Below are 72,089 nucleotides of genomic sequence, written 5' to 3' on the forward strand. Positions count from 1 at the left end.
CTGGAGCTGTGACAAAACTGTCTATTTTGAAAAGGGGTTGAAAGGTTATTTTTGCTAATAAATGTCAAAGAGTCTGACACGGATACATGTTGAACTATGACTTTGGTTTCGAGAGTTTTTCATGTACATGACTGTGGGTAACATGTGATTAGATCATCATCTTAATTGTTCACTATTTGAAATGTCTTTAGGAATTTCGAAGGGTTTTAAATGCAGATTGTCATTGTCAATATCCAAATGATGAAATTGTCATGAATCTTGAATGATTCTAATATCCTTCTGAGTGTTACGAATAAAAGTGATGTTCTATCATAGTTTTGAATTCAAAGTATGGCTTTGATTGATGTAGGAATCTAGGAGTGATGATACCGGTTATATCTTGATTTGAATTCTGCGATTTTAAAATTAAAATATGTAATTGAACTTGAATGAGTATGGTTGTTTTGATTTTTTTATGAAATAATGTATATTATTGTAAAAGTAGGGAGTATAATGGAAGATTTGCTGAATCAGATTCGGAGAATGTAACATATTGTTTGTGAACTTATATATCTCTCGGGTATTACCTACCCGTTAAAAATATTCACAATTAATGTTTTGTACAGAGAATTTTATTACAGTTCTAGGAATATATGTGTATATTTTCTTCAGATGTATTACAGATTTAATGAGTTAATATCATATTAAGCTCATTTGATTTTCAGCTAGTACTAGAAATGAATAATCCCAAAAACTTTAGAAATTTCGTAATCTTCGTATATTATCACTTCAACGTAAATGAAATTATGAATCAATACTTCATTATTCATTTTCATTGATATTTACTCAGTGAATGATGTTGGTGTTCGTGGAATTCTTGTGAACTTCGCAAGGTATGAATGATGTTATCTGAAAAGTTCGGGTTACATCAATGATGAAGTGTAAAATCAAATATATACTTGATTTATTAGGAATTGGAATTTGTTGAATTGAGACAGAGATTGTAGTTAACGATGGTTAAGTAACGGGTGAGGGACGTACATTATTGCATATTTGTAATATGAATTAACCGAGTAGTTAAGATTCACACACAATAGCTTAGTACGGAAAGATTTATTTTTATTTCAAAATATATATATATATATATATATATATATATATATATATATATATATATATATATATATATATATATATATATATATATATATATATATATAATATACATATAATTTCTTCAGAGGGAGTTAATTCTTCATAACTCGTTGATACAATATACGCGTTATTGATTCGTAATGATGTCCACAGTGATTCTTGAACTGACGGAGTTTGTGATGTTATAGGTGTTGTTGATTCGGATGTTGACTGTACTGACAATGCTGGTGAAGCTGACGGTACTGTTGATGCTGTTGGTAAAACAAGTTTAGCTTGTTAATCACACACCATTTTTGTCAGGGTTTCTATTCTTCCTTCTATCATTTTGGTTCGCTTGACTGATTTATGGTTAAGGCTAGATTAGATAATCTCTAAGAATTTAGAGATTATATAATCGCCGCGGAATGTTTCTCCAATGAAGTTATGAATTAATATTTCATCAGTTATTGTTGTTGGTACTCCTTGGTATCTATGGTGCGTATGACGTTGATGCTCGTGGGACAGATTGTGAAGTTGAGGTTTACGACGCAGTTGTGGTTGGAGGTGGTAATGGTACTGTTGGCGTTGATGATAGTAGTACTAGTTATGCTGCTGGTGCTGCTGCTGGTGTTTGTAATCTCTGTACCACATTCTCCAAAGCTACTACCCGAGCGCGAAGCTCGTTGACTTCTTCTATTACACCGGGGTGGTTGTCGGTTCGGACGAGCGGATAAATAAAATCTAGAATTTGATGTAGTATATAATCGTGACGAGATACTCTAAAAATGAGAGAGAAAATGGTATTTCGAACAGGTTCGCCGGTAAGTGCTTTAGGCTCTTCGTCAAGAGGGCAATGAGGTGGATGAAAGGGATCACCTTCTTCTTGTCTCCAATGATTGAGGAGGCTACGAACCCATCAGATGAATTGGGGATGGCTGATTGGTTGATTCATTCTGGTGACGCTGCTTTCGGAGCTTAGGTGAATATCCATGTCGGAATAGCTGTCGGAATAACTATCGGAATAGCTATCGGAATCTGAGGGACTCGAACTAGTTGAGGGATTCATCTCGTACGATCAGATGAAGGATTTTCTATAAGAAATAGATTATAGGATATAGATTAGTACCCTGCAATACATAGTTTACATATGCATATATAATACTAAAATCCCATAAGTTAAGTAGGAATCTACGGAAGCTGTCAGGCAAAGGTAACAATAACAGATACGCTAAGATATGAATTTATCTATACACTATCTATGCAATAGAGGCAGTAAGACATGTCTAGACTAAGAATGATAAGCAGGTAATTTCCTAAGGATGATAAGCAGATGATTTCCGACTAGAAATGATAAGCAAAACTTTTGACATGCAGACACGGTCGAAGTCCAGACTCACTAATGCATCTAAACAACTATTAGTTAGACACACTAATAAAAGACCTGGTTCGCTAAGACCACCGCTGTGATACCACATGTAAAGACCCGTCCTAATCCATAAGAACAAATACAATAACATCTGATTACATCGCGAGGTATTTGACCTCTATATGATACATTTTACAAGCATTGCATTCGTTTTAAAAGACAAACTTTCATTACATCGAAAGTTGACAGGCATGCATACTATTTTATAACATCTATCTATAAATGATCTAATCTGTCATTTACTTAATCATAATCTTTACTGAACTCAACGACTTGAATGTAACGTCTTTTGAAATATGCCATGAATGATTCCAAGTAATATCTTTAAAATGAGCTAATGCACAGAGGATGATTTCTTTGATACCTGAGAATAAACATGCTTTAAAGTGTCAACCAAAAGGTTGGTGAGTTCATTAGTTTATCATAATCATTCATTTTCATCATTTTAATAGACCACAAGAATTTCATTTTCAGTTCTCATAAATATAGTCCCATGCATAGAGAAAAAAATCATTCATATGGTGAACACCTGGTAACCGACATTAACAAGATGCATATAAGAATATCCCCTATCATTCCGGGACATCCATCGGACATGATAAAACAACATCGAAGTACTAAAGCATCCGCTACAACGGATGGAGTTTGTTGGGCCCAATAGATCTATTTTTAGGATTCGCGTCAATTAGTAGACTGGTTTACTAATTCTTAGGTTACCAAGCAAAAAGGGGCATATTCGGCTTCGATCATTCAACCATATAATGTAGTTTCGATTACTTGTGTCTATTTCGTAAAACAGTTATAAAAGCGCATGTATTCTCAGTCCCAAAAATATATATATTGCAAAAGCATTTAAAAAGGGAGCAAATGAAACTCACCTATTGTATTTCGTAGTGAAAATACATATAACGTCATTGAACAAGTGCAAGGTTGGCCTCGGATTCACGAACCTAAATTAATTATATATATATATATATATATATATATATATATATATATATATATATATATATATATATATATATATATATATGTGTGTGTGTGTGTGTGTGTGTGTTGGTCAATATTTGTCTAACAAATTAGGTTAAGTCATAGTGTATCACAATCCTAATGCTCGAGACTAAAATGCAAAAGTCAACAAAAGTCAATTTGACTTAGAATGATTTCCAAAATTTATACATGATTATTATATAGTTTAAATATCGTCATTTTATATTTTTAAATATTTTTAAAAGATTTATTAGAGTAAATAATATAATTCATTTATTAATAAATAAAACTTCATATAAAATATACTTATATATATCATAAGTAATAAAATTTATAAAGTTCATTTAATATCATAAAGATAATATGATAGGTATTATTAAAGTAATTTTATTACACGTAGTAAAATATGTTTGTATCACATATTTATTTGATAAAATAATATCTATAATAATAATAAGTAAAAGTTGTATTATTTTGTAATAATAATTATTATTCTATTAATAAAATATCAATATCTTATAATATTTTAATTTCTTCATGATACTCATACTCATTATTTCCTAATCGTTTCGTTTAATAGCTTTTAATCGTCTTTTATATTGTGTTCATAATACTAATAATAATAGTACTAAAAAGAATTAGGTGTTACTAATATTAGTTTTAATTACAATAATACTAATAATGATAATTACTATGATATTATTAATAATACTACTAACTATTTTAATGATAATAATAATAATAACAATAACAATAACCATTTTTAAATAGTGATATATATGTTAATAATGATAATCATAATAATAATAATAATAATAATAATAATAATAATAATAATAATAATTTGACAAAAACTAGAACGAAGATAGTAACGATGATAATAATAATCATTTTTAATAATAATATCAAAAATTCAATTGACTATAACTTCTAATCAGTTCATCGAAACCATTCGACATCTAAAGGAAAAGTTCTTAATTTTTCACTAGCTTTCCAATGACATGCATATCTTATACCTTATCTCAACCGCAGGTGTAACTAATTCATGATTCAACATAACCTAACTAAGGGCAATATCAAAAGTACAAGCATGCATAATCCTAAATACTCGAGCACTGGTCAGGGATACACTATTAATATGTAAAAATTTATTTACGAGTACTCACGTATCAATATTGAGATTCAATATTGCAGAAAAGATACGTAGACGCAACGGAGACGATAAACACTAAATTGCCCTCATGAGCATACCCATGAACCATACCCATCATCTCCATAGCTATAACCCATAATTTCCTTAGCCCTATCCCGCTCCCAAAACGTGTTTTGAAATAGCTCGCGCGTACCCCTTGTCGTAGTATTTTATGTACAATACTAGTAATATTGCTCTTAATAATACTAGTACTAATAATAATAAGATTAATATTAATAATATTAATATTAATAATATTAATAATAATAATAATAACAATATAATTATAATAGAGAGTATATAAAGAAGAAAGATCGAATGTGTGAGAAAAATGAACCACATATCGAGCGTTTTAAAGGATATCTCCCACCTAACCTGAAATGTCCCGTTCTTATTGATTAAAAAAGTTCCATATTAATTGATTTCGTTGCGAGGTTTTGACCTCTATATGAGACGTTTTTCAAAGATTGCATTCATTTTTAAAACAAACCATAACCTTTATTTCATAAATAAAGGTTTAAAAAGCTTTACGTAGATTATCAAATAATGATAATCTAAAATATCCTGTTTACACACGACCATTACATAATGGTTTACAATACAAATATGTTACATCGAAATCAGTTTCTTGAATGCAGTTTTTACACAATATCATACAAACATGGACTCCAAATCTTGTCCTTATTTTAGTATGCAACAGCGGAAGATCTTAGTATTCACCTGAGAATAAACATGCTTTAAACGTCAACAAAAATGTTGGTGAGTTATAGGTTTAACCTATATATATCAAATCGTAACAATAGACCACAAGATTTCATATTTCAATACACATCCCATACATAGAGATAAAAATCATTCATATGGTAAACACCTGGTAACCGACATTAATAAGATGCATATATAAGAATATCCCCATCATTCCGGGACACCCTTCGGATATGATATAAATTTCGAAGTACTAAAGCATCCGGTACTTTGGATGGGGTTTGTTAGGCCCAATAGATCTATCTTTAGGATTCGCGTCAATTAGGGTGTCTGTTCCCTAATTCTTAGATTACCAGACTTAATAAAAAGGGGCATATTCGATTTCGATAATTCAACCATAGAATGTAGTTTCACGTACTTGTGTCTATTTTGTAAATCATTTATAAAACCTGCATGTATTCTCATCCCAAAAATATTAGATTTTAAAAGTGGGACTATAACTCACTTTCACAGATTTTTACTTCGTCGGGAAGTAAGACTTGGCCACTGGTGGATTCACGAACCTATAACAATATATACATATATATCAAAGTATGTTCAAAATATATTTACAACACTTGTAATATATTTTGATGTTTTATGTTTATTAAGTCAGCTGTCCTCGTTAGTAACCTACAACTAGTTGTCCACAGTTAGATGTACAGAAATAAATCGATAAATATTATCTTGAATCAATCCACGACCCAGTGTATACGTATCTCAGTATTGATCACAACTCAAACTATATATATTTTGGAATCAACCTCAACCCTGTATAGCTAACTCCAACATTCACATATAGAGTGTCTATGGTTGTTCCGAAATATATATAGATGTGTCGACATGATAGGTCGAAACATTGTATACGTGTCTATGGTATCTCAAGATTACATAATATACAATACAAGTTGATTAAGTTATGGTTGGAATAGATTTGTTACCAATTTTCACGTAGCTAAAATGAGAAAAATTATCCAATCTTGTTTTACCCATAACTTCTTCATTTTAAATCCGTTTTGAGTGAATCAAATTGCTATGGTTTCATATTGAACTCTATTTTATGAATATAAACAGAAAAAGTATAGGTTTATAGTCGGAAAAATAAGTTACAAGTCGTTTTTGTAAAGGTAGTCATTTCAGTCGAAAGAACGACGTCTAGATGACCATTTTAGAAAACATACTTCCACTTTGAGTTTAACCATAATTTTTGGATATAGTTTCATTTTCATAATAAAAATTATTTTCCCAGAATAACAACTATTAAATCAAAGTTTATCATAGTTTTTTAATTAACTAACCCAAAACAGCCCGCGGTGTTACTATGACTGCGTAAATCCGATTTTACGGTGTTTTTCGTGTTTCCAGGTTTTAAATCATTAAGTTAGCATATCATATAGATATAGAACATGTGTTTAGTTGATTTTAAAAGTCAAGTTAGAAGGATTAACTTTTATTTGCGAACAAGTTTAGAATTAACTAAACTATGTTCTAGTGATTACAAGTTTAAACCTTCGAATAAGATAGCTTTATATGTATGAATCGAATGATGTTATGAACATCATTACTACCTCAAGTTCCTTGGATTAACCTACTAGAAATGAGAAAAATAGATCTAGCTTCAAAGGATCCTTGGATGGCTTGAAAGTTCTTGAAGCAGAATCATGACACGAAAACAATTTCAAGTAAGATTTCCACTCGAAATAAGATTGTTATAGTTATAGAAATTGAATTAAAGTTTGAATATGATTATTACCTTGTATTAGAAAGACAACCTACTGTAAGTAACAAAGGTTTCTTGATCTTGGATGATTACTTGGAATGGATTTAGAAAACTTGGAAGTAAACTTGCAATCTTGGAAGTATTCTTGATTTTATGAAACTAGAACTTTTGGAATTTATGAAGAACACTTAGAACTTGAAGATAGAACTTGAGAGAGATCAATTAGATGAATAAAATTGAAGAATGAAAGTATTTGTAGGTGTTTTTGGTCGTTGGTGTATGGATTAGATATAAAGGATATGTAATTTTGTTTTCATGTAAATAAGTCATGAATGATTACTCATATTTTTGTAATTTTATGAGATATTTCATGCTAGTTGCCAAATTATGGTTCCCACATGTGTTAGGTGACTCACATGGGCTGCTAAGAGCTGATCATTGGAGTGTATATACCAATAGTACATACATCTAAAAGCTGTGTATTGTACGAGTACGAATACAGGTGCATACGAGTAGAATTGTTGATGAAACTGAACGAGGATGTAATTGTAAGCATTTTTGTTAAGTAGAAGTATTTTGATAAGTGTCTTGAAGTCTTTCAAAATTGTATGAATACATATTAAAACACTACATGTATATACATTTTAACTGAGTCGTTAAGTCACCGTTAGTCGTTACATGTAAATGTTGTTTTGAAACCTTTAGGTTAACGATCTTGTTGAATGTTGTTAACCCATTATTTATTATAACAAATGAGATGTTAAATTGTTATATTATCATGATATTATGATATATAATATATCTTAGTATGATATATATACAGTTAAATGTCGTTACAACGATAATCGTTACATATATGTCTCGTTTCGAAATCATTAAGTTAGTAGTCTTATTTTTACATATGTATTTCATTATTAATACACTTAATAATATATTTACTTATCATTTAACATAATTAACCAAGTGTATCAATATCTTAATATGATTCATATGTACCTAGTAAGACGTTGTTATAACGATAATCGTTATATATATATCGTTTTCGAGTTTCTTAAATTAATAGTCTCATTTTTTATGTATATAACTCATTGTTAAAATACCTAATAAGATACATACTTATAATAAAATCATTTTAACTATATATATAACCATATATATGTCATCGTATAGTTTTTACAAATTTTAACGTTCGTGAATCACCGGTCAACTTGGGTGGTCAATTGTCTATATGAAACCTATTTCAATTAATCAAGTCTTAACAAGTTTGATTGCTTAACATGTTGGAAACACTTAATCATGTAAATAACAATTTCATTTAATATATATATATATAAACATGGAAAAGTTTGGGTCACTACAGTACCTACCCGTTAAATAAATTTCGTCCCGAAATTTTAAGCAGTTGGAGGTGTTGATGTATCTTCTGGAAATAAATGCGGGTATTTCTTCTTCGTCTGATCTTTACGCTCCCAGGTGAACTCGGGTCCTCTACGAGCATTCCATCAAACCTTAACAATCGGTATCTTGTTTTGTTTAAGTCTCTTAACCTCACGATCCATTATTTCGACGGGTTCTTCAATGGATTGAAGTTTTTCATTGATTTGGATTTCGTCCAACGGAATAGTGAGATCTTCTTTAGCAAAACATTTCTTCAAATTTGAGACGTGAAAAGTGTTATGTACAGCCGCGAGTTGTTGAGGTAGCTCCAGTTGGTAAGCTACTGGTCCGACACGATCTATAATCTTGAATGGTCCAATGTACCTTGGATTTAGTTTCCCGCATTTACCAAATCGAACAACGCCTTTCCAAGGTGAATCCTTAAGCATGACCATTTCTCCAATTTCAAACTCTATATCTTTTCTTTTACTGTCCGCGTTGCTCTTTTGTCGACTCTGGGCGGTTTTCAATCTTTGTTGAATTTGGATGATTTTCTCGGTAGTTTCTTGTATTATCTCCGGACCCGTAATCTGTCTATCCCCCACTTCACTCCAACAAATCGGAGACCTGAACTTTCTACCATAAAGTGCTTCAAACGGCGCCATCTCAATGCTTGAATGGTAGCTGTTGTTGTAGGAAAATTCTGCTAACTGTAGATGTCGATCCCAACTGTTTCCGAAATCAATAACACAAGCTCGTAGCATGTCTTCAAGCATTTGTATCATCCTTTCGCTCTGCCCATCAGTTTGTGGATGATAGGCAGTACTCATGTCTAGACGAGTTCCCAATGCTTGCTGTAATGTCTGCCAGAATCTTGAAATAAATCTGCCATCCCTATCAGAGATAATAGAGATTGGTATTCCATGTCTGGAGACGACTTCCTTCAAATACAGTCATGCTAACTTCTCCATCTTGTCATCTTCTCTTATTGGCAGGAAGTGTGCTGACTTGGTGAGATGATCAACTATTACCCAAATAGTATCATAACCACTTGCAGTCCTTGGCAATTTAGTAATGAAATCCATGGTAATGTTTTCCCATTTCCATTCCGGGATTTCAGGTTGTTGTAATAGACCTGATGGTTTCTGATGTTCAGCTTTGACCTTAGAACACGTCAAACATTCTCCTACATATTTAGCAATATCGGCTTTCATACCTGGCCACCAAAAATGTTTCTTAAGATCCTTGTACATCTTCCCCGTTTCAGGATGTATTGAGTATCTGGTTTTATGAGCTTCTCTAAGTACCATTTCTCTCATATCTCCAAATTTTGGTACCCAAATTCTTTCAGCCCTATACCGGGTTCCGTTTTCCCGAATATTAAGATGCTTCTCCGATCCTTTGGGTATTTCATCCTTTAAATTTCCCTCTTTTAAAACTCCTTGTTGCGCCTCCTTTATTTGAGTAGTAAGGTTAGTGTGAATCATTATATTCATAGATTTTACTCGAATGGGTTCTCTGTCCTTTCTGCTCAAGGCGTCGGCTACCACATTTGCCTTCCCCGGGTGGTAACGAATCTCAAAGTCGTAATCATTCAACAATTCAATCCACCTACGCTGCCTCATATTCAGTTGTTTCTGATTAAATATGTGTTGAAGACTTTTGTGGTCGGTATATATAATACTTTTGACCCCATATAAGTAGTGCCTCCAAGTCTTTAATGCAAAAACAACCGCGCCTAATTCCAAATCATGCGTCGTATAATTTTGCTCGTGAATCTTCAATTGTCTAGATGCATAAGCAATCACCTTCGTCCGTTGCATTAATACACAATCGAGACCTTGCTTTGATGCGTCACAATAAATAACAAAATCATCATTCCCTTCAGGCAATGACAATATAGGTGCCGTAGTTAGCTTTTTCTTCAATAATTGAAACGCCTTCTCTTGTTCATCCTTCCATTCAAATTTCTTCCCTTTATGCGTTAATGCAGTCAAGGATTTTGCTATTTTGGAGAAATCTTGGATGAATCTTCTGTAGTAACCAGCCAATCCTAAAAATTGACGTATATGCTTCGGAGTTTTTGGGGTTTCCCACTTTTCAACGATTTCGATCTTTGCCGGGTCCACCTGGATACCTTCTTTGTTCACTATGTGATCGAGGAATTGAACTTCTTCCAACCAAAATGCACACTTTGAAAACTTAGCGTACAGTTTTTCTTTCCTCAATACTTCTAGCACTTTTCTCAAATGTTCTTCGTGCTCTTGATCATTCTTTGAGTAAATAAGTATGTCATCGATGAAAACAATGACAAACTTGTCAATATATGGCCCACACACTCGGTTCATAAGGTCCATGAACACAGCTGGTGCGTTAGTCAATCCAAACGGCATAACCATAAACTCGTAATGACCATAACGCGTCCTAAAAGCAGTTTTTGGAATATCATCCTCCTTTACTCGCATTTGATGATATCCGGAACGTAAATCGATCTTCGGATAAACCGACGAGCCTTGTAGTTGATCAAATAAGTCGTCAATTCTCGGCAGTGGATAACGGTTTTTGATGGTAAGTTTGTTGAACTCTCTGTAGTCAATACACAACCTAAATGTACCATCCTTCTTCTTGACAAACAAAACAGGAGCTCCCCATGGTGATGTGCTTGGTCGAATGAAACCACGTTCTAATAGTTCTTGCAGTTGGCTTTGCAGTTCTTTCATTTCGCTGGGTGCGAGTCTATAAGGAGCACGAGCTATTGGTGCAGCTCCTGGTATAAGATCTATTTGAAATTCAACAGATCGATATGGAGGTAGTCCCGGTAATTCTTTCGGATTTACATCGGGAAATTCTTTTGCGATGGGAACATCATTGATGCTCTTTTCTTCAGTTTGTACTTTCTCGACGTGTGCTAGAACAGCATAGCAACCTTTTCTTATTAGTTTTTGTGCCTTCAAATTACTAATAAGATGTAGCTTCATGTTGCCCTTTTCTCCGTACACCATTAAGGGTTCTCCTTCTTCTCGTACAATGCGAATTGCATTTTTATAACATACGATCTCTGCTTTCACCTTCTTCAGCCAGTCCATGCCAACTATTACATCAAAACTCCCTAACTCTACTGGTATCAAATCAATCTTAAATATTTCGCTACCCAGTTTAATTTCTCGATTCCGGCATATATTATCTGCTGAAATTAATTTACCGTTTGCTAATTCGAGTAAAAATTTACTATCCAACGGCGTCAATGGACAACTTAATTTAGCACAAAAATCTCTACTCATATAGCTTCTATCCGCACCCAAATCAAATAAAACGTAAGCAGATTTATTGTCAATAAGAAACGTACCCGTAACAAGCTCCGGGTCTTCCTGTGCCTCTGTCGTATTAATATTGAAAACTCTTTCGCGGCCTTGTCCATTTCTTGTTCTCCTGGTTCGGGCAATTTCTAATAATGTGGCCCGGTTTTCCACATTTATAACAAACTACATTGGCATAACTTGCTCCGACACTACTTGCTCCGCCATTACTCGTTCCGACACCATTTGTTCCTTTCATTCTGTTAACCCCTGGTCCGTAGACCTCACACTTCGCCGCGCTGTGACCATTTCTTTTACACTTGTTGCAAAATTTGGTGCAGAACCCCGAGTGATACTTTTCACACCTTTAGCATAGCTGCTTCTGATTATTGTTGTTGTTGTTACGGTTGTTATTGTTGTTGGGTTGATTGTTATAGTTGCTGTTGTTGTTGTTGTTGTTGTTGTTGTTGTTGTTGTTGTTGTTGTTGTTGTTGTTGTTGTTGGGCCGTTTGTTGTAGTTGCGATTGATGTTGCGATTGTTGGGATAATTATTGCGATTATTATTGTAATTGCTGTTGTTGTTGTATTGGTGATTCTTATCACCGTTTTCCTCCCACTTTCTTTTGACTTGCTTCATATTGGCCTCTTCAGCCGTCTGTTCTTTAATTCTTTCCTTAATTTGGTTCACTAGTTTGTGAGCCATTCTACATGCCTGTTGTATGGAGGCGGGCTCGTGTGAACTTATATCTTCTTGGGTTCTTTCTAGTAATCCTTTCACAAACGCGTCGATCTTCTCTTCCTCATCTTCGAACGCTCCCGGACACAATAGGCACAATTCTGTGAATCGTCTTTCGTACGTGGTAATATCAAATCCTTGGGTTCGTAACCCTCTAAGTTCTGTCTTGAGCTTATTGACCTCGGTTCTGGGACAGTACTTCTCGTTCATCAAGTGCTTGAATGCTGACCACGGTAGTGCGTACGCATCATCTTGTCCCACTTGCTCTAGATAGGTATTCCACCATGTTAACGCAGAACCTGTGAAGGTATGCGTAGCGTACTTCACTTTGTCCTCTTCAGTACACTTACTTATGGCAAACACCGATTCGACCTTCTCGGTCCACCGTTTCAATCCGATCGGTCCTTCGGTTCCATCAAATTCCAAAGGTTTGCAGGCAGTGAATTCTTTATAGGTGCATCCTACACGATTTCCTGTACTGCTAGATCCAAGGTTATTGTTGGTATGTAGCGCAGCCTGTACTGCGGCTATGTTTGAAGCTAGAAAAGTACGGAATTCCTCTTCATTCATATTCACGGTGTGTCGAGTAGTCGGTGTCATTTCCTTCAAAATAGTCAAATGGAACAAGTTAATCATACAGAATATTAAGAGTAGTTAATAGTATTTCGTAGCATAATATGAACTCATTTATAAAAGCTTTTTCTTCATATTAGCGTTTTATAAGTTTAAATTCGGGTAGTACCTACCCGTTAAGTTCATACTTAGTAGCTAATATACAATTCAACTACTACAATTCTATATGAAAAACTGATTATAATAATATTTCGCGTTCAAACTTTTATACAATATTTTACAAACTTACAACACCGCTTATTTTACATAAAGCATGAAATATAGCACACAATAACTTTGATACAAGATAGTTGTGAAGATAATTCTAGCTAGTACACAAGTCGTTCAGCAAGGGCAATAAAGATACGTAATTCATACGTCCAGAAACAAGTCATGCATTTTGGTTTTACTAGGACTACTTCCCATCCTTGGTCTTGTGGAACATAACCGTTATGGCCATTGATAAGACAGCGTGTTGTAACGTTGTCAAAGGGACGAGGGTTACGTAATGACCAACAGTCTCGTAATAACCTAAAAACCTCATTTCTTACCCCAATTACCGACTCCGTCACTTGTGGGAACGTTTTTTTTAATAGTTGTAGCCCGATGTTCTTTTTCTCACTTTGGTGAGAAGCGAACATTACTAACCCGTAAGCATAGCATGCTTCTTTATGTTGCATGTTAGCCGCTTTTTCTAAATCATGAAGTCCTATATTCGGATACATTGAGTCAAAATAATTTCTTAACCCGTTGCGTAAAATAGCATTTGGGTTCCCCGCAATATATGCGTCAAAGTAAACACATCGTAACTTATGGGTTTCCCAATGTAATATCCCCCATCTTTCAAACGAAAGTCTCTTATAAACCAAGACAATCTTGGAATGTTCTTCGAATGTCTTACAAACTGATTTCGCCGTAAATAGTTGTGCCGAAGAATTCTGACCGACTCTAGACAAGATTTCATCAATCAGGTCTCCGGGTAGGTCTCTTAAAATATTGGGTTGTCTATCCATTTTGTGTTTTTATACTGTAAAATAGACAAGAGTTAGATTCATAAAAAAAAATACATATTAATACAAGCAATTTTTACATATATCATAAAGCATAAGCACACTATATTACATATATTACACCACACGAATACAACTATCTTATTCCGACTCGCTCATTTCTTCTTCTTCGGTTTTGGTTCGTTTTGCCAAGTTTCTAGGGATATATGATGTTCCCCTAATACGAGCTGTCATTTTCCACAACTGTTTAGAAAAACCTGGTGGTTTAGAGGTTCCCGAGTCATTGTTACAACTTAAGGGCTTCGGGGGTTGACGATACATATAAAGTTCATCGGGGTTGGAATTAGATTTCTCTATTTTTATGCCCTTTCCCTTATTATTTTCTTTTGCCTTTTTAAATTCAGTTGGGGTAATTTCTATAACATCATCAGAATTCTCGTCGGAATCCGATTCATCGGAGAATTGGTAATCCTCCCAATATTTTGCTTCCTTGACAGAAACACCATTGACCATAATTAACCTTGGTCGGTTAGTTGAGGATTTTCTTTTACTTAACCGTTTTATTATTTCCCCCACCGGTTCTATTTCCTCCTCCGGTTCCTCCTCTTCCGGTTCTGATTCTTCTTTCGGTTCTGATTCTTCTTCCGGTTCTTCTTCGGGAATTTGTGAATCAGTCCAATATATATTCGACTCTTTGTTATTATTAGGTGAGTCAATGGGATTTGTGCTAGAGGTATACATCTATCACACAATATCAAACATGTTAAGAGATTAATATATCACATAATATATACATGTTAATAATATATAGTTTCCAACAAAAATGTTAAGCAATCATTTTTAAAGAAAACACGGTCGAAGTCCAGACTCACTAATGCATCCTAACAAACTCAATAAGACACACTAATGCAAATTTTCTAGTTCTCTAAGACCAACGCTCGGATACCAACTGAAATGTCCCGTTCTTATTGATTTAAAACGTTCCATATTAATTGATTTCGTTGCGAGGTTTTGACCTCTATATGAGACGTTTTTCAAAGACTGCATTCATTTTTAAAACAAACCATAACCTTTATTTCATAAATAAAGGTTTAAAAAGCTTTACGTAGATTATCAAATAATGATAATCTAAAATATCCTGTTTACACACGACCATTACATAATGGTTTACAATACAAATATGTTACATCGAAATCAGTTTCTTGAATGCAGTTTTTACACAATATCATACAAACATGGACTCCAAATCTTGTCCTTATTTTAGTATGCAACAGCGGAAGCTCTTAGTATTCACCTGAGAATAAACATGCTTTAAACGTCAACAAAAATGTTGGTGAGTTATAGGTTTAACCTATATATATCAAATCGTAACAATAGACCACAAGATTTCATATTTCAATACACATCCCATACATAGAGATAAAAATCATTTATATGGTGAACACCTGGTAACCGACATTAACAAGATGCATATATAAGAATATCCCCATCATTCCGGGACACCCTTCGGATATGATATAAATTTCGAAGTACTAAAGCATCCGGTACTTTGGATGGGGTTTGTTAGGCCCAATAGATCTATCTTTAGGATTCGCGTCAATTAGGGTGTCTGTTCCCTAATTCTTAGATTACCAGACTTAATAAAAAGGGGCATATTCGATTTCGATAATTCAACCATAGAATGTAGTTTCACGTACTTGTGTCTATTTTGTAAATCATTTATAAAACCTACATGTATTCTCATCCCAAAAATATTAGATTTTAAAAGTGGGACTATAACTCACTTTCACAGATTTTTACTTCATCGGGAAGTAAGACTTGGCCACTGGTTGATTCACGAACCTATAACAATATATACATATATATATCAAAGTATGTTCAAAATATATTTACAACACTTTTAATATATTTTGATGTTTTAAGTTTATTAAGTCAGCTGTCCTCGTTAGTAACCTACAACTAGTTGTCCACAGTTAGATGTACAGAAATAAATCGATAAGTATTATCTTGAATCAATCCACGACCCAGTGTATACGTATCTCAGTATTGATCACAACTCAAACTATATATATTTTGGAATCAACCTCAACCCTGTATAGCTAACTCCAACATTCACATATAGAGTGTCTATGGTTGTTCTGAAATATATATAGATGTGTCGACATGATAGGTCGAAACATTGTATACGTGTCTATGGTATCTCAAGATTACATAATATACAATACAAGTTGATTAAATTATGGTTGGAATAGATTTGTTACCAATTTTCACGTAGCTAAAATGAGAAAAATTATCCAATCTTGTTTTACCCATAACTTCTTCATTTTAAATCCGTTTTGAGTGAATCAAATTGCTATGGTTTCATATTGAACTCTATTTTATGAATCTAAACAGAAAAAGTATAGTTTTATTGTCGGAAAAGTAAGTTACAAGCCGTTTTTGTAAAGGTAGTCATTTCAGTCGAAAGAACGACGTCTAGATGACCATTTTAGAAAACATATTTCCACTTTGAGTTTAACCATAATTTTTGGAAATAGTTTCATGTTCATAATAAAAATCATTTTCCCAGAATAACAACTTTTAAATCAAAGTTTATCATAGTTTTTTAATTAACTAACCCAAAACAGCCCGCGGTGTTACTATGACGGCGTAAATCCGGTTTTACGGTGTTTTTCGTGTTTCCAGGTTTTAAATCATTAAGTTAGCATATCATATAGATATAGAACATGTGTTTAGTTGATTTTAAAAGTCAAGTTAGAAGGATTAACTTTTATTTGCGAACAAGTTTAGAATTAACTAAACTATGTTCTAGTGATTACAAGTTTAAACCTTCGAATAAGATAGCTTTATATGTATGAATCGAATGATGTTATGAACATCATTACTACCTCAAGTTCCTTGGAAAACCTACTGGAAATGAGAAAAATAAATCTAGCTTCAAAGGATCCTTGGATGGCTTGAAAGTTCTTGAAGCAGAATCATGACACGAAAACAATTTCAAGTAAGATTTCCACTCGAAATAAGATTGTTATAGTTATAGAAATTGAATTAAAGTTTGAATATGATTATTACCTTGTATTAGAAAGATAACCTACTGTAAGTAACAAAGGTTTCTTGATCTTGGATGATTACTTGGAATGGATTTAGAAAACTTGGAAGTAAACTTGCAATCTTGGAAGTATTCTTGATTTTATGAAACTAGAACTTTTGGAATTTATGAAGAACACTTAGAACTTGAAGATAGAACTTGAGAGAGATCAATTATATGAAGAAAATTGAAGAATGAAAGTGTTTGTAGGTGTTTTTGGTCGTTGGTGTATGGATTAGATATAAAGGATATGTAATTTTGTTTTCATGTAAATAAGTCATGAATGATTACTCATATTTTTGTAATTTTATGAGATATTTCATGCTAGTTGCCAAATGATGGTTCACACATGTGTTAGATGACTCACATGGGCTGCTAAGATCTGATCATTGGAGTGTATATACCAATAGTACATACATCGAAAAGCTGTGTATTGTACGAGTACGAATACGGGTGCATACGAGTAGAATTGTTGATGAAACTGAACGAGGATGTAATTGTAAGCATTTTTGTTAAGTAGAAGTATTTTGATAAGTGTCTTGAAGTCTTTCAAAAGTGTATGAATACATATTAAAACACTACATGTATATACATTTTAACTGAGTCGTTAAGTCATCGTTAGTCGTTACATGTAAATGTTGTTTTGAAACCTTTAGGTTAACGATCTTGTTGAATGTTGTTAACCCATTGTTTATTATAACAAATGAGATGTTAAATTGTTATATTATCATGATATTATGATATATAATATATCTTAGTATGATATATATACAGTTAAATGTCGTTACAACGATAATCGTTACATATATGTCTCGTTTCGAAATCATTAAGTTAGTAGTCTTATTTTTACATATGTATTTCATTGTTAATACACTTAATAATATATTTACTTATCATTTATCATAATTAACCAAGTGTATCAATATCTTAATATGATTCATATGTACCTAGTAAGACGTTGTTATAACGATAATCGTTATATATATCGTTTTCGAGTTTCTTAAATTAATAGTCTCATTTTTTATGTATATAACTCATTGTTAAAATACCTAATGAGATACATACTTATAATAAAATCATTTTAACTATATATATAACCATATATATGTCATCGTATAGTTTTTACAAATTTTAACGTTCGTGAATCACCGGTCAACTTGGGTGGTCAATTGTCTATATGAAACCTATTTCAATTAATCAAGTCTTAACAAGTTTGATTGCTTAACATGTTGGAAACACTTAATCATGTAAATAACAATTTTATTTAATATATATATATAAACATGGAAAAGTTCGGGTCACTACATAACCACCTCATTTACATTATTGCATACCAACGAAAAAGTTGATACTTTATATTTTATATTTATATAAATATTAAATCTTTAGAATTAATTAAATATTATATTATATTTACGTATGTAGTAAAAATGTAACTTTTACTAAAATGACACGGACATGATCTCAAGACTCATTTACCACTTTCGGTTTTTCGAGCGCACTTTCGTACGTTTAGAAAACTAGCCTTTTACGTTACGCGATGTGTACCTTTAATAATAATTTGACTTATTTATCAAAAATTTACTTTATGAAAATGTATCTTATAAAATTTGAGCGTCGTGGTCATTTGCTTCTATAAATCAATGACTCGTTGTTTATCAAAATATATTATTTTAAATCAGGACATTTTATGACTAAGTTATATATATTTTTATTTTCATTTCAGAATATAAATTTGAACTATTTACTTAATATAGTTTTTTAAAACTAATGTCATTCAAAACTTATATATTTAGAAATCTTTTAAATGTTAAGAATTACTATTTCGTAACATTTGGATTTTTAAAGTTTAAAATTGATATAGTTCATTTATATATAATCGTTCATAAAACATTTTAATAACCAAATTATTTTATATTCAAAAATCATTTTATTACAAAAGTTATAATAGTAGAAGTTGTTATGTCATAAGACGTTTTTAATAATAAAAGTCTATTATATCGAAAAGACGTTTTCGTTTAAGAAAGTAAAATCATATATGAATCATATCAGATTATCAGGGTTCAAGGTTTTAATTTCCATTTTAATCATGACTCGTAGGATTAAGTCTAAAGGAAAAATCAAACGTAAGGAATTATCTTAATGTAAAATGTCGATCTATTTAACTTGTCAATATCCATCTTCTAAGGTATCTATATTCTACAATTTTACTTCCATGTTAATTAATATATAAGTTTAATAGTTTAACTTATCAAAAGTCACGAGACAATTATTGTACAGCATAAATTAAAAATCAAACAGGAATCTCCACTAACCCTTGTCTAGTTCCCGTTAATTGACACTTTTATTCTTTCTAAAAAATCACTTTACCAATTATTTCGAATACCGTTAAAAGAAATGTTTTCCAAATCAAAGTGGACCTCCTTACAGAGACTCGTAATCGTAATTCAATGTATCTGATAAATCAATCATTTGATATTATCTTCTAATTCCATCGCTAATCATATTGAAACAAATACGTTCATTTAAAGTATTATACGTTTAATATTTTGTTAACATTATCAAACTGTTATATATACATATACATATACATATACATATCCATATCCAATTAAATAATAGTTCGTGAATCGTCGTAATTTGGTCGAGGTTAAATGAATGTATGAACACCGTTTAAAATTCTTGAGATTCAACTTACAAACTTTGCTTATCGTGTCGGGAATATATAAAGATTAAAGTTTAAATTTGGTCGGAAATTTCCGGGTTGTCACACGATTACTCAAATCAAGGAACCTCGTGCTCACCAAAAGACCCGTCACATTGAGCGGAGATTAAACTACATAAGGGATGAAGTTGAAAAGGGAAAGATATGTATTCGCAAAGTTCACACAGATCTTAATATAGCAGATCCTCTCACGAATTTCTTACATGGAGAAAAACATGCAGGACATGTTTGTGCATTAGGGCTTCGATATTCTAGTGATTGGTCATGATCTGTTTTAAGTATTGTAACGGAACGAAATTGTTCAAACTCATTAATATAATTATGGTATTAATTTATTTTGAGTCAAGTTCCTATTTTGCATAATTTATCCATGAATAAGAAATTATTCTAAATTCCGTAGTCGATCACATTTGTGGGAACAAGTGTGAGGTTTAGACTATTATGAACTTGGATTGGTATACATTCACAGATTGAATGTGGGGCAAGGTTGCAGCCAAGGTTCATAGGTATTTGTGGGATACAAATATTGGAAGACCCGCCCTCAAGATTTACTAAATGGAGCCTTTGTGGTTGATCACATGTAATCTTGAGTAAAGGCGAATATCATTGTATCCTCTGACCTGAGATACATATTGGGTTCAGATATTCACTAAGTATTGTGCCTTGATTCTTTCCTTCGCTATTCTGAAATATGGTAGTTCATAAGGAAGAGCTCAGGTGTGTAATACAAAGTATATATCTAGGACGTATGTAGTCAAGATGGAATTCGTCCCTCTTATTCGTTGAGAGTCTGATGTCTAAGGCCTGATAAAGTTAAATCTAAAAGAGAGTGATCACTCTGTATCTCTTGGATTTAATATGACATCTAGGATGAAAGGATAAAATGAAAGATTCACCTATTCATATTCGAGATGGGAACTCGAAAGGGATGATGTTATTGAATGGCACTAAGTCATAACATATTAGGGGTGATGGACGGTTGTTAGGTGGTATCCGTCACTTGCATTAATTTCTTATGTTTCTCGTGCAAGTGGGAGATTGAAGGTTTTTCATATGCCCGAGAGACATATTAAATTAACGTGGCCAATATGTTTTGATCCAAATCGGGTCATACCCAATAACAAGCTTACCGACACCTTAATCGTATTTGATCTTGGCAATTGGATCGTTGATTAAATTACACGACACTTGAAATTTAAGAAAAATGGTTTTCTTAAATAATATTACTTGATGTGTATATAAATTATGGAATAATTTATATAAAATAAGGAGTTAATTATTTACAGGTTAAATAATTAATTAAGTTATGTTACATTTTATAAAATTGGTTTTATAAAATAAAGTGTACATAACAAATAATATGGAATTTTATATAATTGGTTTTATAAATAATGTATACATAATTTATAAAATGCAAGTTTATAAAATTTGTTTTATAAGTTTTATAAAAAACAAGTTTATAAAGTTTGAAAGTTTATAAATTATGCCATGTATTATAAAACTATTTTATAAACAAGGAAGTGGCATTGGAAGTATAGTAGGCATGCTAGAGATTCCTAGGCTTTCCCATTTCCATATACGTGCATGCTCCTTGACTAAGAAATACACACTTGCAATTACACATCAAGAAAAAGCTCAAAAATTCTGCTCATTTTGAGCTGTTGGCCGTGGCCTTTTTTGTGCCAAAGGAGGTTCATAAATTTATTTTTGCAAGCTAATTTTAATTGTCAATCAAATCTTAACTAATAGCAAAGGTGTTGGTGGTTAGCTTGGGGTATATCTACTTGAGGTTTTATCCATTTGAGGCTCCATTCATCATCATCATCTTCATCACTCACTACCTAGCTTGGAGAAGGTATAAACTCTTTATTTACTTGAAGTTTGTAAGTATGTTTCACAACTTGATCCTAATTGGGATTTAACTTTAATTGGTTAAAGATTAACAAGTTTCAATATGGTTATTTACATGCTTCCGCCTTCTTAATGTTAAATGGTTTTAAGTTTATTATGGACTTGTTAAATCCCAACAAGTAATTCCTCTAAATATTGATTATTCTTTACGTGATTGTTTAGCAAAGCAGGATCGTCTGAATCACTCAGCTTTATTTGATGATTTAGAAGAAGGGGAGATCCCGCCGGATCTAAGCGCTGAGGAGCAGGCCGAGCTAGTGCGTCAAGAGCAACAAGCAAGTACTTTAGCTGACGTAACTGCTAGCTCATCTTTTGAGAATCGTTACGATTCTAGTGATGATTTTGAGGAAATTGTCTTAAAAAATGAAAACGACAACGATTTTGATGAAGTAATTATCGAAGATGAACCAATAGGTGATTTTCCGGAGTACGAACGTAATAACGATAAAAATCTACCTACGTTTCAAGATTACTTCAAAATGAGTGAAGAGCTTCTAAACCGTAAATGCGAAGAAAAAGAAAAGACCGAAGATTTTCCTCCGGGGTTTTTACCGGTCAAAATAAATGAAGAAAAGGTAGAAGTTCTAGAAGCTGAATGGAAGATCCTGTTGAGGATCAGAAAATATTGTGAGAAGCCAGCGCCGGAACCTGAATGGCTGAACTACATTAATAGGCCGACGAATCTTTTGGCTAAAGGAAAAATCATTGCTTGGGCCTACATTAAAGAGTTTAATATATACGCAATAAAGAAGGAGTACGGAGTGGACTACATCAAACATGGATTCGAGTTCACGACTCTACCGTACTTTGAATTTATGCAGGTGGCTAGGCTCAAGATGTTATATAGGGATTATGACGGAATTCCTAATATTGTTTGCAAGAAGATAAGACGATCGTACTTGTCAAAGAACTTTGAGGGATTCAGCCCTCAATTTCCCACGATCACTTATCGAACAAACAAGAAAACGGGCGAACGAAGAAAGATTGTTAAATACCAGCCGGTAAAATATATGAGAAAGGTTCCTATGATGAAAATGCCACAGAACTTTAGCCCACGTTTTCGCTGGTGGTACTACGATGAACGCTCAGAGGAAGCAGTCATCATTTTGGACAAATCGAAGGAAGATGAGACCGATTCGATACGGGTTTTAGATCCTGTTTGGTTGAGAAATTGCTGTGAAGCAGACATCTTCACATTGTACTACAATCGGATGCTGTACAGGCCAGAAAATAGAGTTCAAGCACAACAGTACATTCGTGTTGCAAAGGTTTGCTATTTGAACAATATGGTTACAGATCCGTACAGAGATTGAAGCAGATCGAAGACTTATGAGGAACTAGGTCTTAGGGGGAGTTTGTTAGTGCATATCTTGTAATCCCTAGTTCCATGAACATTAATGTATTATTCGATCATGTATTAACCTGTAATATTGTTAAACGTTGATTGTCGATTTGTTACTTTATATATATGTAAACGTTTAAATGTAATGTGTAATGTTACTTGACAGTCGGCCGACTGACATAGTCAGTCGACTGACTATCAACCACAGTCGACCGACATAAGATCTGGGATATTTAAGCCAAGTTAATCTCAACTAATTTGGTTAATCACCAAATATATTTCACACACTCAAACAGTTCTATGTCCGGTCTCACTCCAATTTTCATGTCCAAATACCACAGAATGTCAGTCTAGGCTTTGTGTTTATTAAGATCTAATCTTGGTTTGACTCGTACGAACCCAAAAATCAATAGATATTCATTTAAGCTCGTTCTAGTGTTATTCCGCCTCTAGATCGTGTAAGGTTGATTCTAAGGTCCTCTCCCAGCCTCTACAGATTTATGAATAAAATTTATAGTAAGTTACTAAATTATTACAGGATCACATATTTGTTTCAATATCATAACCTACTATCTTATGTCAAGAACCAAATGCAACTTAAATTTAATATAGTTTAAATTAATTTATTTCAATTTTAATATCATAACCTATTCTCTCAAACTATTTATCGCCATATCGTGTGGTGTCGTTTCGCCCCTCTAACTGTAAACAAGAGTGCATTCACAAGTTGTACTGCCCATTCAGTTGGTGCAATCTATACACTTGGAAATAAGACAATATCAGTAGGGTTATCAGGTGAATCAACAGAGGTGGCAATTTTGACCCATTTATATTTTAATGGGTCAATACGAGTTATATCATTTCAGGAACGGATTAAATGGACAGATTAAGATGGGTTGGAAGTAACCCAAAGTGTGTTTTTGACGTATAAAGCCACCTAAATCTTTCTATCTACAAGAACATATTGTTATGGAGATAAACTGGAGTAATAGCAACAGAGGTGGTGCTTCACAGGAGTTTCTTAACTCGGCGGTTGACCGGGGCAAATAGCCTTTTAAAAAAAAGGGAAAATATGAAGGAAAAAAAAACCTTTTTATTTATTTATTTATCATTAATAAATGAAAGATGGTGGAAGAGAATATAATGTTTTATGTAATTATACATGTATATACATGGAGAATATGCTGTTAAAATATTTAGTGCAAATTGCAAAGAAGAATCAAAGTGAAGTTGCTAAACCAAATTGTCAAAAGTAAGCTTGAATTCTTTTGATTGATTTGTTGGCCAACTTTTATCTATGTTATTTGGTTTGGTTTTATGTTTGATTTAGTTGTTAACTTGCTCTAATATGTGTATTAGTTAAAGTGTTTCATCATTATGTTTGTACCTTTTTCTAGTATTTAAGCATGTAACTTGTAAGCATTTGTAATCATCAAATCCAACACATTCTACTTTCACTTGTTCATTCTTTTAGTTTACTAAACTTACATTTCCAGCAAGATATCTAGTTGTTTTATGGTATCTAGAGCTTGGTTTTAAAATTAATCTTTGTGTGCAAATACTCAAAGTTACAAAGCTAAATTCTTGCTATCAAAAATGGAAGTTTCAAATGTAAACAACGGTGGTATGATCAACGACATGGAAAGACTTGTAGGCAACAACTACAAGTATTGGAAGATGTGTATGGAAGCTTATCTCCAAGGTCAAGACCTATGGGAACTTGTGGCCGAAAGTGATGCCTTAATTCCCGTAGAAACTCTTGAGCAAGGCGAGTCACGAAGAAAATGGAAGATCAAGTGTGGGAAGGCTCTCTTTGCGTTGAGGATATCAATTAGCAAAGAGTTCATAGAACACGTTCGTGATCTTAACTCGCCAAAGGAGGTTTGGGATACTCTTGAGAAACTCTTTAGCAAGAAGAATACCGCACGGTTGCAATTCTTGAAAATTGAGTTAGCAATCTCAAGACAAGAAGGTATGTCAGTTTCTGAATATTTTTTACGGGTCAAAAATCTTTGTTCTGAAATTTCAGAGATTGATACAAACGAGAAAATCGGTGAATCTCGGCTGCGAATATATTTAATTCGCGGTTTGAAGAAAGAGTACGTTCCATTCATAACCTCTATTCAGGGATGGGCTACTCAACCTTCGGTTGAAGAATTAGAAAATTTACTCTCTAATCAAGAAGCTTTGGCCAAGCAAATGGCTAAAGGATTTGAAATGATGCGGTATTGTTTTCAAAAGGGAAGAACTTTAAGAAAGGTTCTTCTAGCAAAGAAAAAGAAGAAGAGCAAACTAGTTACAAAAGTAACTATGAGAAGAAACCTCCCACATGTTACAAGTGTGGGAAGGTTGGTCACATCAAGAGATATTGTCGTTCTAAAGTCACAAAAGCAAACGTGGCTTGTTAAAGCAACGATGATGATGAAGTCAAATGGGAGCAATGTTTTACCGTTGATACGGTTGTTAAGAAGAATCAATGGATTGTTGATTCGGGTTGCTCTCACCACGTGACCGGTGATGGAACTCTTCTTCATGACGTTAGAGATCACAATCAAAATTGAGTTGTAATCACGGCTGACAACTCAACTCATCCGGTTAAAAAGGAAGGTAATGCTATTATTGATGTTAACAATAATACTTTTACTTTGGAAGATGTTTATCTTGTTCCTAAATTGACCAAGAATCTAGTTTCGGTACCTCAAATTACCGAATCTGAAAAACATGTTCTTTTTGGTCCAACGGATATGAAAGTCCTTGAGAATGACAAGGAGATTGTGGGTGATCTTCTTTTCACGGGAGAAAAGAAAGGTTCTTTGTTTGTGTTGTCCGCAGGTGAGGCTTATGTGAAGAAAACAAGTCAAACCGACAACGGAGCTATTTGGCATGCTAGACTAGGCCATGTGGGATATCAAATGTTGCAAAAGATATTCTCACATAAGCTAGTTGATGGAATTCCTCAATTAAAGAATGTTCGCGAGGAAGTAATATGCCAAGGATGTCAATATGGAAAGTCACACCGACTTCCATATAAGAAGTCAACAAATCGAAAACAAGGTTTGCTTGACTTAATTCATACGGACTTGATGGGGCCAACAAAAACACCAAGTTATAGTGGTCATTGCTATGTCATGGTGTTAATTGATGACTATTCTAGGTTTACTTGTGTGAAATTCCTAAAGGAGAAAAGTGAAGCCTTATCAAAGTTCATAGAGTTCAAAGAAGCGGTAGAATCAGAATTTGGGAGAAAGATACAAGCTCTTAGGAGTGATAATGGTGGAGAATTCATGTCAAATGATTTCTTTACTTATTGTAAAACAAATGGTATTTCTCGCCAAATGACTTGTCCGGATACTCCACAACAAAATGGGGTTTCAGAAAGAAAGATTGCTTACCTTATTTCAATATGCTTATCTTGGTTACATGACAAAAGGTTGCCTAGGGAGCTATGGGCGGAAGCACTTCAGTGTGCTTATCATGTGTCTAATCGGTTACCATCTTGGCCAGGTACACAAAAATCAGCTTTTGAGCTAGCTTATGGTCAAAAGCCAAACGTAAGCTATTTTAGGGTGTTTGGTTCTATTTGTTATGTTCATGTTCCAAAAGCTAACCGAACCAAACTTGACCCAAAAGCTCAAAAGTGTATTTTTGTTGGTTATGATTCTCACAGGAAAGGTTGGAGGTGTATGGATCAAGAAACAAAGAAGTTTACCACTTCAAGAGATGTGGTATTTGATGAAGTATCTTCTCAATTTTCCGAATCAAGCAAAAATGGTGAAGAAAATAGAGATTATAAATTTATGTTTCCTAGCTTCGACACTCTAGAAGAAAGTGAGAATGATGGTGTTTCTCAAACTCAAGAAGAGGCACCTAGTGAAGAAGTACCAACTCAAGTTAGAAGGTCAACAAGAGAAAAGAGACAACCAAGACATCTAAGTGACTATGAGGTGAACACAGTCACAACTTGTTTCTTTTCAGGTGGCTTAACTGAAGAACCAACATGTCATGAAGAAGCTAAAGATTCTTCGGATTGGAGAAAAGCAATGCAAGAGGAGATTGATGCATTGAAAAAGAATGAAACTTGGGAGCTTGTCAAGAAACCGGAAGCATGTAAATCGGTTACTTGCAAATGGGTCTACCGTTTGAAGAAGAACTCGAATGGAACCATTAATAGGTTCAAGGCTCGGCTGGTGGCTCGTGGCTTTTGTCAAAGTTATGGACTTGATTATGAGGAAACTTTTAGCCCTGTGGCTAAAATGGTAACGGTGAGAACAATAATCTCACTAGCGGCTTACAAAGGGTGGAAATTGTGGCAACTTGATGTGAAGAATGCTTTTCTATATGGAGAGCTTGATCGTGAGGTGTTCATGGAACAACCTATTGGGTTCATTTTAAATCAATTTCCAGAATATGTGTGCCGGTTGAAGAAAGCTCTTTATGGCTTGAAACAAGCTCCGAGAGCTTGGTATGGTAAGGTTGCACAATACCTTGTCTTCTGTGGTTTTAAGATTTCTGATGCGGATTCTAGTTTGTTTGTAAAGAAAGAATCAGGTTTCCATGTTTTGGTGTTATTATACGTTGATGACATGATTATCACCGGAGGAAACGAGTCAGAAATCTCTCGTTTAAGTGATGATCTTTCGGTTCGTTTTGAAATGAAGAATCTGGGGGAGATTGGATGTTTTCTTGGCTTGGAAGTTGATAAATTAGAAAATGGGTACTTTATCTCTCAAAGGGGTTATGCAAGAAGTCTCTTGAAACGTTTCAACATGGGGGAGTCAAAGCCCATGACTACTCCAATGGAACCAAACCTAAAAATGAAGAAAGATCAAGGAAAAGAGCTCAAGGATGTGAAGTTGTTCCGACAAATGGTTGGAAGTTTGATCTATCTAACCATCACAAGGCCAGAAATTTCTTACTCGGTTGGCATTGTTTCACAATTTATGCAATGTCCAACTAATGTTCATCTTGATGCAACAAAAAGGATCCTTCGTTATGTGAAAGGATCAATAGGCCATGGCTTGTGGTATAAGAAGTGTGATAATGTTTTGTTAAATGGTTTCGTTGATGCAGATTGGATGAGAGACCCAAATGATCGCCATTCAACTTCGGGTTACTGTTTTAACATGGGTTTTGCTGTTATTTCATGGTGTAGCAAGAAGCAAGAAGTTGTTGCTTTGTCTAGCACGGAAGCAGAATACATAGCTGCAACAATGGCGGCTCAAGAATGTACTTGGTTAAGAAGATTGATTGGTGACATACTTGGAAAGGTTCTTAGCGGGGAGATCGAGCTAGTAAATGTAAAGACGAATGCTCAAGTAGCTGACATTTTTACTAAAGCTTTGATGAAGACCAAGTTCATGGAGTTCCGAGAAGTATTGGGAGTGTCTGATAGAGAGTTTGCACTAAGGGGGAGTGTTAAAATATTTAGTGCAAACTGCAAAGAAGAATCAAAGTGAAGTTGCTAAACCAAATTGTCAAAAGTAAGCTTGAATTCTTTTGATTGATTTGTTGGCCAACTTTTATCTATGTTATTTGGTTTAGTTTTATGTTTGATTTAGTTGTTAACTTGCTCTAATATGTGTATTAGTTGAAGTGTTTGATCATTATGTTTGTACCTTTTTCTAGTATTTAAGCATGTAACTTGTAAGCATTTGTAATCATTAAATTTAACACATTCTACTTTCACTTGTTCATTCTTTTAGTTTACTAAACTTACATTTCCAGCAAGATATCTAGTTGTTTTATATGCTTCATAAAAAAGGTCGAAAAAAATAGATGAAGAAAGAACATAAAAATCAATGAAATCAAGGACTAGCAGGCGCTAGTCGTTTTCGTCGGAGAAGGGGAGGAATGGTCCGGATGGATAGTATTACTCACCCGAATTTGAGAGTCAAGGCACAAGAAATTCAAGAAAGGTGGGATCGATTTTTATGGTCAAAAAAGTCAGGGAGGTTAGAAAACCAAACATATACCCAATTAAACATTTACCCAATGGATAGGATATTTTCCTCCATATTTGTGTTTTTGTACAAATTTAGTGGATAAGATATTTTGGCCCAAGGATACTCTTCGTTAATTTATTTATACAAGGTGAAATGGAGAAAGGGGATAGAAGATGAAGACATAGTAGAAAAATTGAAAAGACAAAAATACTCTCACAAACTTTACACATGTGTTGAGTTAACGGAGCAATACTAACGATCGTTAGCGTTCCGGTCATCCGTGGAATTATATAATACTTCAAGGTCAACGAAGTAAAACAAAATTTTAAATTCACCTACGGTGTTTAGCACAAATTTAATGGACCAACGGCGAAATTTTATCTTTTTATATTTTCGTGAGCGTTCTTCTCACATTTTTGTATCAGATCAACATTATGCCACATTTTTCTCATGTTTGGTATATCTTATAAAGCATGTATTAAAAAAAAAACATTGTGGACATTTGGTCAATGAACACATGTTATTGCATTTCTTTCATAGAAATAATATACCGTTTTGATTTAATTGACTTAGCGATTGGTGTTTTGAAAATCAAAAATGCTTAGAACCCAATTTAGAGACCGATTCGATTAGGGTTTAGATTTCTTAAATTATGCTACAACGAAGAAGCTATTTTGGAGGTTTTTATTATAGTGTTAGGTTGTTAAATTGCACAAGTGCTCATCATGTCAAATGACCTAACACATGTCTTCATTTAACAGACAAAGATAACTGGAGTTAAAATTTTGACCATCGCCGTGCATTTTAAAAATCACAGGAACCAAGGGCGGACCTATGTAGGGGCAGAGGGGGGCGCCCGCCCCCAGTGAATTTGTAATTTTTTTTTTTTTTTTTGGTAACGGTGGAACCCCAACTACGAAGCAGGCACATTGGCCCCAACGCAGCGAGTAAACCACCGGGTAAACCGCAAGCCGACCCTCACGGTTACCAGGTAAAGCAACCTCAGGTGAGCTCCCTTTTTGAACGAGATGGCAGTGCCAAGAATCGAACTCGGGTGGCTCCCTTCACTGGAAGTGTCGGTGGCCATCCAGGATATGCCTGGATGGTTTGAATTTGTAATTTTTAGTGCAAGTTTTTTTGGATTTTCGATTTGCCCCCGATGAAATATTTTTTTTTGCCCCAAACCATTTATATTTTGTCCCAAAACATTTATATTTTGCCTCAAAATCTTCGTATTTTCCTCAAAAATCTTCAAAGTTTGATAAAAAAAAAAAAAAAAAAAACTCTATATTTTACCCCAAAATCTCCATGTTTTGTCAAAAAAAAATCCCTACATTTAAAAAAAAACTCTATATTTTACTCCAGAATCTCCATGTTTTGAATTTTCGATTTGCCCCCGATGAAATATTTTTTTTTGCCCCAAATCATTTATATTTTGTCTCAAAATCTTCGTATTTTCCTCAAAAATCTTCAAAGTTTGATAAAAAAAAAAAAAAACTCTATATTTTACCCCAAAATCTTCATGTTTTGTCAAAAAAAAATCCCTACATTTAAAAAAAAAATTAGCCCCAAATGAAAAAAATTTCTAGACCGCAGGAACTATTGTTTATAACTTTTAAAAATATAGGGCCGATTGATGGGATTTTGGATAAACCAAGTGGACAAACCGTATATTAACTTTTATTATTCATACATGATACATGATACGGAGTATCAGTTTTCCATAAATACATGATACGCAGAGTATTATTTTCTCCCAATCTACCAACAAAACCCTAAACACACGTGGTGAGAAGCGAAAGCACAGAACCCTTTGTGAAACTCCAAACGCAAAAACAAAATACTAACCTGAATTTAAAAGATGGCGAATTTGAGAATCCTCCATGGTCTGAAAGCAATTAAAAAAGGTACCAGTAGTTTTACTAATAATAATCCCAGTCTTGTTCGTTTCCCTACTGTTCTAAATTATCACTCCAATTCTTCTAATTCATATCATGATGATGATGATGATGATGATAGAGATAGAATTCGTGGTGTGTTTGATGATATGTTACAGACTCGACCTCTGCCACCTGTTGAAGAGTTTAATTTCATATTACATGATCTTGCTACCCAAGAAGCGTATGATTCTTCTACCCTTGTTCTAGAATGGTTCAAACGAATGTCTGCCGTTGGCATTTCAATTAATACTTCCACAGCCGATAGTGTAATAAGATGTTTTTGTCAACTGCAACTAACCGAACTTAGTTTCACTGTCCTAGGTTGTTGCTTTAGACAAGGTATCGTACCACCAGATGCGTCGATATACAATACCATCTTAGACGGGTTTATAGGTGAAGATAGGACTCACGAGGCCGAAAGATTGTTTAAAAAGATGTTCATCTTTAACAACAACAATGATGATGATGATGAATCAACAGATCAACTACTACTACTTTCTAAGCCTGATATTGTGACCTACAACACTATGCTTAAAGGCCTTTGTAAGGTTGGGGATAACTTTACTGCCATTGGTTTGCTCAGACTAATGAACGGAAGAGGTTGTAAACCCGATATAGTTTCGTATAATACCGTCATCGATGGTCTTTGTAGCGACCTAGGGCTAGTAAATACGATAGATGACACTTTAAAGCTCTTTAATGAAATGGTTTTTATTAAAGGTGTACGTCCCGATGCGGATACGTATAAGTCGTTGATTTACGCCTTTTCTAAGTTGGGTAGTTGGGATGAGTTGCATAAGATGGTGAAACAAATGGTGGATGAGAGTATCTGTGTGGATAGGAACATGGTCAACATAATAGTTGGTGAACTTTGCAAACAAGGTATCTATAAAGATGCGTTGGGTGTTTACAGACGTATGCTTGAAAGTGGACATAAGAAGTATCGTCCTGACTTAATCACATACAAATTGCTTATTCACTTGGCATCTTCTCTAGGTCGAGTGAGCTATGCGTGGAAACTGTATCGACGGTTAAAGAAAAGGGGAATGAAACCCGATGAGGTCATCTGCAACACGTTATTAGACGGGTTTATATATCATATGAACAAAAAAGATGTGGCTATCAAAATCTTTACTTTGCTACCTAAAGAAAATATCAATAAAGTGGCTCACTTCCTTTTAACAGGGCTAATCACTGGGACTAGCCACCATTGTTATGAATCCGCACAAGGTTATCGAGATATCAAGTGCAGTTATTTGTATCATTTATATATGCACGGCAAGTCGTATGATCAGGCACTAGATTTGTTCTATTACATGGAGAACGATGTGGATGACCTAAATTCAGAGATTGAAGTATACAATATTCTCATATTTGGTGCAAACATACGAGGAAGGTTTGATATTTCTAGGAAACTTTTTCACCTGCTAACTATTAAAGGGTTGGAACCCGATGAGGTGACGTATACTCTGATGATTCGCGGTTTTTATGAGGAAGGTTTATTTAAGGATGCAAAAAGGATGTTTATTAGAATGAAACGAAGCGGTTTCTTGTCGGACAGTAATGGAGTAGATGATGTCAATCAGATTCCGTTATGCTATTTGGAGGAAGATGACTTTATTGATTCGGCTTGCGTTTCTGTTGACATGAGCGGGAAAGAGTACGGATCTAGTCCTCCTCCACTTGTTGCAACTCTTCTGAGGTTAAATGTAACGGAACAGTTTATAAAGTCACACACTCTAAACATGGACCCAAGTTGATCCTCATACCGGCTAGTTTCTTTGAAGGAGTTCCTCCCTTATCTAGACAGACATATTTGATGTTTTTGTTTCTTTACTTATATTTATTATAAATTATTAATGATGATGATTCTGTTATTATTATTCTACTACTTACGTTGGTTTGAATTGGAGTTGCTTTTGGCGTGTTGGCAGGTAAGTATTAGTATGTCCATTCTAAATTTCTAATATCGTTGATGCTATATTTGCCCATATGCATTTCTATTTTCAACCTATTTTCATATTATTATGGACCATGTGTTCAGTATTAGTGTACACCACATTTGTAGTCTTCAATTACAATTTTGTGGGTTTGATTTGATTTGAAACTGGTGACGCAAGTTATTTCATAGTTTTAATTGGTGTTGTTGAGTTACAATAAAAAAGGTAGTGCTATTTTATGTGCTTTGTCAATTTTGTTTTATGGGATTGTTAGATTGTATGCGCGCAAAAGGACAAATTTTGTTTTTTTTGGATAATATTGGTTAATTAGTTTTGGGCCGGCCCAATTGGGCCCAAGTTGTTGAAAGGGGTGGCCTAACTTATTTGACCGAAGGAAGTGCAAAACGACATGGAGGGAGTCAAAACGGCAACCCTCCTCTTTCTGCTATTAATACTTATAATACAGTATATGGACAGTGATACTCTATATGAAAAGATTGCATCTTTTTGTTTGAAAATGGATTGTAAATAATAAGTATTGGGAAAATTGTATGTATGCAATAGGACTAATTTATGAATGATTCAAATTTGCTGCTGTTGGGATCCTCCAAGTATTTTGCATATGCCATGTCTTTTTAATACTACTATTTCTTCCCTTCAAAACTCAATATAACATTTTCTATGAATGTGTCTCCATGATTTATTTTTTCTTTTTGCAAAAAAAGACGAATTTAATAAAATAAGTAACCCCATCAAAAAAAAAAAAAAAAAATGGGAGAAGCCGAACAAAGAGAATAAAATACACGAAGAAAGGGGCTGTTGGCAAAAGATACGCTCTAACAAAACCAAGAATAAGACCGAGCGCACCCGGAAAAAAAACACCTAAGCAACTCTTAGAAACTAGGCAAAACAACACAACTACAAAAATACAAAACCACTTGGAAAATAAAACAACCAAAAACATACAACTACAAGCTAGGATTCCGACCTCACCAATTCCATCCACCTTGTCGAAGCGTACTACTTTTCCGTTCCTATTAGGGAAGGAAAAAGATAGAACATTTGAAGGAACGTTCAGATTGACTTTCATTTCGCCCCGGGAGCCCATCAAATAACCGTTGAATGAATTTTTTTGCCTACTAATTCATCATCTTCATTGTCCCGTAGGCCGTAGCGACATGGAGTCTTCAACGGTTACCTTTTTTCCATTTTTTCTTTTCTTTGCCTTTGACTTAGCTTGCACTTCATCATCTTTCGGATCAGCATCTCCAAAAACTAACGCTTTAGCCTTACCCTTCTTGCAATTCTTCCAAAAAATAGACGTGAATCCTCGCATTCCTTTCCATCACACGGAGCTCTTTGTGAGCCGGTAGACATTGCACCCGTCTCTACACTTCTAGTATCTTCGCAAACTTGTTACCTGTGGGCTTTAATCAAACGGTCCAAAAGACCCATTTTGGGCTTAGAAGGCCCAATAACCGATTTAGGCCTAGGTTCTCTGTTAGAAGCAGAACCATGAGTCTCAACCAAATTAAAAAGCCCACTAGCCAAAGTCTTCACCCCCATTGTTATGTATCAAAATCTCAAAGGGATTTAATTGGCCACATCTTTGTCCATGTTTCTGTTTGTCCAAACCTTTGCCATACTCCAAACCGTCCACCTCGATATCTTGCTGCACCTCCCCATTCGCTTCTTTAAACACCTCTAATCCAAGCAAAGCGGCGTTTACGACGCCTAGTGATTATTAGAATAAACAATAGTCGCTACGTCTACCAAATCGATATTAGTGTCGCTACTTAAAAGCACCTCATGGTTCAAAGCTGAGACCCATGCCAAAGGAAAACCTTCCTCACTTAACCCATTAATGCGAGCTACATCGGTTAATCCATTAATTAACCCACACCTGAGAATTCACGCACTCACCATCTACTTCCAGCATGACGTCTGACAATTCGTGAACATGTTTAACCACCATTGATTCGACAAAAACATACATGTCACCCACGCTACCTAAAACATGATGGGAAAAAAATCTTAACGGACAATCTACAAAGCGGAAACAAACCCATTTGACCAATACTTTCCCGACCCGTATGAACCCGTGAGGATGCTAACAAACAAGCTATACCAAATCCAACCCAAATCAGTAGCTAAACAATACCAAATCAGTAGCAAATCAGTAGCTAAGCAATAATCAAGCACACACAATACACACGAGACTTTTTACGTGGAAAACCCCTCAAAATGGAGAGTAAAAACCACGGAACTCGTAAGCCACTTAAATTCCACTATCATCAACAAAGAGAGCAATACAATAATCCTTCTCTAGATAAACTAGAGGTATACAACATCATCTTACTCTTGAACAACAATAATCAACAAGTATATGAAGAAATTAAAGACAAAAGATGAATGATTCACCCAATAAACTGCCCTCTGTTCCAGCAGCGAGAACACGAGCTACAGGCCTCTTTAGACGAATTCAACGGTTGAACACCTTGGCACTGATGTCAGGAAGACACAGCCCAAATTTGATGAAGATCCAACGGTTAGATCTCCGGGGATCGTCGATTTTCTGAACTGCTGTATTTTTAGACGGAAATTGAGAATCTCTCTTTTTCTTTTTGATCTCTCTGATCTATCCACTCTCTTAATGACCAACAACTGAACACTTTGAGATATTAATGATGCCCTCCAATGTTGACCAGGTCAAACAACATCTTGAGCTTATTTTGTTGGGCTTTGGGCTTGGACTAACACTTGCTCATAAATGAAAACCAATTAAAACCCAACAAATCTCCCCCTTTTCAATTATGAGGAAGGAATCGCCATCCCGGCGATCGAACAACATACCTTGAGCTTCTCACTTGCTAAAGCCTTTGTGAACATGTCGGAACCATTATCATCGGTGTGAACTTTATCAAGTTCAAACAAACCATATTCAAGACGTTCTCTAATCCAATGATACCGCACATCAATATGTTTTGTCCTCTTATGAAACATAGAGTTTCTAGCCAAGTGAATCGCACTCTCATTATCACAAAGAACCACATATCGTGATTGCTTAAACCCAAGGTCTTGTAGAAATCTTTTCATCCACAAAAGTTCTTTGCACGCTTCTGTTGCTGCCATATACTCAGCCTCGGTTGTAGACAATGCAACACACTTTTGCAACCTTGATTGTCATGAAACCGCTCCACCTGCGAAGGTCATCAAATATCCAGAAGTGGACCTCATGTTATCTTTGTTTCCTGCCATATCTGAGTCTGTATAACCAACGAGCATCGGCTCTCCTTTTTCAAACGTGATACCCAACTTAGAAGTACCTCGTAAGTATCTCATAATCCATTTAACCGCTTCCCAATTCTTCTTACCCGGATTTGACATAAACCGACTAACAACACCTACCGCATGAGCTATATCAGGCCTAGTACACACCATAGCATACATCAAGCTACCAACCGCTGAAGCATATGGAACTTTGTCCATCTCCTCAACATCCTCCTTTGAAGTAGGGCAATCTTTATCTGTTAGCTTAAAGTTGTTAGTAAGAGGAGAACTAACTACTTTAGCATTCTTCATGTTGAATCTACTAAGCACCTTTTCAATGTATTGCTCTTGTGATATATGTAACGTCTTAACACCTCTATCTCTAGAAATCCGAATGCCAAGAATCTGTTTTGCAGGTCCCAAGTCTTTCATAGCAAAAGACTTGCTCAATTCTCGCTTCAACTGCGCAATTCTTTTAATATTTTTACCAACAATTAACATATCATCAACGTATAACAACAATATGATGAAATCATCATCACCAAACCTCTGAAAGAAAACACAATGATCTGAAGTTGTCTTTCGGTAGCCTTGCTTTCCTATAACCGACTCAAACTTCTTATACCACTGTCTCGGTGCTTGCTTCAACCCATATAGACTTTTCTGAAGTTTACAAACATAATCTTCTTTACCCTTAACCCGAAAACCTTCAGGTTGCATCATGTAGATTTCCTTATCCAAATCACCGTGAAGAAAAGCAGTCTTGGCATCCATCTGTTCAACCTCAATATCAAGACTAGCAGCTAACCCAAGAACCACTCGAATAGATCCCATCTTCACGACCGGAGAGAAAATCTCATCAAAATCAATACCCTTTTTCTGGCTGAATCCTTTAACGACTAATGATAAGGCTAAAAAGGAACATATATTTCATAGCAATATCCCTTCTAAATAATAGGTTTTCATATGTAATTGTATTATATTTTCATTGTAATTGTTTAAATAAATAAGTGCGAAGACAAAAGGCGAAAACGAAGATTTGAAGACACAAACGTCCAAAAAGCTCAAATGTACAAGATACAATTCAAAAGGTTCAATTTATTGATGAGAAACGTCTAAAAATGACAAGAGTACAAGTTACAAAACGCAAAGTACAAGATATTAAATTATACGAAAGGACGTTCGAAAATCCGGAACCGGTACCCGAGCCAACTATCAACGCTCTACGCAACGGAGCTGAAAGTACAAGTCAACTATGCACAAGAATATAATATAATATTTAAATAATTCATAATAAGAATAATAATAAATAATAAAAAGTTGTTAATTGAGCATAGTTAAGGGGTCATAAGTGAAAATTTCAATTCAATATTTGCCTATAAAAGGCAATTCATTTGATCGATTTATGTACACCTTTTCTTCTTTCTTTCTCTTTACATGTAATATATATATTTATAATTATAATTATAATTTTAGTTTAAGTTTAATAATAATTGGGTTATTGTAAGGAATGTTTTACGGGTTTTAAAGTCGAAACTCTGTCCGTGTAACGCTACACGATTAATAATCACTGTAAGTTATGTTCTTCCTTTTTAAATTAATGTCTCGTAACTAAGTTATTATTATGCTTATTTAAGCCGAAGTAATCGTGATGTTTGACTAAATATTAAGACGGGGTTATTGGATTTTGTACCATAATTAAGGTTTGGGCAAAAGACCGACACTTGTGGAAATTGGACTATTGACTATTAATAGATGGGGGGTATTGTCTAATTGAGTGACAACTCATTGGAGTCTGTCGAACCTATCTTCAAATTAATTATCCTAATAATTAATAATGATTATGGTTGTCCTATTTAGTGACGTTCATATGGAATCTATTATAATCATTTAATTAATTATTCGGGTTGGGTAATTGATTATTCAAACTGATCAAGTGGGTAAATTAATATTCATATCTAATCAAAACAGGAGTGGATTACATACAGTGATAACTGGTGTAATTGTTGACAGAAGTGATAACTGCGTCACAGTTTAAATCCTTAATTAGTTGGAATATTTGACTTCGGGTATAAGGGTAATTTGACGAGGACACTCGCACTTTATATTTATGACCGATGGACTATTATGGACAAAAACCAGATAGGTATCAAATAAACCATGACAAAGGACAATTAACCCGAGTAACAATTAATTAAAATCAAAACGTTAAACATCATGATTACGGAAGTTTAAATAAGCATAATCCTTTTATTTCATATTCTATCGCAATTTTATTTATTGTTATTTTATTTATCGTCATTTATATATTTTACGCACTTTAATTATTGTCATTTATCTTTACGCTTAAAAATATAAAATCGACAAACCGGTCATTAAACGGTAAAAAACCCCCTTTTATAATAATATTACTACTTATATATATATATATATATATATATATATATATATATATATATATATATATATATATATATATATATATATATTTATATAAATATAGTTTTATTAAAATATAGTATGTAATCACTAGCTCCCTGTGGAACGAACCGGACTTACTAAAAACTACACTACTCTATGATTAGGTACACTGCCTATAGTGTTGTAGCAAGGTTTAGGTATATCCCATCCGTAAATTAATAAAACTTGTGTCATATTTTGTAGTATTTTGTATTAAAAATAATACTATTTCGTACCCTCACGCTACATCATCAAGTTTTTTGCGCCGCTGCCGGGGAGCGCTAAAACGCTATATTTTTAATTTATATCCGTAAAAATATAGTTATAAAAAAAGTAATTTCGGAGACACTTTTTGTGTTTTCACGGGGTAATTAAGTTTTTTTTTTAGTTTTTGATTGATTAAAGATATATTAATTTAAATATAATAATTTAATAAATATAATAATATAATAATATTGAAATAAAATATAATAATATAATAATATTTTAGAATCAAATTTGATACACGTAAAAGTTTTAAAAGTTTTAAAAAGTCGTATTTATTAAATATTTTAGGGGTATATTATGTAACTTATAATTAATAATTTCTATAATATCGCTTTCATGTGAATAGTAAATTAATTAATTTCTTTCCTTTACTATTTTGAATCGTAAAAGTTTTAAAAGTTTTAAAAAGTCGTATTTATTAAATATTTCAGGGGTATATTATGTAACTTGCAATTAATAATTTCTATTATGTCGCTTTCATGTAAATAGTAAATTAATTAATTTCTTTTTATTTACTATTCATGAATAGTAAATGAGTTAAAAAAAATTTGAAAAAAAAATAATAATAATAAAAAATTTATTAATTCCTTTAAAAAAAAAAAATTTGTGTAAAAAAAATCGTTTTTTTTAAAGAAAAAAAATTCGTTTTAAAAAAAAAATTGTAAAAAAAATCGTTTTTTTAAAGAAAAAAAATTTTTTTAAAAAAAAAAAGTTTTAAAAAATATATATATAAAAAAAAAATTTTTTTAAAAAAAAGATTTTAAAATCCTTAAAAAACGAAATATAAAAAAAATTTAAAAAAAAAAGTTTTTTTTTTATTACCTTTAGATTTTTAGACTCTAGTTACAATTTTTAGTATTAAGTTTAGTTTTGCCATAGTTATTTTTATTTCTAGAATTTTTAGGTTTGCCGTAAAATCCCTTAAGTGCTTATTCCTTAGACTAAGATTTATGTGCTTTAGAATTTTGCGACGCCGTTTTTCGCGCTACTTTCTTATTTTTATTTTTCGACGCCTATTTTTCGACCTTTTTCGACGCGTTTTTTTTTCTTTCATATTTCTCGCTATTCTAGTTAGGATAAGATTTTTATTCTACTTCTTATCTAAATTTCTTAAAATTACGAAAATTTATTTTAAGTGGTTAAATTGATAGACATCAAAATTTTCTGGTTCGTAGTAATAGTTGGATTAGTAGGTGGACCGGGTTATTGGAGCCAAACAGTACTCAATTATATTGAGACCAAACGAATCCTGCCCATCTGCTGCATCTTTTGGCTATTCGAAACGTGGGCAAAATCAGAAAAGTCTATTAATTGGATAACTTATATAATTTTTCTTTCCTTTTAAAAACTAATAGGATATTCAGTGAATGCACCGAGTAAAACGTTCACCACCTTTCATACGTTCACCACCTATAACTCGATCAAGACATCTAGCCAATATTGTCGCCGTTGATTTTTCTTTAGAATCATCATCTAGTCGACCAAGAACTCCAACTCAAATTTCCGATAATCCATCTTTTGAACCCGACCTCACAATTGAGAATTCGGAGAATATTCAGGGACAATTCCAAGATCCAGAACCACTAATCATTCCTCCTGAACCACAAACCATTAAATCAGAATCTTTTAGTGATCCGTATTCAACAAATTCAATTATGGAAAATCTGGAACCTCTAAGTATGGAAGACCGAATGAGAGCCACACGCACGGGCCAAGGTCACGCCATTATTAAGCCAGACATTAATGCGCCAGATTATGAAATCAAAGGACAAATCCTACACATGGTAACTAATCAGTGCCAATATAGTGGTGCGCCGAAGGAAGATCCAAACGAACATCTTCGTACGTTTAATAGGATCTGTACACTATTCAAAATCCGAGAAGTTGAGGATGAACAGATCTATCTCATGTTGTTTCCCTGGACTTTAAAGGGAGAAGCCAAAGATTGGTTAGAATCATTACCTGAAGGGGCGATTGACACATGGGATGTTTTAGTTGAGAAATTTCTTAAAAGATTCTTTCCGGCATCTAAAGCCGTGAGACTTCAAGGAGAAATTGTTACGTTCACACAAAAGTCAAATGAAACTCTATATGAGGCGTGGACAAGATTTGGAAAGTTGTTGAGAGGATGTCCTCAACACGGTTTAGACACTTATCAAATAGTACAAATATTCTACCAAGGTGTCAACGTTGCTACACGAAAAGACATCGACATAACAGCTGGTGGTTCCATTATGAAGAAAACCGCAACTGAAGCTTACAAAATTATTGATAACACAGCCTCCCACTCTCATGAGTGGCACCAAGAGAAAGATATATATCGTTCATCTAAAGCGGCTAGAGCCGATTCTAGCCATAACTTTGATTCCGTTTCCGCAAAAATAGATGCTTTCGAGAGACGAATGGAAAAGATGAATAAAGATATTCACGCAATACGAATCAGTTGTGAGCAATGCGGTGGACCACACTTAATGAAAGACTGTCACATTGAACAAACGATGGAACAACGTGAGAATGTTGTCTACATGAACCAAAGGCTGGAAAATAGTTATCAGAATAATTATCAACCGCCAAGGCCAAACTGAAATGTCCCGTTCTTATTGATTAAAAACGTTCCATATTAATTGATTTCGTTGCGAGGTTTTGACCTCTATATGAGACGTTTTTCAAAGACTGCATTCATTTTTAAAACAAACCATAACCTTTATTTCATAAATAAAGGTTTAAAAAGCTTTACGTAGATTATCAAATAATGATAATCTAAAATATCCTGTTTACACACGACCATTACATAATGGTTTACAATACAAATATGTTACATCGAAATCAGTTTCTTGAATGCAGTTTTTACACAATATGATACAAACATGGACTCCAAATCTTGTCCTTATTTTAGTATGCAACAGCGGAAGCTCTTAATATTCACCTGAGAATAAACATGCTTTAAACGTCAACAAAAATGTTGGTGAGTTATAGGTTTAACCTATATATATCAAATCGTAACAATAGACCACAAGATTTCATATTTCAATACACATCCCATACATAGAGATAAAAATCATTCATATGGTGAACACCTGGTAACCGACATTAACAAGATGCATATATAAGAATATCCCCATCATTCCGGGACACCCTTCGGATATGATATAAATTTCGAAGTACTAAAGCATCCGGTACTTTGGATGGGGTTTGTTAGGCCCAATAGATCTATCTTTAGGATTCGCGTCAATTAGGGTGTCTGTTCCCTAATTCTTAGATTACCAGACTTAATAAAAAGGGGCATATTCGATTTCGATAATTCAACCATAGAATGTAGTTTCACGTACTTGTGTCTATTTTGTAAATCATTTATAAAACCTGCATGTATTCTCATCCCAAAATATTAGATTTTAAAAGTGGGACTATAACTCACTTTCACAGATTTTTACTTCGTCGGGAAGTAAGACTTGGCCACTGGTTGATTCACGAACCTATAACAATATATACATATATATCAAAGTATGTTCAAAATACATTTATAACACTTTTAATATATTTTGATGTTTTAAGTTTATTAAGTCAGCTGTCCTCGTTAGTAACCTACAACTAGTTGTCCACAGTTAGATGTACAGAAATAAATCGATAAATATTATCTTGAATCAATCCACGACCCAGTGTATACGTATCTCAGTATTGATCACAACTCAAACTATATATATTTTGGAATCAACCTCAACCCTGTATAGCTAACTCCAACATTCACATATAGAGTGTCTATGGTTGTTCCGAAATATATATAGATGTGTCGACATGATAGGTCGAAACATTGTATACGTGTCTATGGTATCTCAAGATTACATAATATACAATACAATTTGATTAAGTTATGGTTGGAATAGATTTGTTACCAATTTTCACGTAGCTAAAATGAGAAAAATTATCCAATCTTGTTTTACCCATAACTTCTTCATTTTAAATCCGTTTTGAGTGAATCAAATTGCTATGGTTTCATATTGAACTCTATTTTATGAATCTAAACAGAAAAAGTATAGGTTTATAGTCGGAAAAATAAGTTACAATTCGTTTTTGTAAAGGTAGTCATTTCAGTCGAAAGAACGACGTCTAGATGACCATTTTAGAAAACATACTTCCACTTTGAGTTTAACCATAATTTTTGGATATAGTTTCATGTTCATAATAAAAATCATTTTCTCAGAATAACAACTTTTAAATCAAAGTTTATCATAGTTTTTAATTAACTAACCCAAAACAGCCCGCGGTGTTGCTACTACGGCGTAAATCCGATTTTACGGTGTTTTCGTGTTTCCAGGTTTTAAATCATTAAGTTAGCATATCATATAGATATAGAACATGTGTTTAGTTAATTTTAAAAGTCAATTTAGAAGGATTAACTTTTTTTTGCGAACAAGTTTAGAATTAACTAAACTATGTTCTAGTGATTACGAGTTTAAACCTTCGAATAAGATAGTTTTATATATATGAATCAAATGATGTTATGAACATCATTACTACCTCAAGTTTAGTAGGTAAACCTACTGGAAGTGATAAGAAATGATCTAGCTTCAAAGGATCTTGGATGGCTTGAAAGTTCTTGAAGTAGGATCATGACACAAAAACAAGTTCAAGTAAGATTTTTACTCGAATTAAGATAGTTTATAGTTATAGAAATTGAATCAAAGTTTGAATATGAATATTACCTTGAATAAGAAAGATAACCTACTGTATATAACAAAGGTTTCTTGATCTTAGATGATTACTTGGAATGGATTAGAAAGCTTGGAAGTAAATTAGTAAACTTGAAGGGATTTTTGAAGTGTTCTTGAAGTGTTCTTCCTATGATGATTATAGCTTGATTCTTGAAGTGATTTTTGATGAAGATGATGATTAACTACTGGAAAAATACGTTCATAATAGTGTGGGTGTGTTGAGAGAGAATTAGAAAGAGAATTGGAAGTGAAATGGAGTGAATGATGAGTGGTAATTGGTGAGTGGTGAGTGGTGTTAAAAGGAGTTCTAGTTAGTTGACTAGCTCATGGTAGAAGTTAAAACTGATTAGTCATACATGACATAATCAAGAGTGGAATCCCATGCTAGTTCCTATTGGTATATACCCATAGTAAGTACGTTTTGAAGCTGTGTATAATACGGGTAAAAATACGACTAGAATTCTTGATGAAAGAAAAGAATGGGAAAGTAACTGTAACCATTTTCGTTAAGTATGAGTGTTTTGATATATGTCTTGAAGTCTTCCAAAAGTATTTTAATACATCTAAATACACTACATGTATATACATTTTAACTGAGTCGTTAAGTCATCGTTAGTCGTTACATGTAAGTGTTGTTTTGAAACCTTTAAGTTAACGATCTCAATTAATGTTGTTAACCCATTGTTTATTATATCTAATGAGATGTTAAATTATTATATTATCATGATATTATGATATATTAATATATCTTAATATGATATATATACATTTAAATGTCGTTACAACGATAATCGTTACATATATGTCTCGTTTCGAAATCCTTAAGTTAGTAGTCTTGTTTATATGTATATAACTCATTGTTAATATACTTATGGAGATACTTACTTATCATAATCTCATGTTAACCATATGTATATCCATATATATATCGTCATGTCGTTTTTACAAGTTTTAACGTTCGTGAATCGCCGGTCAACTTGGGTGGTCAATTGTCTATATGAAACATATTTCAATTAATCAAGTCTTAACAAGTTTGATTGCTTAACATGTTGGAAACATTTAATCATGTAAATATCAATCTCAATTAATATATATAAACATGGAAAAGTTCGGGTCACTACAGTACCTACCCGTTAAATAAATTTCGTCCCGAAATTTTAAGATGTTGAAGGTGTTGACGAATCTTCTGGAAATAGATGCGGGTATTTCTTCTTCATCTAATCTTCACGCTCCCAGGTGAACTCGGGTCCTCTACGAGCATTCCATCGAACCTTAACAATTGGTATCTTGTTTTGCTTAAGTCTTTTAACCTCACGATCCATTATTTCGACGGGTTCTTCGATGAATTGGAGTTTTTCGTTGATTTGGATTTCATCTAACGGAATAGTGAGATCTTCTTTAGCAAAACATTTCTTCAAATTCGAGACGTGGAAAGTGTTATGTACAGCCGCGAGTTGTTGAGGTAACTCAAGTCGGTAAGCTACTGGTCCGACACGATCAATAATCTTGAATGGTCCAATATACCTTGGATTTAATTTCCCTCGTTTACCAAATCGAACAACGCCTTTCCAAGGTGCAACTTTAAGCATGACCATCTCTCCAATTTCAAATTCTATATCTTTTCTTTTAATGTCAGCGTAGCTCTTTTGTCGACTTTGGGCGGTTTTCAACCGTTGTTGAATTTGGATGATCTTCTCGGTAGTTTCTTGTATAATCTCCGGACCCGTAATCTGTCTATCCCCCACTTCACTCCAACAAATCGGAGACCTGCACTTTCTACCATAAAGTGCTTCAAATGGCGCCATCTCAATGCTTGAATGGTAGCTGTTGTTGTAGGAAAATTCTGCTAACGGTAGATGTCGATCCCAACTGTTTTCGAAATCAATAACACATGCTCGTAGCATGTCTTCAAGCGTTTGTATCGTCCTTTCGCTCTGCCCATCAGTTTGTGGATGATAGGCAGTACTCATATCTAGACGAGTTCCTAATGCTTGCTGTAATGTCTGCCAGAATCTTGAAATAAATCTGCCATCCCTATCAGAGATAATAGAGATTGGTATTCCATGTCTGGAGACGACTTCCTTCAAATACAGTCGTGCTAACTTCTCCATCTTGTCATCTTCTCTTATTGGCAGGAAGTGTGCTGATTTGGTGAGACGATCAACTATTACCCAAATAGTATCAAAACCACTTGCAGTCCTTGGCAATTTAGTGATGAAATCCATGGTAATGTTTTCCCATTTCCATTCTGGGATTTCGGGTTGTTGAAGTAGACCTGATGGTTTCTGATGCTCAGCTTTGACCTTAGAACATGTCAAACATTCTCCTACGTATTTAGCAACATCGGCTTTCATACCCGGCCACCAAAAATGTTTCTTGAGATCCTTGTACATCTTCCCCGTTCCAGGATGTATTGAGTATCTGGTTTTATGAGCTTCTCTAAGTACCATTTCCCTCATATCTCCAAATTTTGGTACCCAAATCCTTTCAGCCCTATACCGAGTTCCGTCTTCCCGAATATTAAGATGCTGCTCCGATCCTTTGGGTATTTCATCCTTTATATTTCCTTCTTTTAAAACTCCTTGTTGCGCCTCCTTTATTTGAGTAGTAAGGTTATTATGAATCATTATATTCATAGATTTTACTCGAATGGGTTCTCTGTCCTTTCTGCTCAAGGCATCGGCTACCACATTTGCCTTCCCCGGGTGGTAACGAATCTCAAAGTCGTAATCATTCAACAGTTCAATCCACCTACGCTGCCTCATATTCAGTTGTTTCTGATTAAATATGTGTTGAAGACTTTTGTGGTCGGTATATATAATACTTTTGACCCCATATAAGTAGTGCCTCCAAGTCTTTAATGCAAAAACAACTGCGCCTAATTCCAAATCATGCGTCGTATAATTTTGCTCGTGAATCTTCAATTGTCTAGACGCATAAGCAATCACCTTCGTTCGTTGCATTAATACACAACCGAGACCTTACTTTGATGCGTCACAATAAATCACAAAATCATCATTCCCTTCAGGCAATGACAATATAGGTGCCGTAGTTAGCTTTTTCTTCAATAACTGAAACGCTTTCTCTTGTTCATCCTTCCATTCAAATTTCTTCCCTTTATGCGTTAATGCAGTCAAGGGTTTTGCTATTCTGGAAAAGTCTTGGATGAACCTTCTGTAGTAACCAGCTAGTCCTAAAAACTGGCGTATGTGTTTCAGAGTTTTCGGGGTTTCCCACTTTTCAACAGTTTCTATCTTTGCCGGATCCACCTTAATACCTTCTTTGTTCACTATGTGACCGAGGAATTGAACTTCTTCCAACCAAAATGCACACTTTGAAAACTTAGCGTACAATTCTTCCTTCCTCAATACTTCTAACACTTTTCTCAAATGTTCACCGTGTTCTTGGTCATTCTTTGAGTAAATAAGTATGTCATCAATGAAAACAATGACAAACTTGTCAAGGTATGGTCCACACACTCGGTTCATAAGGTCCATGAACACAGCTGGTGCATTAGTTAAACCAAACGGCATGACCATAAACTCGTAATGACCGTAACGTGTTCTGAAAGCAGTCTTTGGAATATCATCTTCTTTCACCCGCATTTGATGATACCCAGAACGTAAGTCAATCTTTGAATAAACAGACGAGCCTTGTAGTTGATCAAATAAGTCATCGATTCTCGGTAGTGGGTAGCGATTCTTGATGGTAAGTTTGTTCAACTCTCGGTAGTCGATACACAACCTGAATGTACCATCTTTCTTCTTGACAAACAAAACAGGAGCTCCCCACGGTGATGTGCTTGGTCGAATGAAACCACGCTCTAAAAGTTCTTGTAATTGGCTTTGCAGTTCTTTCATCTCGCTGGGTGCGAGTCTGTAAGGAGCACGAGCTATTGGTGCAGCTCCTGGTACAAGATCTATTTGAAATTCAACGGATCGATGTGGGGGTAATCCCGGTAATTCTTTCGGAAATACATCGGGAAATTCTTTTGCGACGGGAACATCATTGATGCTCTTTTCTTCAGTTTGTACTTTCTCGACGTGTGCTAGAACAGCATAGCAACCTTTTCTTATTAGTTTTTGTGCCTTCAAATTACTAATAAGATGTAGCTTCGTGTTGCCCTTTTCTCCGTACACCATTAAGGGTTTTCCTTTTTCTCGTATAATGCGAATTGCATTTTTGTAACAAACGATCTCTGCTTTCACTTCTTTCAACCAGTCCATACCGATTATCACATCAAAACTCCCTAACTCTACTGGTATCAAATCAATCTTAAATGTTTCGCTAACCAGTTTAATTTCTCGATTCCGACATATATTATCTGCTGAAATTAATTTACCATTTGCTAATTCGAGTAAAAATTTACTATCCAAAGGCGTCAATGGACAACTTAATTTAGCACAAAAATCTCTACACATATAGCTTCTATCCGCACCCGAATCAAATAAAACGTAAGCAGATTGATTGTCAATAAGAAACGTACCCGTAACAAGCTCCGGGTCTTTCTGTGCCTCTGCCGCATTAATATTGAAAACTCTTCCGTGGCCTTGTCCATTCGTGTTCTCCTGGTTTGGGCAATTTCTAATAATGTGGCCCGGTTTTCCACATTTATAACAAACTACATTGGCATAACTTGCTCCGACACTACTTGCTCCGCCATTACTTGTTCCGACACCATTTGTTCCTTTCGTTCTATTAACCCCTGGTCCGTAGACCTCACACTTCGCCGCGCTATGACCATTTCTTTTACACTTGTTGCAAAATTTGGTGCAGAACCCCGAGTGATACTTTTCACACCTTTGGCATAGCTGCTTCTGATTGTTGTTGTTGTTGTTGCGGTTATTATTGTTATTGGGATGATTGTTGTAGTTGCTATTGTTGTTGTTGTTGTTGTTGTTGTTGTTGTTGTTGGGCCGTTTGTTGTAGTTGCGATTGATGTTGCGATTGTTGGGATAATTGTTGCGATTATTGTTGTAATTGCTGTTGTTGTTGTATTGGTGATTCTTATCCCCGTTTTCCTCCCACTATCTTTTGACTTGCTTCACATTGGCCTCTTCAGCAGTCTGTTCTTTAATTCTTTCTTCAATTTGGTTCACTAGTTTGTGAGCCATTCTACATGCTTGTTGTATGGAGGCGGGCTCGTGTGAACTTATATCTTCTTGGATTCTTTCCGGTAATCCTTTCACAAACGCGTCGATCTTCTCTTCCTCATCTTCGAATGCTCCCGGACACAATAGGCACAATTCTGTGAATCGTCTTTCGTACGTGGTAATATCAAATCCTTGGGTTCGTAACCCTCTAAGTTCTGTCTTGAGCTTATTGACCTCGGTTCTGGGACGGTACTTCTCGTTCATCAAGTGCTTGAATGCTGACCACGGTAGTGCGTACGCATCGTCTTGTCCCACTTGCTCTAGATAGGTATTCCACCATGTTAACGCAGAACCTGTGAAGTTATACGTAGCGTACTTTACTTTGTCCTCTTCAGTACACTTACTTATGGCAAACACCGATTCGACCTTCTCGGTCCACCGTTTCAATCCGATCGGTCCTTCGGTTCCATCAAATTCTAAAGGTTTGCAGGCAGTGAATTCTTTGTAGGTGCATCCTACACGATTTCCTGTACTGCTAGATCCAAGGTTATTGTTGGTATGTAGCGCAGCCTGTACTGCGGCTATGTTTGAAGCTAGAAAAGTACGGAATTCCTCTTCATTCATATTTACAGTGTGTCGAGTAGTCGGTGCCATTTCCTTCAAAATAGTCAAATGGAACAAGTTAATCATACAGAATATTAAGAGTAGTTAATAGTATTTCGTAGCATAATATGAACTCATTTATAAAAGCTTTTTCTTCATATTAGCGTTTTATAAATTTAAATTCGGGTAGCACCTACCCGTTAAGTTCATACTTAGTAGCTATTATACAATTCAACTACTACAATTCTATATGAAAAACTGATTATAATAATATTTCGCGTTCAAACTTTTATACAATATTTTACAAACTTACAATACCGCTTATTTTACATAAAGCATGAAATATAGCACACAATAACTTTGATACAAGATAGTTGTGACGATAATTCTAGCTAATACACAAGTCGTTCAGCAAAGGCAATAAAGACACGTAATTCATACGTCCAGAAACAAGTCATGCATTCTGGTTTTACTAGGACTACTTCCCATCCTTGGTCTTGTGGAACATAACCGTTATGGCCGTTGATAAGACAGCGTGTTGTAACGTCGTCAAAGGGACGAGGGTTACGTAATGTCCAACAGTCCCGTAACAATCTAAAAACCTCATTTCTTACCCCAATTACCGACTCCGTCACTTGTGGGAACGTTTTGTTTAATAGTTGTAGGCCGATGTTCTTGTTCTCACTTTGGTGAGAAGCGAACATTACTAATCCGTAAGCATAACATGCTTCTTTATGTTGCATGTTAGCCGCTTTTTCTAAATCACGAAGTCCAATATTCGGATATATTGAGTCAAAATAATTTCTTAACCCATTGCGTAAAATAGCATTTGGGTTCCCCGCAATATATGCGTCAAAGTAAACACATCGTAACTTATGGATTTCCCAATGTGATATCCCCCATCTTTCGAACGAAAGCCTTTTATAAACCAAGGCATTCTTGGAACGTTCTTCGAATGTCTTACAAACTGATCTCGCCTTAAATAGTTGTGCCGAAGAATTCTGACCGACTCTAGACAAGATTTCATCAATCATGTCTCCGGGTAGGTCTCTTAAAATATTGGATTGTCTATCCATTTTGTGTTTTTATACTGTAAAATAGACAAGAGTTAGATTCATAAAAAAAATACTTATTAATACAAGCAATTTTTACATATATCATAAAGCATAAGCACACTATATTACATATATTACACCACACGAATACAACTATCTTATTCCGACTCGCTTGTTTCTTCTTCTTCGGTTTTGGTTGGTTTTGCCAAGTTTCTAGGGATATATGATGTTCCCCTAATACGAGCCGTAATTTTCCACATTGGTTTAGAAAAACCTGGTGGTTTAGAGGTTCCCGGGTCATTGTTACAACTTAAGGACTTCGGGGGTTGACGATACATATAAAGTTCATCGGGGTTGGAATTAGATTTCTCTATTTTTATGCCCTTTCCCTTATTATTTTCTTTTGCCTTTTTAAATTCAGTTGGGGTAATTTCTATAACATCATCGGAATTCTCGTCGGAATCCGATTCATCGGAGAATTGGTAATCCTCCCAATATTTTGCTTCCTTGGCGGAAACACCATTGACCATAATTAACCTTGGTCGGTTGGTTGAGGATTTTCTTTTACTTAACCGTTTTATTATTTCCCCCACCGGTTCTATTTCTTCATCCGGTTCCGATTCTTCTTCCGGTTCCGATTCTTCTTCTGGTTCCGACTCTTCTTTCGGTTCCTCTTCGGGAACTTGTGAATCAGTCCACGAATCATTCCAATTTACATTTGACTCTTCATTATTATTAGGTGAGTCAATGGGACTTGTTCTAGAGGTAGACATCTATCACATAATATCAAACGCGTTAAGAGATTAATATATCACATAATATTCACATGTTAAAAATATATAGTTTCCAACAAAATTTGTTGAGCAATCATTTTTCAAGTGAACACGGTCGAAGTCCAGACTCACTAATGCATCCTAAAAAACTCGATAAGACACACTAATGCAAAATTCTGGTTCTCTAAGACCAATGCTCGGATACCAACTGAAATGTCCCGTTCTTATTGATTAAAAACGTTCCATATTAATTGATTTCGTTGCGAGGTTTTGACCTCTATATGAGACGTTTTTCAAAGACTGCATTCATTTTTAAAACAAACCATAACCTTTATTTCATAAATAAAGGTTTAAAAAGCTTTACGTAGATTATCAAATAATGATAATCTAAAATATCCTGTTTACACACGACCATTACATAATGGTTTACAATACAAATATGTTACATCGAAATCAGTTTCTTGAATGCAGTTTTTACACAATATGATACAAACATGGACTCCAAATCTTGTCCTTATTTTAGTATGCAACAGCGGAAGCTCTTAATATTCACCTGAGAATAAACATGCTTTAAACGTCAACAAAAATGTTGGTGAGTTATAGGTTTAACCTATATATATCAAATCGTAACAATAGACCACAAGATTTCATATTTCAATACACATCCCGTACATAGAGATAAAAATCATTCATATGGTGAACACCTGGTAACCGACATTAACAAGATGCATATATAAGAATATCCCCATCATTCCGGGACACCCTTCGGATATGATATAAATTTCGAAGTACTAAAGCATCCGGTACTTTGGATGGGGTTTGTTAGGCCCAATAGATCTATCTTTAGGATTCACGTCAATTAGGGTGTCTGTTCCCTAATTCTTAGATTACCAGACTTAATAAAAAGGGGCATATTCGATTTCGATAATTCAACCATAGAATGTAGTTTCACGTACTTGTGTCTATTTTGTAAATCATTTATAAAACCTGCATGTATTCTCATCCCAAAATATTAGATTTTAAAAGTGGGACTATAACTCACTTCACAGATTTTTACTTCGTCGGGAAGTAAGACTTGGCCACTGGTTGATTCACGAACCTATAACAATATATACATATATATCAAAGTATGTTCAAAATACATTTATAACACTTTTAATATATTTTGATGTTTTAAGTTTATTAAGTCAGCTGTCCTCGTTAGTAACCTACAACTAGTTGTCCACAGTTAGATGTACAGAAATAAATCGATAAATATTATCTTGAATCAATCCACGACCCAGTGTATACATATCTCAGTATTGATCACAACTCAAACTATATATATTTTGGAATCAACCTCAACCCTGTATAGCTAACTCCAACATTCACATATAGAGTGTCTATGGTTGTTCCGAAATATATATAGATGTGTCGACATGATAGGTCGAAACATTGTATACGTGTCTATGGTATCTCAAGATTACATAATATACAATACAAGTTGATTAAGTTATGGTTGGAATAGATTTGTTACCAATTTTCACGTAGCTAAAATGAGAAAAATTATCCAATCTTGTTTTACCCATAACTTCTTCATTTTAAATCCGTTTTGAGTGAATCAAATTGCTATGGTTTCATATTGAACTCTATTTTATGAATCTAAACAGAAAAAGTATAGGTTTATAGTCGGAAAAATAAGTTACAAGTCGTTTTTGTAAAGGTAGTCATTTCAGTCGAAAGAACGACGTCTAGATGACCATTTTAGAAAACATACTTCCACTTTGAGTTTAACCATAATTTTTGGATATAGTTTCATGTTCATAATAAAAATAATTTTCTCAGAATAACAACTTTTAAATCAAAGTTTATCATAGTTTTTAATTAACTAACCCAAAACAGCCCGCGGTGTTGCTACGACGGCGTAAATCCGATTTTACGGTGTTTTTCGTGTTTCCAGGTTTTAAATCATTAAGTTAGCATATCATATAGATATAGAACATGTGTTTAGTTAATTTTAAAAGTCAAGTTAGAAGGATTAACTTTTGTTTGCGAACAAGTTTAGAATTAACTAAACTATGTTCTAGTGATTACGAGTTTAAACCTTCGAATAAGATAGTTTTATATATATGAATCAAATGATGTTATGAACATCATTACTACCTCAAGTTTAGTAGGTAAACCTACTGGAAGTGATAAGAAATGATCTAGCTTCAAAGGATCTTGGATGGCTTGAAAGTTCTTGAAGTAGGATCATGACACAAAAACAAGTTCAAGTAATATTTTTACTCGAATTAAGATAGTTTATAGTTATAGAAATTGAATCAAAGTTTGAATATGAATATTACCTTGAATAAGAAAGATAACCTACTGTATATAACAAAGGTTTCTTGATCTTAGATGATTACTTGGAATGGATTAGAAAGCTTGGAAGTAAATTAGTAAACTTGAAGGGATTTTTGAAGTGTTCTTGAAGTGTTCTTCCTATGATGATTATAGCTTGATTCTTGATGTGATTTTTGATGAAGATGATGATTAACTACTGGAAAAATACGTTCATAATAGTGTGGGTGTGTTGAGAGAGAAATAGAAAGAGAATTGGAAGTGAAATGGAGTGAATGATGAGTGGTAATTGGTGAGTGGTGAGTGGGGTTAAAAGGAGTTCTAGTTAGTTGACTAGCTCATGGTAGAAGTTAAAATTGATTAGTCATACATGACATAATCAAGAGTGGAATCCCATGCTAGTTCCTATTGGTATATACCCATAGTAAGTACGTTTTGAAGCTGTGTATAATACGGGTAAAAATACGACTAGAATTCTTGATGAAAGAAAAGAATGGGAAAGTAACTGTAACCATTTTCGTTAAGTATGAGTGTTTTGATATATGTCTTGAAGTCTTCCAAAAGTATTTTAATACATCTAAATACACTACATGTATATACATTTTAACTGAGTCGTTAAGTCATCGTTAGTCGTTACATGTAAGTGTTGTTTTGAAACCTTTAAGTTAACGATCTCAATTAATGTTGTTAACCCATTGTTTATTATATCTAATGAGATGTTAAATTATTATATTATCATGATATTATGATATATTAATATATCTTAATATGATATATATACATTTAAATGTCGTTACAACGATAATCGTTACATATATGTCTCGTTTCGAAATCCTTAAGTTAGTAGTCTTGTTTATATGTATATAACTCATTGTTAATATACTTATGGAGATACTTACTTATCATAATCTCATGTTAACCATATGTATATCCATATATATATCGTCATGTCATTTTTACAAGTTTTAACGTTCGTGAATCGCCGGTCAACTTGGGTGGTCAATTGTCTATATGAAACATATTTCAATTAATCAAGTCTTAACAAGTTTGATTGCTTAACATGTTGAAAACATTTAATCATGTAAATATCAATCTCAATTAATATATATAAACATGGAAAAGTTCGGGTCACTACACAAACTTCAATCGAAATCAAAACATTCTTTACAATCCAAAAGGACCCGACAATAACTCGTATAACCAACAAGGTCCGAATAACCAACCAACTCAAAACAACACTTTCAATCAACAAAGACCTGGCTTGTATAAACCACCACAACAAACCGAAGAGAAAAAGTCAAATCTGAAAGAAGTGGTATTTAAGCTAGTTGAATCTCAAACACAATTTATTGAAACTCAAACTCAAACGAATAACGAATGAGAGGTTTGATCAGTCATTTAGAACTCAACAAGCTTCTATTTTGAATCTAGAAAAACAAGTAGGTACTCTTGTTAGATTGATGAGTGAAAGGAAACAAGGAAAGATACCGAGTAATACTGAAGTAAATCCTCGGAATGAAAATGTTAATATGGTTTCAACAAATTTTGAAAAACCAGCATCAGAAGATGGGGAGGTTTTAGATGTAAGTAACAATGAAGAAGTTACACCACCACCACCACCCGAGTATGTAAAGCCAGTGGTGGCACCATACAGACCACCCATCCCGTTTCCAAGAAAAGGAGTTGAGTATGAGCAAGTAATAGGTAATAAAGTTTGTGATACCTCTGGAAAGAAGAAGAAGAAGAATAAAAAAGTGCAAGAAACAAAAACAGTAGAAGTAAACCCGGTGAAGACAGTTCCACCAAATCCTCCACCTAGGGTAGGTGATCCGGGTGAATTTATTGTTCCTTGTCTACTTAGTGACTGTGTCATGTATGATGCACTAGCAGATTTAGGTTCAAGTGTGAGTGTTATGCCTCTTTCATTATATAAGAGATTAGATGTAGGTGAGTTAACTCCAACGGATATGAGTGTTCGACTCCTTGATCAAACCATTAAGCACCTAGTTGGAATTGCTGACAACCTACCCGGTCAAGTAGGTAATTTAACCTTTCTAGTCGAATTCATTGTCATTGACATAGAAGAGGACTCAAACGTTCCTCTAATTTTAGGTCAACCATTCTTAGCATCCACCGGGGCGTTATTTGATGTAAGAAAGGGTAGAATGACACTTAGTAATGATGAGAAATCGATCACCTTTATGATTCGAAAGTCTAAATATCCACAAACCAAAACCGTTGAACCGACAAAATCGATTGGTAAGAACCATGTTGTTTTACCAACTCCAACGGTAATGCTTAACAATAATAGAACGCCTAAGTGTGGGGAAAATGAAGTAACACCTAATGATGACTTGATAATAAAGAACCCCATAGTTGATACGAAATTAAATGACCCCGTTATTAACAGTTCAATGAAGAAACTTTTTAAACGGGTTATTGATGCTAAAAGTAAGGGGAACTTTAAGTTATATAACCGGTTAGTATCTAATCTGTCGCCTAAAGAAAAGGCGAAGCTAGTTGAATTTGTGGATATTACGGAAAAAGCTGGTAACTGGCTTAAAGCAAAAGTCACAGATATGCAAGTTGATTATGGTTCAAGAGAAATTGACGATGAAGTTAATCACAATTTCGACACCACATCTACCTAAGTGTGAGGAGATTCAAATATTCTAAAAAGAAAATGCTGTTTGGAGTTAGTTGTTCTGTTCTCGTGTAGTTTCGAGAATGGAATCCGATTGGTCTTTTCCACTAGCAGACACTAAAGAACTAGTTTTCTCCCCCCATTCTGAATTTTTTTGTTTTTTAGGTTTTATATGAAATTAATATGTTTTCTTTTTAAGTTTTGTGTGAATTTAAAAACAAAAATTTACTTTATTTCATTAAGTTGAAAAAAATGATTTCTAAAATTCGTCGTGAGTTGAAGACTAGGTCGTTGAGCCGAAATTACTTTACCCGAGGGCGGGGCAAAAAATTTTGTCATCATTATTTTTAATTTTATTGATTTAAAGTATGCAAAAAAAAAAAATATATATTTGATTTTATAAATTTTTGAACGTGGGGTAATATACCCAACTTTAAAAATATGTATATATGTTTGTATTTTATCATGTAAACAACAGGGTAAAACAACGCACTTTCAAAGACTAACATTAAGTTCAGCAAAAGCTACTGATTTTGACGACAAGATGCAAAACAACAAATGTGATATAATAAATGAAAGAATGAACGATGAGGCGCGCCATCTATCATTCGACGAGCTTTGTAATTACAAACTAGGTATTTTTATTCACTTTCCTACACTAATCACCCTCATGAATTTATAATTATAGTCTGATTTCATGCAAATGAGGGCATTGCATGATCTCAAGTGTGGGGAAGAGTTATAAATTCTCTCGGGTTTATACTTGGCTTATTTTCTAAATATTATGAAAATTTTAAAATTTTTTAACTAAATGAATTCAAAATCATGTTTATACATATTTATGAACGATAAAACTAGGTGTTAATGCCGAAATTATTGTTACCTCGGAAAGGACATAAATTGAGAAACAACTAAAACGCTTGAATTTATTTATTAAGATATAAAAAGACGCATGAAAAAAGCCAAGTGTGGGGAGAATGTACCAAGTTATTCAATTAAAAACTATCTATCACATGTTTTTGTAAAGTTATTGCAGGTGCTTTTATTTTGGACTAAATTAACTGGTTTACCCGATTTACTGTAAGAAAGATGGATCTACACGATGAATCAATTCCATCATTAAAAGGAAGTAAAGTCTTCCGAAAAAGAAATGCGCTTCTTGATTTAGGTCATGAAGTTGTCGTCCAGACCAGCTGTAGGTTGACGAAAAATCTGGAAAAGTCATCTCTAAAATCAGCAGGAAATCCACGGACCTCAGCATCAAACAGGGTCGCCATGTGGTCAGATTTATCCTAACCATGAGAAGGATTTATCTCGCACAATGGGGGGGGCACCGTGCAAATTAGCTTGATAAGACTAATGAATCAAATCCCCAGAAAGGATAATCTCCTTAAAGATCAAAAATCAGTTTTTAAGACTGATATTACTCAATCCTAGAGATTGACCTTAAAGATTGAGAATTACAAACTCATGGAATTCAATGATATCTAAACTCGAGCTTGAACGAGAAAATATTTTGATAAAAAATAAAACCGATTTGTTTTCTGAAAACCTATTTTCAATGCGTTCATTACCATTGAACGTAAAATCCTGAGAATTCATCAGAATTCATTAGGTCACCTGAACCAAATCGGGTGTCAACCGTAAGAAACGGTGGTTGCATAACATGGTCGGAGACAGGACCTTGTGCCAGACCAAAAAATCATAGGATGATCTTTACTATTGCTCCTACAAAGGATAGTACTAGCATCCGACACGTTTTAAGACCATAATCATATGCATGTCATTAGACATTGCCTTAACAGTTTCTTGTTCATCGCTTTCCTTTACAACCGGATGGTAGTTTACCGAAAGGTAATATACGGAACAAGTAAACTGGACGTGTTGCTTTCCCAATACAAGGTTAGCAAGTGGGTAACACAAAACCACAAGTGCTGAGCTAAAATTTTCAAATCTGAAACCCACACAACCCACAAAAATATTTTGCAAACACCGGTGAAGGGTTATTCCGGAAAACTTATCTAGGGTAAAAGCTAGATTAAATTTTCAAAAAGATCAAATGTTTTCATAAAGATCCAATTTCCTTAAGGATCTACATTTTCATAGTCATGTGGGACTGTAAACCACCTTTCAAATGTGCACTTTGCTTTGGAAACCGAAAGTAAATCGGCTATTTGATTGCAAGTGTCGTTGACCTAAACCCGAGGCAACTGTGGATGACACACCCACCTTTAACCATGGTTCTATCGTTACTATCATTGTTTATACCACCATATCAAAATCACTAATGTACAAAGTGTGATGAATAAAAAAGTGATTCATGTATGTTTTTATTTCAAGTTCTGTATTGCTTGAGAACAAGCAACGCTCAAGTGTGGGGATATCTGATAAGGCTAAAAAGGAACATATATTTCATAGCAATATCCCTTCTAAATAATAGGTTTTCATATGTAATTGTATTATATTTTCATTGTAATTGTTTAAATAAATAAGTGCGAAGACAAAAGGCAAAAACGAAGATTTGAAGACACAAACGTCCAAAAAGCTCAAATGTACAAGATACAATTCAAAAGGTTCAATTTATTGATGAGAAATGTCTAAAAATGACAAGAGTACAAGTTACAAAACGCAAAGTACAAGATATTAAATTATACGAAAGGACGTTCGAAAATCCGGAACCGGTACCCGAGCCAACTATCAACGCTCGACGCAACGGAGCTGAAAGTACAAGTCAACTATGCACAAGAATATAATATAATATTTAAATAATTCATAATAAGAATAATAATAAATAATAAAAAGTTGTTAATTGAGCATAGTTAAGGGGTCATAAGTGAAAATTTCAATTCAATATCAATTCATTTAATCGATTTATGTACACCTTTTCTTCTTTCTTTCTCTTTACATGTAATATATATATTTATAATTATAATTTTAATTTTAGTTTAAGTTTAATAATAATTGGGTTATTGTAAGGAATGTTTTACGGGTTTTAAAGTTGAAACTCTGCCCGTGTAACGCTACACGATTAATAATCACTGTAAGTTATGTTCTTCCTTTTTAAATTAATGTCTCGTAACTAAGCTATTATTATGCTTATTTAAGCCGAAGTAATCGTGATGTTTGACTAAATATTAAGACGGGGTTATTGGATTTTGTACCATAATTAAGGTTTGGGCAAAAGACCGACACTTGTGGAAATTGGACTATTGACTATTAATAGATGGGGGTATTGTCTAATTGAGTGACAACTCATTGGAGTCTGTCGAACCTATCTTCAAATTAATTATCCTAATAATTAATAATGATTATGGTTGTCCTATTTAGTGACGTTCATTTGGAATCTATTATAATCATTTAATTAATTATTCGGGTTGGGTAATTGATTATTCAAACTGATCAAGTGGGTAAATTAATATTCATATCTAATCAAAACAGGGGTGGATTACATACAGTGATAACTGGTGTAATTGTTGACAGAAGTGATAACTGCGTCACAGTTTAAATCCTTAATTAGTTGGAATATTTGACTTTGGGTATAAGGGTAATTTGACGAGGACACTCGCACTTTATATTTATGACCGATGGACTATTATGGACAAAAACCAGATAGGTATCAAATAAACCATGACAAAGGACAATTAACCCGAGTAACAATTAATTAAAATCAAAACGTTAAACATCATGATTACGGAAGTTTAAATAAGCATAATCCTTTTATTTCATATTCTATCGCAATTTTATTTATTGTTATTTTATTTATCGTCATTTATATATTTTACGCACTTTAATTATTGTCATTTATCTTTACGCTTAAAAATATAAAATCGACAAACCGGTCATTAAACGGTAAAAAACCCCCTTTTATAATAATATTACTACTTATATATATATATATATATATATATATATATATATATATATATATATATATATATATATATATATATATATATATATATATATATATATATATATATATATATATATAGTTTTATAAAAATATAGTACGTAATCACTAGCTCCCTGTGGAACGAACCGGACTTACTAAAAACTACACTACTCTACGATTAGGTACACTGCCTATAGTGTTGCAGCAAGGTTTAGGTATATCCCATCCGTAAATTAATAAAACTTGTGTCATATTTTGTAGTATTTTGTATTAAAAATAATACTATTTCGTACCCTCACGCTACATCATCAACTAACCTAGCTTTGTACCTTGGTTGTGAAGTAAGCTCATCTGTCTTCACTTTGAATACCCATTTGTTTCTCAAAGCTCTTTTGCCTTTAGGTAACTTCACCAGGTCATAAGTATTGTTCTCATTCAAAGAATTCATCTCATCTTGCATAGCTTCACCCCACTCTTTCTTATGCTCATCTTTCATAGCTTTTGCATAACACTCTGGCTCTCCCCCATCAGTACCTAATACATACTCATCAGTAGAATATCTAACAGAAGGATGACGGTCTCGGGTAGACCGCCTAAGTGGGACAAATGGGGGCACATCTGGTACTGGAATCTCTACCTGCTCCGGAGCATCACCAACATCAGTACCATGTTCATCATTCTGAACATCATCTCCAACATGTTATGGAGTAACTGGATCTAAATCAACAAGATCAGTACTAGGTTGAGGAACTGAATCTGTCTTCTCAACATCTTTTAACATCTGATCTTCTGTAAAAACAACATCTCGGCTTCGTACAAGTTTCTTCTGAACTGGATCATATAACCTGTACCCAAAATCATCTTCACCATAGCCGAGGAATACACATGGCTTAGTCTTCATATCAAGCTTTGACCTCTCATCTTTGGGAACATGAACAAAAGCTTTACATCCAAAAACTCGTAAATGACGGTAAGAAACATCTTTGCTGCTCCAAACCCTGTTAGGAACATCAAAATGCAAAGGAACACAAGGGGTTAGATTAATAATATGAACTGCCGTATTTAAAGCCTCACCCCAAAAGGAATCGGACAACCCTGCATGTGAAAGCAAACATCTAACTCTCTCAACCAAAGTTCTGTTCATCCTCTCTGCTAAGCCATTCAACTGAGGTGTCTTTGGTGGAGTCTTTTGATGCCGAATACCATTCTCCTTACAATAAGCATCAAATCTGCCAATGTATTCACCGCCATTATCAGTCCGAATACACTTGAGTTTCTTCCCCGTTTGCCTTTCAACTAGTGTATGAAATTCCTTAAACTTTTCAAATACTTGATCCTTTGACTTTAAGGTATAAACCCACACCTTCTTGGAATGATCATCGATGAATGTAACAAAGTAGGAACATCCACCAAGTGTCCTAGTCTTCATAGGCCCACAAACATCCGAATGAACTAGATCAAGTATGTTCTCCATTCGAAAAAGAGAATGACTCTTAAACACAACTCTGGTCTGTTTCCCTGCCAAACAGTGAGAACACTTACTCAAATCAATACCACTAACACCCGAAAACACATTCTTCTTGAACAAGATAGACATCCCTTTTTCACTCATGTGGCCAAGTCTTTTATGCCACAACTCAGTAGAATCAACATTGTCCACTTCGTTAACAATATTCTGGATGATCTTCGGACGCGTGATGTATAATCTTGAGTCTTTCTTGCCTCTTCCCACTATCATAGAACCAAGAGTTAGTTTCCAAATACCATTACCAAAACCGTTATAATAACCATCATCATCAAGAATGCCTGTTGAAATAACATTAAGTCTCATATCCGGAACATGTTTTACATTATGCAAAACTAACTCCATTCCCGTGTCAAATTTCAAACAAACATCTCCAATACCAACGATCTTTGATAACCCGGCATTACCCATCCTAGCAAATCCATAGTCACCAGAAGTGTAAGATGAGAAGCGATCTCTACAAATTACAATATGACATGTAGCACCACTATCAACAATCCAACTCGTGTCATCATGAGTAAGATTGATCATATCATAATCAATACAAACAAAGAACTCATCTGTGATAGCGTTAACTTTAACCTTATCATCATCACCACCATCACTTTTCTTTTGTTTATTCTTGTCATATGCCTTTTTCTTCTCATTCTTCAACTTTGGACAATACCACTTTGTGTGCCCCTTTTCATGACAATTATAGCACTCAACATTAGCAAATTTGCCTTTGCGTGAGCTGCTACGATGATTGCCTCTTTTACCCTGACCTCTACTATGACTTCTCCCCCGCGTTTCTGTGACCAAGATATCTGACTGTGAAGAGGAACCTTGTGACTTTATTCTCATCTCTTCATTCAAAATACTACCCTTAGCCAATTCCATGGTGATAGTACCATTCGGTGCAGAGTTGGACAAAGATGTCCTAAAAGTCTCCCAAGAGTCCGGTAATGTACCAAGTAACCAGAGACCCTGAATCTCATCCTCAAACTTGATACCCATACCTGCAAGCTGATTTATAATACCCTGATATGTATTTAGGTGATCTGTAATAGGAGTCCCATCATGATACTTCAAAGCCATAATCTGCTTAATTAAGAACAACTTGTTATTCCCAGTCTTTCGCTCATATAACTGCTCAAACTTTTTCCATAAGGCTTTAGCATCAGTCTCCCCGGTAATATGATTCACAACATTATCATGAACTCACTGCCGAATATACCCACATACTTGTCTATGCAAAATTTTCCATTGAGCATCAGATTTTTCCTCAGGTTTATCCTCAGTAAAAACAGGCAAATAATAATCTTTCACATAAAGAAGATCCTCCATCTTGCCTTTCCAAACATGATAATTTGAACCATTTAAACTAATCATTTTACTTGTATTAGCTTCCATCTTTCACACAAGTCAAATCAAATAACCTAGCTCTTGATACCAATTTGATGGGAAAATAATCACAACGGACAATCTACAAAGCGGAAACAAACCCGTTTGACCAATACTTTCCCGACCCGTATGAACCCGTGAGGATGCTAACAAACAAGTTATACCAAATCCAACCCAAATCAATAGCTAAACAATACCAAATCAGTAGCAAATCAGTAGCTAAGCAATAATAAAGCACACACAATACACACGAGACTTTTTACGTGGAAAACTCCTCAAAATCGAGAGTAAAAACCACGAGACTCGTAAGCCACTTAAATTCCACAAGAGAGCAATACAATAATCCTTCTCTAGATCAACTAGAGATATACAACATCATCATACTCTTGAACAACAATAATCAACAAGTATATGAAGAAATTAAAGACAAAAGATGAATGATTCACCCAATAAACTGCCCTCTGTTCCAGCAGCTAGAACACGAGCTACAGGCCTCTTTAGACGAATTCAATGGTTGAACACCTTGGCACTGATGTCAGGAAGACACAGCCCAAATTTTATGAAGATCCAACGGTTATATCTCCGGGGATCGTCAATTTTCTGAACTGCAGTATTTTTAGACGGAAATTGAGAATCTCTCTTTTTCTTTTTGATCTCTCTGATCTATCTACTCTCTTAATGACCAACAACTAACACTTTGAGATATTAATGATGCCCTCCAATGTTGACCAGGTCAAACAACATCTTGGGCTTATTTTGTTGAGCTTTGGGCTTGGACTAACACTTGCACATAAATGAAAACCAATTAAAACCCAACAAAACACTCGGGTTAGCAAGACAAACACAATTACCAAATCTGCAAGCTATTTTTTGGGCATTTGTTGATATCAGATGTGAATTCTTTGTCTTTTGCAGGGGTATCTGGATTGGATTTTATGAACAGGAATGTGGTGACCAAATTAATAACGTCAATAAACATCCACCTAGCTTTTGGACTAGGCTATGATTCTAAACACCGATCCTGCAGTGATCAATAATGCTATGGATAGATGGGGTTGATTTTGAAGTTTGACACCAAAAGTTGTTTTCGGTTTCTTAACTGATGTGGCCGGGCTTTTATTGAGTGTAATTGTAGATGTAGTTTGGACCTTAGATCATACGTTGTATCTAGATTAATGGCGGAAACACTAATTAGAATGAATCGAATACGTATTAGACTAACGGGATCGAATTAACCAATGAATAATTGATAGAATCGATGCCTAAGACTGTGTATTCGGTTGGTAAGGGTTTTGGGACGATTAGCAGCAAGTAATACGACGGCCTAAGGGTTTATGGTGTGTATAACCTAACACAAAACCACGAAACCCGTATTTATACTAAATACAGCGACCATCGGCCGGTGGTCGGGGACCTTCGACCGATGGTGACAGTCCCTCGACCGATGGTCCCTACCATCGGTCGATGGTCTTGAGCAGCCAACCGACTGCTTGACCTATTCACGACATTATACTAAGCATCATAAACACAAAGTATAAGTGTCCACGTACATATATGACTGAAATATCAAGTACATAACAAATAGAACAATAAACGTAATAGAACTCGGGATTTATGCACCAACAAACTCCCCCTAAGACCTAGTTCTATTCCATAAGTCTTCAGTCATCATACGGATCGATCACCATGTTGTTCAAGTAGCACAGCTTAGCCACTTTAACATACTGTTCAGCCTGTACCCTGTTTTCACGACGATAAAGCATACGGTTATAGTACAAAGTAAAAATATCAGCTTCGGTACAGTTCCTTAACCAGATCGGATCCAACACACGAATACAATCGATATCATCTTCCTTCAGCTTATCTAAAACAATCACAGCTTCCTCAGAACGATCATCATAAAACCACCAACGAAATCTCTGACTCCAATTCTGCGGCAATTTTCTTAACGGAACCTTGTTCATAGTCTTTGCCGGCTTATACTTCAAAATTTGTCGAGATACTCCATTAATAGGATCAACCCTGTACTTAATCCTCGGATACTGTGGTCTAAAATCCTTCCAGTTATTTGAATTGTACGCGATTCGAACTTTCTTAACCAACAATGATGAGCGATCGTTCATTCCACAATACAACATCTTTAACCTAGCAATCTGCATAAGCTCAAAATACGGTAGTGACTTGAACTCATGACCATGTTTGATGTAGTCAACTCCAAACTCTCGTTTAATTGCAAACATGTTGAATTCTTCAATGTATGCCCAGGCCAAGATCCTTCCTTTCGCACCTTTCCTCAAATTTATCATCTTCAAATACTTTGGCTCAAGCTTCGGTTTTTCACAATACTTTCGAATCCTCAAAATATCACGCCAGTCAGCTTCTAACTTCGCAGCAACCTCATCATTATACTTGACTGGCAAGAACCCTTCAGGCAAAACCTTAGTTCTCTCTTTCTCTTTACACCTTCGATTCAAAACTTCGTCATCTGTTCTAAACAACTCCTCAAAACCAGGAAGATCTTCATTCCTATCATTCATATACGTAGGATATTCTTCAAAAGTAACATCTTCCATTAAACCATCAACTTCCCCATCATCGATATCCTTAGAAATCTCAGGGCCAAAAGAATCATCCTCTGATGGAGGATCATCGGACTGTGCGTCAGCAGCTTTAGCTTCTTCTTGCTCTAGACGCACCAGCTCGTCCAGCTCAGCTCTGGTGAAGTTGTGAGGGATCTCCCCCTCCTCTAAATCATCATAAACAACAGAATGCTTGAGCTCATCCTGTTTAGAAAAGAATTCACTAAAACTATAATCAATTTGTAAAGGAATTACTGACAGTGCTGTTTCTTTTGAAGTACCAGGAGCCACCACCATTTGAACATCAGTTTCTCCCTCTGGCAATTCAACCAGATCAAACTTCTCTTCCCAAGCAGTAATCTTAGCCAAAGCCGACTCTGCCACCTTTCTAGCTTCAGAAGCTTCTTTCTTTGCAGCAGTTAACAACAATGATTGATCACCAACTTTCTTCTGTAACAAATCAACCTGAGTTCTCAACCTAGTAACATCCTCAGTTTTCACACGATTCTCTTCTCTCAACTCCTCCACTTTCGCATCCATATCCTTCTTCATTCTCAGATTATCAGCCATAGCTTGAACATACAAATCATTCAGATTCTGAAGCGCAGATGAACTAACTCCTCCTTCTGCTCCTGTATGTGGTGCCTCCAGAGTTGGAGTAGACACAGTCTCTTGAGACAATTGTTGAACAATTGGCGGTGATTGATGTTGCGGTTGAGTTTGTTGCCGTAGCTGACTTTGTTGCTGTTGTTGACTTTGTGCTTGAGTAGGTGCAGTTCTTTGTGTAGCACCTGTAGCAGAACCACCTGGATTCTTCAAAACCAACTTAAACCTCTTGCTCGGTCTCATCTTTGTAGAAACCTGAGAACCTTCATCTTCTACCAGACGTCTCCTCTCACCTCTAGGAGCTTCTTCACCAATACCAGTATTAACATCAACGGGCTCATCAGCCAAACCTCCAGTACCAGAACCACCTGTACCCTGAGTATTCATCGGCTGATCAACCTCTTCATCACTGTTTGCTAGCTCAAAATCAGGCTCATGACCAGATAGACTGTTCTCATTCCTCCACTTCTTGCCTGGTGGACATTGATAATCTTCCCTCACAAGATGACACACCAGCTTTCCATCACTAGCACTCTTCTTCTGATTTAATCGATTAAACGTAAGATCGGTCATATGTTTCAGCTCGATGACGTCCTTATTTGATCTCGGTAGATCCATAGTTTGAGCATTAATCATTATCTGCAGGAACCTCAGATAAATCAAGTATTGTTGGCTCGTAACATTCTCCATCAACAGATCAAAGATAACACCCGAAAAATTGAAATCAGCTTTCAGAATCAAGGTAGCAAACATTCCCCGATAAATCTCACTCAGCTCATCAAATCCGCCTTGTAACGTACTCAAACACTTAACAATCACTAAAGACAGATATCTGTACGGTGGAGTGAATCCGCTTCTTTTGATCGTAGCACGTGTAATATCACCAGCATACTCACATCTCAGCACACATCCAGTAATCTTAGTCTTCGACAGTCTCTTGGGCATTTTCTCATCATCCTCAAACAAAAACGTGTTCCGAATAGTATACTCAGATATCTTAACCTCTTGATCACATACTCGACTTACTATCACAGGCTTATTATCAACATTTTCCACTCTAGCGTTAGCCCAGAATTCTCTCTGATGAGAATAATAAGCAGTACATGGCATTGACACCGCAGCAAATATCCTTGAACGCTTCAAGAATTCAATCACAGTCTTGTACTTGCTAGCATTTGGACCTTTGTCATTTAGACACGCCATCAGATTAGAGTTAGGGCTCGCCTTCAACCCTGGAAGACTAGCAGATGTGGGTCCTCCTAATGATTCAGTCTCAGAACTGTGGACAACTTGTTCTTGATCCATTTGTGCACCTGACATGATTAACAAAAACTGCAAACACAATTCTTAATCAGCGTTAAATTCATGATTAATTAAGTATCACTGATTTATCATCACAGAACATATCACATTAATACGATCACGGTTACATAATCACATGTTCAAAGTTAGATCATTACAGACATAAGATACCGTATCAATGCTAACAGGCTAGCATTATCAAATTACACAATAATCTGAAAATAATCAAACATAAACATAACATCAGAATCAATCATCCCATTATGGGATCCTCTGGCACTAACTTTTCTTCATGTTGAATCACACCAAGTTTCTCAAACAAGTTATACAGTAAAGCTGCATATGGGAATGGTTCTTCTGATTCAAGAAAATCTTTCATCACATGAATGAGAAAGTGTCCCACATTCACTTGAATACCCTCTAGTAGGCAATATAGAAACAAGACTTCAGTACCAGACAGCAAATGATCTCCTTCTCTCCTAAAAGTCACATTTCTTTTGATGATTCTCAAATGTATCTCATGTTGTGGCAAGATATCTTCATCACTAACCTCAACTCTACCAGTATACACTACCTTCTCTGGCTTGCATATCCTAACAATAACATCTGACAATCTGAATCTACTGGGAATCTTTCTGATATCTTTGCTAGGGTACAGTATCTTAACCCCAGTATGAGGAACGTTTAACAGGTTTGAGAATTCCTCTAAAGTCCACCTATACTGTTGATTAAATAGACCCGAGTGTACAAACTTCTTCTTACCGTCCTCTAAAGCAACATTGGCGTAAAATTCTCTAAGTAGAGCAGGACAGTAATAATCCCCAATATCTATGAAAGCCTGACACCCAATCTGTTCCCAAGGACTATAAGTCTGTCGAGTCGCAATGACCTTTTGTTCTACTAAGATTGGTCGATATCTAGCTAGGATTCTCCTACGGTCGATGTTGAACATCCATTGACCAACAAATGAGCCACCTGACATTCTAATACAAACTACAAGCACTAGCATTAGATGGGCATCACAGAAATTACCAGAGACCAATCATTCAATTAAAATTAATCAAAATAATCTACCATTGGTCCAACAGAATGACCATCGGTCGATGGTGGAGACCATCGGTCCGATGGTCTAGACCTACGGAAGATGGTCTAACCACATACACACACTGGTCAAATAACGACCTTCGGCCGAGTGACAAGATGTCCGGCCGATCGATGGACACCATCGGTCGATGGTCAGAGACCCTCGGCCGGAGGTAGTTCATCAGATCTGTGACTCGAAATTGATCAAATCGTCCGATTTGACGTTTCTAGTTCAAATTCCTGTTATAACAGATGCTAAAGGGGCCGTTTATCATACATCAAACATCAATTTCAACAGATCTCAAATAAAACTCATCCGATTTAAAGTTTATACTTCAAACACTAAATCATCGATTACAAACAAACGATTAAGAGTTATGTTACCTTGTTTACGGCGCTAAGATCACAAAGAAAAGATGAATAATAAAAACTGGATCAAAACCTTTCTCCTTAACTTCAGAAAATTAGGGTAAAATCACACAATTTTGGCCAGAGTGACTGACCCGTTCGTCGCTGGGTCCTTTTATACCCTGTCAGTGACCATCGGCAGATGGTCAAGTCCGTCGGTCCGATGGTCTTGACACTCGGGCGAGGGTCTGAATCCATCGGCCGGATGTAAAGACTGTCGGCCGGTGGTCTGACATTTGAAAACTTTTAAAACTTAACACTTTTCAATATCAGACTTTTACCCATTTACACTAACTCCCCCTGGGACTGATCTCCACAATAAAAAACATCACTCTTTGTTCCTTTAAGCTCAAAACAACTTATATTCAAAACAATAAGAAACCTAAGGTTCCTTTCACAGTAAACCTTACCCAGAACTGAGTTGTGGACTTAAAAGATGAAATATAAATGCACATGCAACTAACACATGAACGCAAACTAATTCAGAAATGCATGCTCATGCAAATACACAAAGCAAATAACTGTACAAGATCAAGTGTATCATGATCAGCAATATAATAACAGATATAATCAGTAACATTTAACCTTTTAGATCTGTGGATAATAAACCTTTAACATCAGTTTCATAAAGCATTAACATTAACAAATTCATGATGTTATTAGCATAGGAACAAATAATACTGCTTATCATCAGTCACACTTCCAGAAGAATAACATATCTTTTTGTGAGTTGGCATATAAAATTGATTGAATCTTTTTGATTCGGGGATCAGAACTGAACTATATTGACATGTTATTCCATAGTTCATTCACGAACTTATTCATTAAAGCATATACAGAACAACCTTCAAATATATCAATAAACATTCATCAACTTTCACCCTAGACTTCGATGATCACGTTAGATTAATTACTTTAACATTTTTCAATGTCAGATTTACATCACAAAGTCAGTCCTCGTTTGAGATCGCACGATTTCTCGGGTAGAACAATTGAGCACAAACCTGTTGACGCTGTCCTCTTATCACATCAATGTACTTTCGATTCTATTGAACAGAACCATCTCACGATGTTTCTAGCAACCCTGTCAGCCTTTGGCTTCTACCTTAAACTTATACCTTTCGTTTCAGATAACATTGTTAATCTCAAATTTATTGCATACTCTGTTAAGGACGCATACCGGCCGCTATAAACCCCATACTTAAACGGAAATAGTATGATGTATGGTGTTGGATGGATGGAAGTGATATATATATTTGAGTGATGGAACGCTAAGATACCTTCCAGAAGATATTCCCTCTATCCAGGTCAATAGGCACAATCCCATATCACTGACAAAAGATGTAAAGTTCACTAATTGAGATGTGAACTAAATGATTTAAGTTCTCTATATCTGATGATCTGATAAATTCTCCCCCTCGGATGTAGATAACGAAATCGTTCAAATAAGTCTCCGATTGGAATGTATGTTGTCTCAAACATTGATAACCGAGGAATCTCTGAAACTCTGTTCAATTCTTGATCCATGATTCTCTTGCAGCTATGTAGTGCATCATGTTATTTACAAATTGAAATAAATACATAAATAAACATAAACAATCCATAACTTGCAATTTTTTTTTTTTTTTTTTTTTGGATTTTCTGATGTTGCATTTTCTCCTTACAATACATAAACAAAATAAATAAATAAATGATTACAACTAAACATGATGATGACGCACCACTGTCTTTGACATTTGTTATAACTGCACGGAAAACCAATCTTCGTATGTGGAAATCTAGAACCCGGTGATGTTGCCTTTTAAAAATCATTCTGTGTCTGTGATACAAAACTGCACTTCTCAACCCTTTTAGAGAAAACACCTCCCTTTGGGTACCCGATATGTATGTTGTTGGATTTCGGTCCAAGTAATAAAGGTAAATAGAAACAAGTATGCATCCTAGACAAAATATGCTCACCTTGGGGACTCACAAAATTATCCTTTTGCTACCGAGTATAAATCGTAGTAGGGGAGACCTCAACCGTCTGTCGAGTTTCTGTTCAATCATTTCTCGGTACATATTCAGTGATAAGTAGGTGACTACCCTCAACCGCTATAAACCTTTCCACGATTTCCTCATCATGATATTTACGCGTTATTAGTGTGATCATCTCTATCTAGAATTAGATCAATAAAGTTTACCAACATATTATCAATCATCCTGTATTACTTGTTTTTCACAACTTACATGTCAGTTCAGTATTGCAATCACTTCCCCACAAACATAACAAGCAACTCATTTTCTGATTTTTCACTTTTTATGGATTTTCTATTTTTCTAATTTTTATTTGTTTTTCTGGTTTTTCAATTTTTATGGCTTTTTGATTTTCTCTGTACAAAAGCATAAAACTATCTAAAAACATAAGCAAACATGCAAATTTCAGTAAAAACTAATCTATCATACAAACGAAAAATGCAAATGATCCAGAAGCTATCATGCAAAACTATTCAAACTCTACAAGCAGTTTCTAACCATTCACAACTCAGTCTCAGGCTTAGATTCCTCTGTGTCAGGAACCTCAGTTTCAGGAATTTCAGTTTCAGGAACTACATCTTGAAGCAACTTAACACCTATCTCATTTAATAGAAATTCAAAACGTGGTTTATCAAAAGCTTTTGTCAAGAGATCAGCCCTTTGGGCTGTAGTGTCAATTTGCACTACATCAATTAACTTTTTCTCATAGCAATCTCTAATGAAATGGTATTTAATCCCTATATGTTTCGTTTTAGAGTGATTTAAGGGATTCTTAGTGACAGCTATGGCAGCAGTATTATCAACATAAATAGGAGTGTTAGAGATTTTCAAACCGTAGTCACGTAGTTGCTGTTGTATCCAGATAACCTGTGATGTACAGCTGGCCGCGGCAATATATTCTGCTTCACAAGTGGACTGAGCCACTGCTATCTGCTTCTTACACTGCCAGGTTACTAGTTTGCTACCAAGAAATTGACACCCTCCTGATGTTGACT

The 72,089-nt window shown here is 34.7% G+C and overlaps 2 protein-coding genes across 2 annotated transcripts; both read left to right on the forward strand.

The window, feature by feature from the left end:
* The first annotated feature begins 28,096 nt into the window (after positions 1-28,096).
* On the forward strand, positions 28,097-28,738 carry LOC139860537 (secreted RxLR effector protein 161-like). Its single transcript, XM_071849288.1, has one exon. It carries the CDS (start codon positions 28,097-28,099, stop codon positions 28,736-28,738), a length of 642 nt encoding a protein of 213 aa, XP_071705389.1.
* Positions 28,739-31,271: 2,533 nt separating this feature from the next.
* Positions 31,272-32,924, forward strand: LOC139860538 (pentatricopeptide repeat-containing protein At2g03880, mitochondrial-like). The gene has a single exon (XM_071849289.1). The coding sequence runs from the start codon at positions 31,272-31,274 to the stop codon at positions 32,922-32,924; it is 1,653 nt and encodes a 550-aa protein (XP_071705390.1).
* The last annotated feature ends 39,165 nt before the right edge of the window (positions 32,925-72,089 follow it).

The sequence above is a fragment of the Rutidosis leptorrhynchoides genome, chromosome 7 (assembly GCF_046630445.1).
Source record: "Rutidosis leptorrhynchoides isolate AG116_Rl617_1_P2 chromosome 7, CSIRO_AGI_Rlap_v1, whole genome shotgun sequence".
In the NCBI taxonomy this organism is placed as follows: domain Eukaryota; kingdom Viridiplantae; phylum Streptophyta; class Magnoliopsida; order Asterales; family Asteraceae; genus Rutidosis; species Rutidosis leptorrhynchoides.

What these genes read in the sequence shown, in the direction of transcription:
- LOC139860537 (XM_071849288.1), top strand. Translation starts at nt 28,097, where the DNA reads ATGAAGAAAGATCAAGGAAAAGAGCTCAAGGATGTGAAGTTGTTCCGA.
- LOC139860538 (XM_071849289.1), top strand. Translation starts at nt 31,272, where the DNA reads ATGTTACAGACTCGACCTCTGCCACCTGTTGAAGAGTTTAATTTCATA.